The 60948-nt window shown below is 43.7% G+C and overlaps 2 protein-coding genes across 2 annotated transcripts; one reads left to right on the plus strand and one right to left on the minus strand.

Moving 5' to 3' along the window:
* Positions 1–1850: 1850 nt before the first annotated feature.
* Positions 1851–8376, plus strand: cckb (cholecystokinin b). Its single transcript, XM_055876491.1, has 4 exons — positions 1851–1961; positions 3056–3176; positions 3497–3655; positions 7095–8376. Exons 2-4 carry the CDS (start codon positions 3056–3058, stop codon positions 7229–7231), a joined length of 417 nt encoding a protein of 138 aa, XP_055732466.1. The 5' UTR covers positions 1851–1961; the 3' UTR covers positions 7232–8376.
* Positions 8377–27461: 19085 nt separating this feature from the next.
* LOC129819860 (trafficking kinesin-binding protein 1-like) lies at positions 27462–60645 on the minus strand. The gene is made up of 16 exons (XM_055876493.1): positions 60495–60645; positions 60024–60218; positions 42572–42765; positions 42172–42275; positions 36672–36853; positions 35760–35890; positions 35593–35667; positions 35355–35492; positions 35150–35226; positions 34756–35004; positions 34264–34538; positions 32432–32550; positions 31682–31877; positions 31217–31322; positions 30322–30453; positions 27462–30122 (listed from the first exon to the last, which is right to left on the minus strand). Exons 3-16 carry the CDS (start codon positions 42737–42739, stop codon positions 29423–29425), a joined length of 2652 nt encoding a protein of 883 aa, XP_055732468.1. The 5' UTR covers positions 42740–42765; positions 60024–60218; positions 60495–60645; the 3' UTR covers positions 27462–29422.
* Positions 60646–60948: the final 303 nt, after the last annotated feature.

Raw genomic sequence — 60948 nt, forward strand, 5'->3', positions numbered from 1 at the left:
ATTCCAGTGGGTCAGAAGTTTACATACACTAAGTTGACTGTGGCTTTAAACAACTTGTAAAATTCCCCAAAATTATGTCATGGCTTTAGAAGCTTCTAATAGGCTAATTGACATCATTTGAGTCAATTGGAGGTATACCTGTGGATGTATTTCAAGACCTACCTTACAACTCACTGCCTCTTTGCTTGACATCATGGGGAAATCAAAAGAAATCACCTCAGAAAAAATATTGTAGACTGGTTCATCCTTGGGAGCAATTTCCAAATGCCTGAAGGTACCACGTTCATCTGTACAAACAAAAGTACGCAAGTATAAACACCATGGGACCACGCAGCCGTCATTCCGCTCAGGAAGGAGACACGTTCTGTCTCCAAGAGATGATCGTACATTGGTGCGAAATGTGCAAATCAATCCCAGAACAACAGCAAAGGACCTTGTGAAGATGCTGGAGGAAACAGGTACAAAAGTATCTATATCCACAGTAAAACGAGTCCTATATCGACATAACCTGAAAGGCCATTCAGCAAGGAAGAAGCCACTGCTCCAAAACCGCCATAAAAAAGCCAGACTACGGTTTGCAACTGCACATGGGGACAAAGATCGTACTTTTTGGAGAAATGTCTTCTGGTCTGATGAAACAAAAATAGAACTATTTGGCAATAATGACCATCGTTATGTTTGGATGGAAAAGGGGGAGGCTTGCAAGCCGAAGAACACCATCCCACCGTGAAGCACGGGGGTGGCAGCATCATGTTGTGGGGGTGCTTTGCTGCAGGAGGGACTGGTGCACTTCACAAAATAGATGGCATCATAGGGAAGTAAAAGAATGTGGATATATTGAAGCAACATCTCAAGACATCAGTCAGGAAGTTAAAGCCTGGTCGCAAATGGGTCTTCCAAATGGACAATGACCCCAAGCATACTTCCAAAGTTGTGGCAAAATGGCTTAAGGACAACAAAGTCAAGGTATTGGAGTGGCCATCACAAAGCCCAGACCTCAATCCTTTAGAAAATTTGTGGGCAGAACTGAAAAAGTGTGTACGAGCAAGGAGGCCTACAAACCTGACTCAGTTACACCAGCTCTGTCAGGAGGAATGGGCCAAAATCCACCCAATTTATTGTGGGAAGCTTGTGGAAGGCTACCTGAAACATTTGACCCAAGTTAAACAATTTAAAGGCAATGCTACCAAATACTAATTGAGTGTATGTAAACTTCTGACCCACTGGGAATGTGATGAAAGAAATAAAAAATAAAATAAAGTGGTGATCCTAACTGGCCTAAGGCAGAGCATTTTTACTAGGATTGAATGTCAGGAATTGTGAAAAACTGAGTTTAAATATATTTGGCTAAGGTGTATGTAAACTTCCGACTTCAACTGTATAGAGAACATGGCTGTGTAATTGTGGGACTGGAGAGGTAGATACCAAGGACCATTCTCTTCTACCCCATTCTCTCCCTCTCTCTCTCTCTCTCTTTCTCTCTCTCTCTCTCTCTCTCTCATTACGTCTGGAAGTCTGTCATACCTAACTCAAAATCTAAATTCAGTTGATGTGTTTACTGGTTGCAATCCAGGTTAACTGGTCTGGACTAACATATAGGTAATGCCCCCTAGAGGGCCTAATGGGCATAACCAAGCTCTCACACGCTGAGAAAACCCACTGACACACACACTGAGTCATCATTGAGGTAAAAGCTGACACAAAACTCAGCGCACACACACACACACACACACACACACACACACACACACACACACACACACACACACACACACACACACACACACACACACACACACACACACACACACACACACACACACACACACACACACACACACACACACACACCCTGGGTGGAGAGCTGGGGTGTATATAAGGGGTGTCTCTCTCTCTGAGCGGAGAAGTCCCTTCATCCCTCTCTCAAACACTCCAACACAAGGACTCTCTCGTTCCTCAAGGTAAGAACAGAACTTCTTCTTTCCTTTTCTCTCTCGCTCTGTGAGTGTTTTTCTCCGTATTTCTCTACCTTTATTCAGTTAATTGAGAGCAAATTAATTACCAAATTGGATATAGTTCTTCTTGAGTCAGGAATAAGTACAAGATCTCTGGAGAACTATATTTTAACGTAATAATTTTTTTCATTAATCCAAATGCTATATTTTCTTGTTAGGTTGTGTTTGATCAAGATGATAAATGATGTAGCGTGGACTGCTGTGTGTGTAATGAGTGATATGTTGAAGTGTATGTAAATGATGTAGCGTGGACTGCTGTGTGTGTAATGAGTGATATGTTGAAGTGTATGTAAATGATGTAGCGTGGACTGCTGTGTGTGTAATGAGTGATATGTTGAAGTGTATGTAAATGATGTAGCGTGGACTGCTGTGTGTGTAATGAGTGATATGTTGAAGTGTATGTAAGTGATGTAGCGTGGACTGCTGTGTGTGTAATGAGTGATGTGTTGAAGTGTATGTAAATGATCGGTTGAAGTGCAGCAGCTGAAGTGTAGGTTTAGTGATGGGAACAACTGGCAGTGACCTCACTGGTCTCCCCATAGACCACTTTACAGACTGACAACATTTATCAGTCATTCAGATTGACAATTACTGTGCCACACTTACATTTGTGTCATTTTATCTTTTAGGGTAAAATATGTAAGATTTTTCAAAGATCACTTTAGTCTACATTCTATTATATTCTGTTATATTCTATTGTAGCATATTTTATTTTGACTAATAATCTGGACAAGAAATTCAGTAATTCAGTTATATTCAGACTCAATGAGTGAAGCGATCACTGAGGGGAGGGAAGAAACAGATCAGGAGTGAAAGAGAAGGAAAAGGGTTATCTATGTCTCTCCAGAACATTTCAATGACCTCATCACATCACTAATGCCTCTTTGGGATGAACAAGTCAAGACTTCAGTAAATTAGTGAAGTTTTCACCGGAGCAGCGCTGAACACAGCAGACAGACGAGTTTAACCATTCACACCTTTATGTCACATTCCTCTCCACTCCTCTCACCGCTACCCCTCTTCTCCTCTCTCTCCCCTAGATGACGGCAGGGTTGTGTGTGTGTGTTCTGTTGGTGGTCCTGTCCACTAGCTGTTTGGGACGACCCCAGTCCTCTCCCCCCCTCCAAGAGGGCGACCCTGCCATGCCCCCTTCCTCTGAAGGTAAGAACAGGGAGATGTACCACATCTGGATGTCAAATACATTTCAATCAAATACGTTCAAATACTTTAGCTAAGCTTGATTTATCTTTCCTGGTACAATGGAACTGATGGATACGTTTTGTTCAAACTGGTGTCCTGATGATATGATGAATGTTTATGCTTTTTACGGCAATCCTTGAGCTCTAGAAAGACGCACTAGCAATAACAGATTATATCAATCAATTATTATCATAATCTTTTTGCCTATGTCATTGAATTGCACCAACCAACCCAAGACAGTAGACAAAAGCTAACAAGGTGTTTCGTACTCTCTTTGATAGCACGTCTTGAAGCCTACGCCCACTTCCTCTCCAAGCCACGCCTCAGACAGACACGCTCCGCCCCTTTGGACAATACCGTCCCATATACGGCAGAAGAAGATGGAGACTCCAGAGCCAACCTCAGTGAATTGTTGGCTAGACTTATCTCCTCACGGAAAGGTGAGTGAGTGAGTGAGTGAGTGAGTGAGTGAGTGAGTGAGTGAGTGAGTGAGTGAGTGAGTGAGTGAGTGAGTGAGTGTGTGTGTGTGTGTGTGTGTGTGTGTGTGTGTGTGTGTGTGTGTGTGTGTGTGTGTGTGTGTGTGTGTGTGTGTGTATGTGTGTGTGTGTGTGCGTGCGTGCGTGCGTGCATGCATGTAAGAGACAGACAGAGAGAGAGATTGAGAGAGAAAAAGAGAGAGAGAGACATGCATGAGAGAGAGGCTTGAGGGTGAGTAGAAAGAGAGAGATGGAGAGAGAAGAGAGAGAATGAGAGAAAGGTATGAGGGAGAGAGAGAAGAGAGAAGAGAGAGACAAAGGGGAGAGAGAGGGAAGAGAGAGAAGATGAATAAAGCTCACATTGTTCTCTTCAAGTCATTTTTAAAGTCCCTTTAGGACCTCTATTACAGTGAGAGTGTTGTTTGGTCTAAAAGGCTGGTGGTTTAGAAAAGCTTTGGTGGTTTGTACATGAAAGTGTGTATATCTTTCCGGTCTTTGGCTTTCGTTCCATCTCCTTGTCTCTGCTTTGTCAGTGACAGGATCTAAAAAGACACTTGTTCTGTGACAGGATCAGGGAAGATCTCAGTCAGGGCTTTTACACTGCTGACAACAACTGTAGAGATATTCTGTCTGAGCTTTAGATATTCTGTCTGAGTTAGTGTGATGTTATACACACGCACACACATACACAGACACACACACACCTCCTTTCAGAAGATAACAGACAGAGAACAGCATGATGAAGACATGTGGACAGATAGCTCCATGGGGCTACTGAAGACAGTCTATCTAATGAGTTAGTATTAGACGTATTCTGTAAGAGGTGTCGTTATACTCAAGCAGTTAAACATGTAAGTGCCCACTTCAACAACTGTTTTTTATCAAGTTCACAAAACAATCCGAATTTACTACATCCATCTGAGAGAAATATATAAGTGCTGAGTTCACGTGTTAAACTCATGGGTTAAAAACTTGTTGGCCGCGTTTTTTCAATTTTCGCCTAAAATGACATACCCAAATCTAACTGCCTGTAGCTCAGGCCCTGAAGCAAGGATATACATATTCTTGGTACCATTTGAAAGGAAACACTTTGAAGTTTGTGGACATGTGGAAGGAATGTAGGAGAATATAACACATTAGATCTGGTAAAAGATAACACAACCGTTTTTTGTATTTTTTTGTACCATCATCTTTGAAATGCAAGAGAAAGGCCATAATGTATTATTCCAGCCCAGGTGCAATATAGATTTTGGCCACTACATGGCAGCAGTGTATGTGCAAAGTTTTAGACTGATCCAAATTTTGGATCAATTTTGGATCGATACTGTCCAAATGTCCCTAATTTGTTTATTGATAACTTTTCAAGTTCAAAACTGTGCACTCTCCTCAAACAATAGCATGGTATTATTTCACTGTAATCGCTACTGTAAATTGGACAGTGCAGTTAGATTAACAGGAATTTAAGCTTTCTGCCAATATCAGATATGTCTATGTCCTGGGAAATGTTCTTGTTACTCACGCATTAGCCTACGTTAGCTCAACGTCCCGCAGGGGACCTATCGATCCTGAAGAAGTTTTTAAAGGTCCAATGCAGCCATTTTATTTCAATATCAAATCATTTCTGGGTAACAATTAAGTACCTTACTGTTATTGTCTTTAATTAAATGGTTCAAAATAATTAAAAAAATAGCTTCTTAGCAAAGGGACATTTTTCAAGCAAGAATTTTGCTAGGAATATTTGGATTGGGCTGAGTGGGGAAGGGAAAACAGATAATTAGCTGTTATTGGCAGAGAGGTTTGGAACACTTTCTTATTGGTCCATTAACTAATTTATCACATGGGGATGTCACCTAGCCTGACGACTCACACTAAATTGTTCCGCTGCTCTGTCGTTCGCTACATACTTTAGTCTGAGGCTGCCATCATTGAAGTTGTTTGTGGTGAAGAGAGGCGTTGTACAAAACAAAGTCATCATCGATCGGATTGTCTTCAACCAATCAGAGTATCAAAGCCAACGACAAATCTTCCACGTGTGTTCTGGTTCTGGCCCAACCCATTGGTTTCTGGACCATTTACACGGCCCCAAATGTGCTCGCATTCGGCGAAGGGTCGGGACGTACTCAGATCCATACTTACTGTGAAGAAGAAACTAAAGTCCGTGAATGTGGCGTAGCATTTAGCCGGAGCAAGGAGTCTGGGTAGCCAGGCAAGATGTCACCATTGAAGGCCAAAACTCCATACCACCAAAACAAGCTGAAATTTCAGGCAACCTTTTCATACAGCCCTTACACTGAAAGGGCATTAAAATTATTTTCACAATATTATTCCAACCTCATTGTGTGGAAATATATATAAAACACGGGAAAATCTAGTTTTTTGACTGCACTGGGCCTTTAAAGCAACAAGCCAAAAAATTCTAACTTTATTGTTTCAAAAGTTCATGCTCACAGTTTGTACCATGAAATCACAACCTACACAGCTAGTCTGTTATTATGTGCATCACTCTACTGTGTCAATGAGACAGAGGCAGGGGAAGGGTCAGAGAAACAGATGTAGAGCAAAAGAGAGAGAGGGAATAGAATAAGCCAGAAAAAAAGACAGAGGGAGAAAGAGAGATGGAACAAGAGGGGCATGATATTGCAGCTCTGAACCCTGTTAGTAAAGACTGTTATTAATTCTATAATCAGACAGAGGGTTGGGCTTAGAACACTGGCCTCTGACACGCACACACACACACACACACACACACACACACACACACACACACACACACACACACACACACACACACACACACACACACACACACACACACACACACACACACACACACACACACACACACACACACACAGAGAGAGAGAGAGAGAGAGAGATCATTCTGAGACCTGTGAAGTGTCTTGGCTCACAGGAAGCATGTGAAAGACTCTCTGTAACACGCTTGACATTTACACCTCCTACAATGAATGTGTGTGTGCGTGTGCGTGTGTGTGTGTGTGTGTGTGTGTGTGTGTGTGTGTGTGTGTGTGTGTGTGTGTGTGTGTGTGTGTGTGTGTGTGTGTGTGTGTGTGTGTGTGTGTGTGGGTGGCGTGGCGTGGGAGGAGTGTTAAAAGCTCCCCAGTGACACGAACACCATCGATATTACCATAGTTCACACGCCAGTCAAACAACCACGGCCAGATATCTCCAGTGTTAGCCATGTCGTATGTTACCTACTCTCAATCTGGATAATTCATTAGCTAATAAATGATATTCCCACAGTGCTTCTGTTGATACAGTATGTCTCTGCATGCGTGTGGGGCAGCCAAATTGTTCAACCCGCCACAAAGACTCACACCAGTAGAAGATAGACAGGTGATATAGCTCTCTCTCTCTGCTTTCCTCTGTCCCTCCCTCCCTCTAGGTTCTATCCGTAAGAACTCAACAGTGAACAGCAGAGCTAGCGGTCTCAGTGCTAACCACCGGATAAAAGACCGAGACTACAATGGGTGGATGGACTTCGGCCGCCGCAGTGCAGAAGAGTACGAGTACTCCTTGTAAAAAAAGTAGTCACTCTCTACGAGAAAACAACAAACTCAGTCACTGTCCCGCGATAAGAGTATATTTATTCTGTATTTGTTTGTAAACACTACATGATGCAATATATACATATGCCAAATTTTTCAGGAAATGTTTAAAGTTCTGGTTTTCTTTCCTGGTGTTCTGTCTGTTTATGGTTTTGGAGGGAATTGAATGGAATGAAAAAAGGTCAGGTGTTAATGGAAAAATATATATGATGTCATGAGATTCACTTGGATCAATAAAAGTTAAGTATGAACAGTATCTCAACAAATGACTTCCCAAAGACACATGCTCACACCCACGTAAGCATGCACAGATAACAGCTCACACAAATAACATAATACCCTCATGGTATCACCTTAAGATGTTAAACTAGAAATATAAATAGTACGCAGTGGCTCATTATAATACATAAAGCTGGTAGAACACAGAGCTCACTTCTCTAGGACCCCAGTCCTGCTGCTTTTCAGTTCTCAATTAACCAATGAATATAATTTACTGATTTATAAAGTGCAACGATTGGTCAGAGTGCACACACCTGGTTTCCCAGGTCTGAATCAGACTTTGATTAAAAGGCAGGATGAAAACTAGCAGACGCTGCAGCTGTGCCCCCTTCCCTTACAAACATGTCATTTGTGAACAACAGTACTGCCTGACATAACTGGTGTGCAACAACAACCGACAGGGAATAGACTTCAACATCATGTTGTGATTCATATTTACTGTATGTTGTTGACCAACATCATTAAATGGCAGATGTACCAAACATCAAGCCCAGTCACTGAAATTGAAGTTGAAATTATATAGGGAAATGTAGATTTTGATGTGTTACCAATTCAATTAGTTTTTTTAATCAATTGCTTAAGTTGACAAAATGTTTAAATAACATGAAAGCAACATTAGGTTAACCTGTTTGTGCCTGATCGGAATGTTGGCCTACATACTAACTGAAAATGAAAAAGTGTTTGGAATACAGTATCTTGGGACATACCACGTTGAAGTGTTCTGTTACTTGATGGGAATATTCCCATCAATATTTATTTTATGTTCTGCTTGGTTTGTGTTCTGTCTGTTCTGTTCCTCTCTACCTGCTGAAATAAAGACTGTTGGAGATAGACTGTAAAGTGACTGGAACGCTGGTGTTCTAACTGGTGGAAATAAAGACTGTTGGAGATAGACTGTAAAGTGACTGGAAGGCTGGTGTTCCCACTGGTGGAAATAAAGAAATGACTGCTCATTCATTTCCTAATAAATAAACCAATTAATAACCAAATCACATCATCAATAAGACAATCACCAGACTATCTCCTGAGCACACTAAACACAGAACGGGTACATATTGACAGAGCTGAGACAGAGAACAGGTACATATCTGGTACATATTGACAGAGTTGGGACAGAGAACCGGTACATATCTGGTACATATTGACAGAGCTGGGACAGAGAACAGGTACATATCTGGTAAATATTGACAGAGCTGGGACAGAGAACAGGTACATATCTGGTAAATATTGACAGAGCTGGGACAGAGAACAGGTACATATCTGGTAAATATTGACAGAGCTGGGACAGAGAACAGGTACATATCTGGTACATATTGACAGAGTTGGGACAGAGAACCGGTACATATCTGGTACATATTGACAGAGCTGGGACAGAGAACAGGTACATATCTGGTAAATATTGACAGAGCTGGGACAGAGAACAGGTACATATCTGGTAAATATTGACAGAGCTGGGACAGAGAACAGGTACATATCTGGTAAATATTGACAGAGTTGGGACAGAGAACAGGTACATATCTGGTAAATATTGACAGAGCTGAGACAGAGAACAGGTACATATCTGGTACATATTGACAGAGCTGGGACAGAGAACAGGTAAATATCTGGTACATATTGACAGAGCTGGGACAGAGAACAGGTACATATCTGGTAAATATTGACAGAGCTGAGACAGAGAACAGGTACATATCTGGTAAATATTGACAGAGCTGAGACAGAGAACAGGTACATATCTGGTAAATATTAACAGAGCTGTGGGAATGAAGAGAAATGGACAGAGATTAAATGTGAAGAACATATTCACTTATTCACCTCAGGACAGAGAGTAGTAGAAGAATAGACAGAAATACAGCACATCACTGCTAATGGATAATGGATATTCAGCAATGGGTATTATAGCCCAGACGTTCCCAAACTTTTTTGCTTCCTGACCCACCAATTGAGGTGTCTTTCGAGTCGCGGTCCATCATAACGGTTGAGCAGTGAAAAAACATACACAGACCAAAGAATAAGTAAAAAATATTATCTAGGCAGTGGAGAGAACATTCTGCCCTTTCATAGCTAATCTCCTGCAATCCTATACATCCTGCCATGTTGCAGATTAAAAGAAAATTTCATACAATTCTACAAATTTTACATGGCTAATGCTTTGTTCTTATGCTCAAACATAACAAAATCAATGGAGGCCTGATGGTGTAGCTGCAATTTTGTTGAATGTAAATGCTCAAAGATTATAGGCTATTATTGAAAAATATATAGGTCCATTATCTTTACTACATAGTTTCTATTTGGTTTTAGTAATTTAAGTTTACACTGAAAGTGTTTTTCTATCCTGAAAATGTATATATTAAAACATGTGGTTAATGTCATCCCACAACCCACATGGACACCTGCTGCGAACCACAAGTGGGTCCCGACCCACAGTTTGGGAACCACCGCAATAGGCCTACATTGGTGGCACATGGCGTGAGATGAAATGCTTCAGTGATAATGGTTCAGATGTCCAAGAGAGAATTTCAGAGAAGGGCATTTCCATGTAAAGAGCCCTATGAGCATTAACGTGACGTTCATAAGAGAACATTACATTTGGTTGCAAATTAAAGCTAAGATTCAGTTTTTTGAATGTTTTATTGAGGCATAGACACATGTCTAATTTCCATTCAAAAAGTTAGGAACAGGCAAAGGCTTTGATTTTTGGTCAAATGGATGGAAAAGGGTCTTAGAAAACAGCTAGCAGCAAAAGTCTTAAAAGGTATTAGAAATACATCCAAACACAATGTTGAAAGACCCCTGACAACTAATAGCAACACTTTGATTTAGTTTTGCAAAAATTACTCTGTAAGTCTGTAAGTTTAAGAAATATAGCCTAGTGTCTTTTCATTTTCAAAATACAGTATAATTTATTGTATTGTGTACTGTATTGTGCTATACTGTACTCTACTGAACTATACTCTACTATCAAGGCACAATGCGAGACCCAGATGCAGACACAGGAGACAGATAGTTGGAGTCTTACAATGTTTATCAATCCAAAGGGGTAGGCAAGAGAATGGTCGTGGACAGGCAAAAAGGTCACAACCAGATCAGAGTCCAGGAGGTACAGAGTGGCCGAGGCAGGCAGAATGGTCAGGCAGGCGGGTACAAAATCCAGAAACAGGCAAGGGTCAAAACCGGGAGGACTAGAAAAAGGAGGATGCAAAAAGCAGGAGAACGGGAAAACCGCTGGTTGACTTGGAAACATACAAGACGAACTGGCACAGAGAGACAGGAAACACAGGGATAAATACACTGGGGAAAATCAGTGACACCTGGAGAGGGTGGAGACAATCACAAGGACAGGTGAAACAGATAAGGGCATGACACTCTATTGTACTGTGATGTCTTAACCTGTTTGGGCTGCAGGGGCAGTATTGAGTAGCCGGATAAAAGGTGCCCATTTCAAACGGCCTCGTACTCAATTCTTGCTCGTATAATATGCATATTATTATTACTATTGGATAGAAAACGCTCTCTAGTTTCTAAAACCGTTTGAATTATATCTGTGAGTAAAACAGAACTCCTTTTGTAGCAAACTTCCTGTTAGAAAGTGAAAAATCTGAAATCGATGCTCTGTTCTAGGATCTGCCTATAAATGTGCTTGATATGTATGAGTATACATGCACTTCATACGCCTTCCACTAGTTGTCCCATAGGCTGTGAGAGGTGAAATGGGGTTTCTAGGGGTTTCTATGGTGAAAAGAGAGCTCTTGGAATGACATGACCCCAGAATTCCTTTGTCCAGGAAGCACATAGAGGTCACCGGTAATGGCTTCGGAAAAGCAATCGTTATAGACGTGTTGTATCTCCGGCTTTGATTTTATTTGATAAATGTGATCATATCATCGTAAAGTATGTTATTTCAATATAGTTTCATCAGATTATTGAAATATTTTCGGGAGTTTAGGCGTCTGGCGTTCTCTGGGTATGGTGAAGATGGAGAGCTACGTGCCACTTGGCTAGTTAGCTTGCTAATTTGAGAGGGAAGAAGGCCGTTCTAAAACCAAACAACGATTGTTCTGGACAAAGGACACCCTTGTACAACATTCTGATGGAAGATCCTCAAAAGTAGGACCAATTTTATGATGATATTTCATATATCTGTCGGAATATGTTGACAATTATTTTGCGCCCAGATTTGGGCTCTCTCTCGCTATACCTAAGCTGGATGTCGTAATGAAGTTATTTTTAGAATTCTAACACGGCGATTGCATTAAGAACTAGTGTATCTATCATTTCCTATACAACATGTATTTTTTAGTAACGTTTATGTTTAGTTATTTGGTCAGAATAGTTGAGTGTCAGAAAAATATCCGGACGTTGTGGGGAAAAGATGCTACGTTAGCACAATGTATAACCACTGATTTCAGCTCTAGATATGCACATTTTCGAACAAAACATAAGTGTATGTATAACCTGATGTTATAGGACTGTCATCTGATGAAGCTTATCAAGGTTAGTCAAAAATTATATATCTTTTGCTGGTTTGTTACGATCGCTAACTTTTGCTACTGGGAAATGGCTTGTGTTTCTGGCTATTGTGGTAAGCTAATATAACGCTATATTGTGTTTTTGCTGTAAAACACTTAAGAAATCGGAAATATTGGCTGGATTCACAAGATGCCTGTCTTTCATTTGCTGTACACTATGTATTTTTCAGAAATGTTTTATGATGAGTATTTAGGTATTTGACGTTGGTGTCTGTAATTATTCTGTCTGCTTTCGGTGCAATTTCTGATTGTAGCTGCAATGTAAACTGATTTATACCTGAAATATGCACATTTTTCGAACAAAACATAGATTTATTGAATAACATGTTACAAGACTATCATCTGATGAAGTTGTTTGTTGGTTAGTTTGGTTGGTTCTTGGTTAGTTAGGTTGGCTTTGTGCATGCTACCTGTGCTGTGAAAAATGTCTGTCCTTTTTTGTATTTGGTGGTGAGCTAACATAAATATACGTGCTGTTTTCGCTGTAAAACATTTTAAAAAATTGGACATGTTGGCTGGATTCACAAGATGTGTACCTTTCATTTGCTGTATTGGTGAAAGTTAAATATTTCTAAAAAATATATTTTGAATTTCGCGCCCTGCACTTGAAGTGGCTGTTGTCATATTGTGGCCGGCCTCGGGCTTGCAGCCAGAAGAATTAACTTGTTTGGGGGCGGAGCTCCTTACAATAATAGCCAGTGTGTGGAATAATACCCAAACATGCAAAGGAGGATATTACATATTTCTACCTTTGTGTTGCTATTCAGGATACATCACCATGAAGAGAATGACATGCATAATGATTCATTTCTTTATAGTACAAATCAGGGACCCATGATGTCATTCTGTTACCGTCATTCTGTTACAGCGTTTTAATCCACTTCACTTACTGTAGTTCAATAACCAAAGTCAAGGTGTCACGAACCATCAAACAGGCAAAGCGTCAATACAGGGCCAAGATTGAATCATACTACACCGGCTCAGACGCTTGTCTTATGTGGCAGGGCTTGCAAACTATTACAGACTACAAAGGGAAGCACAGCCGCGAGCTGCCCAGTGACACGAGCCTACCAGATGAGCTAAATCACTTCTATGCTCGCATCGAGGCAAGCAACACTGAGGCATGCATGAGAGCATCAGCTGTTCCAGGGGACTGTGTGATCACGCCCTCTGTAGCCGATGTGAGTAAGACCTTTAAACAGGTCAACATACACAAGGCTGCAGGGCCAGACGGATTACCAGCACATGTGCTCCAGGCATGTGCTGACCAACTGGCAGGTGTCTTCACTGACATTTTCATAATGTCCCTGATTAAGTCTGTAATACCAACATGTTTCAAGCAGACCACCATAGTCCCTGTGCCCAAGAACACAAAGGCAACCTGCCTAAATGACTACAGACCCGTAGCACTCACGTCTGTAGCCATGAAATGCTTTGAAAGGTTGGTAATGGCTCAAATCAACACCATTATCCCAGAAACCCTAGACCCACTCCAAGTTGTATACCGCCCAAACAGATCCACAGATGATGCAATCTCTATTGCACTCCCCACTGCCCTTTCCCACCTGGACAAAATGAACACTTATGTGAGAATGCTATTCATTGACTACAGCTCAGCGTTCAACACCATAGTACCCTCAAAGCTCATCACTAAGCTAAGGATCCTGGGACTACACACCTCCCTCTGCAACTGGATCCTGGACTTCCTGACAGGTCGCCCCCAGGTGGTGAGGGTAGGTAGCAACACATCTGCCACGCTGATCCTCAACACTGGAGCTCCCCAGGGGTGCGTGCTCAGTCCCCTTCTGTACTCCCTGTTCACCCACAACTGCATTGCCAGGCATGACTCCAACACCATCATTAAGTTTGCAGACGACACAACAGTGGTAGGCATGATCACCGACAACTACGAGACAGCCTATAGGGAGGAAGTCAGAGACCTGGCCGGGTGGTGCCAGAATAACAACCTATCCCTCAACGTAACCAAGACTAAGGAGATTATTGTGGACTACAGGAAAAGGAGGACCGAGCACGCCCCCATTCTCATCGACGGGGCAGTAGTGGAGCAGGTTGAGAGCTTCAAGCTCCTTGGTGTCCACATCAACAACAAACTAGAATGGTCCAAACACACCAAGACAGTCCTGAAGAGGGCACGACAAAGCCTATTCCCCCGCAGGAAACTAAAAAGATTTGGCATGGGTCCTGAGATCCTCAAAAGGTTCTACAGCTGCAACATCGAGAGCATCCTGACTGGTTGCATCATTGCCTGGTATGGCAACTGCTCGGCCTCTGACCGCAAGGCACTACAGAGGGTAGTGCGTACGGCCCAGTACATCACTGGGGCTAAGCTGCCTGCCATCCAGGACCTCTACACCAGGCAGTGTCTGAGGAAGGCCCTAAAAATTGTCCAAGACCCCAGCCACCCCAGTCATAGACTGTTCTCTCTACTACCGCATGGCAAGTGGTACCGGAGTGCCAGGTCTAGAACAAAAAGGCTTCTCAACAGTTTTTACCCCCAAGCCATGAGACTCCTGAACAGGTAATCAAATGGCTACCCAGACTATTTGCATTGTGTGCCCCCTCCCCCCGGCCCCTTTTTTTCGCTGCTGCTACTCTCTGTTTATCATATATGCATAGTCACTTTAACTATACATTCATGTACATACTACCTCAATTGGGCCGACCAACCAGTGCTCCCGCACATTGGCTAACCGGGGTATCTGCATTGTGTCCCACCCACCACACGCCAACCCCTCTTTATGCTACCGCTACTCTCTGTTCATCATATATGCATAGTCACTTTAACCATATCTACATGTACATACTACCTCAATCAGCCTGACTAACCGGTGTCTGTATGTAGCCTCGCTACTTTTATAGCCTCGCTACTGTACATAGCCTGTCTTTTTACTGTTCTTTTATTTCTTTACCTACCTATTGTTCACCTAATACCTTTTTTTCACTATATGTTAGAGCCTGTAAGTAAGCATTTCACTGTAAGGTCTACACCTGTTTTTTTCAGCACACGTGACAAATAAACTTTGATTTGATTTGATGTCATAACTGACACCCCATTCTTTCTGCAGGTCACATAAAAATTGAGGGAGATTTCATTCATTCTGTTACCAAATTTTACATCTGCACTTTTATTCGATTAAATGAGTTTTTGTGAAAGAATTCAGTTGAAATTATTAAAAATAGTAATTGTGTATGTACAGTATTGGTGGGGTCCAAAATTATTGACACCCTTGATAAAGATATGCAATAATGACGGTATAAAATAAAACTTTCTCACTCCTGAATAATTATCAGTACAGAGGGTCAAAGATCATAACTCCAAGACGTGGTAATTGTAGCATGTCTTGGCTGTATGATCTTTGAACCAGTGTAACTTTCTCATTCATCATTATTCACGATTCATTCATGATTATCCGTACTTATGGTAGCATCCACATTAATGTAGAAGTTTTTAGAAACATATTCTATTCTAATTTACAATAAAAGTGACTCCAAAATGACATAATCAGTTATTTATTTGGCACAAAACATTTGACTCTCTTTCTCTGAGCATTTGTGTTAGTATAAAATACATGCAATATAGCTCAGTATTTGAATTATTTATTTTATACAGTCATTTTATACACTCCCCAAAGCACACACATCCTTGGGTCGCTGGTCTTTTCAGTTCGCTGCAGCCAGCGACTGGAATGAGCTGCAACAAACACTCAAACTGGACACTTTTATCTCTTCATTCAAAGACATGGACACTGACAGTTGTAGCTGCTTTGTGTAATGTATTGTTGTCTCTACCTTCTTGCCCTTTTTACTGTTGTATGTGCCCAATAATATATATACACTGCTCAAAAAAATAAAGGGAACACTTAAACAACACAATGTAACTCCAAGTCAATCTGTAACGGTGTTCCTCCTCCTCTTCATCCGAAGAGGAGGAGCATGGATTGAACCAAAATGCAGCGTTGTGATATGACATGATTTATTAAAGTAAAGACGTAAAAACACGAAAACACGTTAACAAACTACAAAAAAACAAACGACGTAGACGCACCTGAACATATGAACTTACATGACACGAAGAACGCATGAAACAGAAACAGACTACATAAACCGAACAAACGAACAAACAAACCGAAACAGTCCAGTGTGGCGTAACGTACATAGACACTGACACAGGAGACAACCACCCACAACAAACAATGTGAAAACACCTACCTTAATATGGCTCTCAATCAGAGGAAATGAAAACCACCTGCCTCTAATTGAGAGCCATATCAGGTCACCCTATTAAACCAACATAGAAACACAAAACATAGACTGCCCACCCAAACTCACGTCCTGACCAACTAACACATACAAAACTAACAGAAAACAGGTCAGGAACGTGACACAATCACACTTCTGTGAAATCAAACTGTCCACTTAGGAAGCAACACTGATTGACAATAAATTTCACATGCTGTTGTGCAAATGGAATAGACAAAAGGTGGAAATTATAGGCAATTAGCAAGACACCCCCAAAAAAGGAGTGATTCTGCAGGTGGTGACCACAGACCACTTCTCAGTTCCTATGCTTCCTGGCTGATGTTTTGGTCACTTTTGAATGCTGGCGGTGCTCTCACTCTAGTGGTAGCATGAGACGGAGTCTACAACCCACACAAGTAGCTCAGGTAGTGCAGTTCATCCAGGATGGCACATCAATGCGAGCTGTGGCAAAAAGGTTTGCTGTGTCTGTCAGCGTAGTGTCCAGAGCATGGAGGCGCAACCAGGAGACAGGCTAGTACATCAGGAGACGTGGAGGAGGCCGTAGGAGGGCAACAACCCAGCAGCAGGACCGCTACCTCCGCCTTTGTGCAAGGAGGTGCACTGCCAGAGCCCTGCAAAATGACCTCCAGCAGGCCACAAATGTGCATGTGTCAGCATATGGTCTCACAAGGGGTCTGAGGATCTCATCTCGGTACCTAATGGCAGTCAGGCTACCTCTGGCGAGCACATGGAGGGCTGTGCGGCCCCACAAAGAAATGCCACCCCACACCATGACTAACCCATCACCAAACCGGTCATGCTGGAGGATGTTGCAGGCAGCAGAACGTTCTCCACGGCGTCTCCAGACTCTGTCACGTCTGTCACATGTGCTCATGTGCTCAGTGTGAACCTGCTTTCATCTGTGAAGAGCACAGGGCGCCAGTGGCGAATTTGCCAATCTTGGTGTTCTCTGGCAAATGCCAAACGTCCACCACGGTGTTGGGCTGTAAGCACAACCCCCACCTGTGGACGTCGGGCCCTCATACCACCCTCATGGAGTCTGTTTCTGACCGTTTGAGCAGACACATGCACATTTGTGGCCTGCTGGAGGTCATTTTGCAGGGCTCTGGCAGTGCACCTCCTTGCACAAAGGCGGAGGTAGCGGTCCTGCTGCTGGGTTGTTGCCCTCCTATGGCCTCCTCCACGTCTCCTGATGTACTGGCCTGTCTGCTGGTAGCGCCTCCATGCTCTGGACACTACGCTGACAGACACAGCAAACCTTTTTGCCACAGCTCGCATTGATGTGCCATCCTGGATGAACTGCACTACCTGAGCCACTTGTGTGGGTTGTAGACTCCGTCTCATGCTACCACTAGAGTGAGAGCACCGTCAGCATTCAAAAGTGACATCAGCCAGGAAGCATAGGAACTGAGACGTGGTCTGTGGTCACCACCTGCAGAATCACTCCTTTTTTGGGGGTGTCTTGCTAATTGCCTATAATTTCCACCTTTTGTCTATTCCATTTGCACAACAGCATGTGAAATTTATTGTCAATCAGTGTTGCTTCCTAAGTGGACAGTTTGATTTCACAGAAGTGTGATTGACTTGGAGTTACATTGTGTTGTTTAAGTGTTCCCTTTATTTTTTTGTGCAGTGTACATATATTTTCTTTTTTTCAAGGGGTGGATGAGCTTTAATATTGCGGATAGATTGTTGCTTCCATCAATGTAAGTATCTGCATCATTTCCAATCCCTCATATATTTTTGGGGTAAATATATATATCTAAATACACATATACATACACATACCCATATACATATACACACATAAACATTCATACATATATATACATACATACACATACATATATACAAACATGCATATATATACACACTTTTTTAGAATATACCTTTATTGTTCCCCGTGAACCTACCACCCCTCCCCCAATTAGAGGAAGGTCAGGTCTAAAAACAAACAAAATATAGCTATTGTAAAATAGATTGTGTCTGTAAAATGTGTATAAGATGTATAAACTGAAGGTAGAAGCCTAAGTGTTATTGTTTATTAGTTTACTCCATTTCTGATGTCCATCCAGTTTGATTTCTATTTGTAACTGTGCTATTTCACAAAAGTTCTGAACCTATATACATTTTACAGACACCGTATGTTTTACATGTGTTATCTTGTTGCTGTTAGTCCCACCCTTCAGCTCCATTCAACCCCTTCCATCCATCTCTTAACACCATCCATATTGGATTTCTATTTGCCATATATTTTTCAACTGTGCTGTGATGCTTCACAAAAGTACTGAACCTTTCTATTCTCATAACTTCTACAGATTGTAAATTAAAGATAAGCATTTTAGCTCAAATAATTATTATATTATTGATCGATTGACTATGACTTTTCAAATCACCCAGTATTGCTATCTGCAGCGTGAGTTCTAGGTAAATGTTGCAATTCTTCAGCCATTCCTGGACCTGTGACCAAAAATTAGCTACATATGGACAATACCAAAATAGATGATCTAATAACTCTGCCTCCTCGCAGAAAAATCTGCAGAGCTGGGAAGATTGTATCCCCCATACAGTATATATAACATTCTATTGGTTGCAAGAATTTTGTATAATAATCTAAATTGAAAAATGTGAAGTTGTCTGTGCTCAATAATGTTTTACCATGTTACCATGTCAATGTTGTGTTGCTACCATGTTGTCATGTGTTGCTTCCATGCAATGTTGTTGTCTTAGGACTCTCTTTATGTAGTGTTGTGTTGTCTCTCTATTTCTTATTTTATTTATTTTTTATTGTAATCCCAGCCCCAGCCCCCACAGGAAGCCTTTTGCCTTTTGGTAGGCCGTCATTGTAAATAAGAATTTGATCTTAAATTACTTGCCTAGTTAAATAAGATTAAATATCCAATTATTGCTAATCTTTATCAAGGGTGTCAACAATGTCAGACCCCACTGTAGTTATATGGTTTGTTTTTTGTTTTTACATTTAAAGTGAATAAGTCTGAGCGTCTTTCTGTTACTGTTGAATTAGTTAGGTCTCCTCTGACTGCAAAGTGCTTTGAGAGCTTTAAAGTGTGATACGGTACTGTACAGTTCAGCCAGTCCATTCAGTATCACATGCTCTGACTGCTGTTTTAGAACCCATATAGCAGAGCAATCTAGACCCTATATCTAATCAAAGGTTTTAAAGACAATTTGAGATGTTTTAGAGAGAATTTCTGATTTGACAGTTTGACATCTCTTTCAGTCATAGGCTAACTTATTAAATCATTTAACTGAAGGAAAATGTGTGTAGTGTGTGTGTGTTTGTTGGTAAAACTATTGAATTATTCAGGTGGTGTGATGAGGTCTTTACGGAGAGACGTGAGCACTGAGTGTAAACAGAATTCCCTGAGGAGCTGCTAACAACAGATCTAGGATCAGTTTACCCTCCCCAATCCTCACCTCAATCATTAGGAGAGGAAACATAACACACTGATCATCGTCTAGTGGACACTTCATCCTTCTCCCTGAGGAAGTTCGTACTATCACGATTCAGGATAAGACCCAGATGCAGACACAGGAGGCGGATGGTACGATTCAAACAATATTTATTATAACAAAGAGGGAAGGGAATAGGCAGGTCGAGGGCAGGCAGTGGTTCATAAACCAGGTCAGAGTCAGGCAGCTACAGGACGGCAGGCTCAGGACAGACAGACAGAAAGGTCAGAACCAGGAACAGTAGAAAACAAAAACTTGAGAACAGGAAAAACGTGAAACACGCTCGTACGACCTGACCACAGACAAACAGAAAACCCAGCAGTAAATACACAGGGGATAATGGGAGACACCTGGTTGGGGGTGGAGACAAGCGAAACAGATCAGGGAGTGACAAACTCCTAACATTAGCCCTAACCTTAATCACTAGAGTTAGCTAACATTAGTGTAACATATTGTACATTTAGCATATTCAGAACATGTTTTTTTGCCTTTATTTACCTAGGCATGTCAGTTAAGAACAAATTCTTATTTTCAATGACAGCCTAGGTGGGTTAACTGCTTTGTTATGGGGCAGAAAGACAGAATTTTACCTTATCAGCTCGGGATTCGATCTTGCAACCTTCCGGTTATTAGTCCAACGCTCTAACCACTAGGCTACCTGCCACCCATATCATACGAATTGTAATTCGTAACATATCATACACAATGGATGATGGAGATCCACAAATGAATATTGTGCATACCATACGAAACATAACTCATACCATATCATACTAAATGGAGTGTCTTGGATTGACGTAGAGAATAATACAAAATGCTCTGAGACCAGGTCGTGAGACCACATTGGCCGGGTAAGCAGTGCTTAACCTGTGGTAATCTAATAAAAAAATATGTTATGAAAAGCCAAATAAAAAAAATAAAAAAATGTAATAAAAAAATGTAAATAAAAATCATAATTTTTTGTTAACTAATGTTTTTTCTCAATGATTCTGGTGGCTTTTATGGTCAAAATAAATGTTTAAAAAATCTAAAACTGCATCAGAACCTCAGGAAGTGTGACAATGTATTCATGCCTTCCTTTTTATCCATGCAAATTGTTGACACGCGTGGCCGTTCCTGACTCCAGTCACTGTTAATGGACAGGGTCAGCATAGGGTCCACTGCTTTGCCTAGCTTGAAGTAGCTTCATTCGTTGCATTGAACAGTTTTTATATTTTGCGCATGCATATTGCCTAAACGTGAAGACGGCTCAACAAAGCCTTTTCCCCCTCGGGAAACTAAAAAGATTTGGCATGGGTTCTGGGATCCTCAAAAGGTTCTACAGCTGCAACATCAAGAGCATCCTGTCTGGTTGCATCACTGCCTGGTACGGCAACTGCTCGGCCTCTGACCGCAAGGCACTACAGAGGGTAGTGCGTACGGCCCAGTACATCTACTACCGCATGGCAAGCGGTACCGGAGTGCCAAGTCTAGGCCAAAAAGGCTTCTCAACAGTTTTTACCCCCAAACCATGAGATTCCTGAACAGGTAATCAAATAGCTACTCAGACTATTTGCATTTTGTGCCAAAGAGTTAAATATTGGTTTCATCAGACCAGAGAATCTTGTTTCTCATGGTCTGAGAGTCCTTTAGGTGCCTTAAGACAAACTCTAAGGGAGCTGTCATGTGCCTTTTACTGAGGAGTGGCTTTAATCTGGCCTCTCTACCATAAAATCCTGATTGGTGGAGTGCTGCAGAGATGGTTGTCCTTCTGGAAGGTTCTCCCATCTCCACAGAGGAACTCTGGGGATCTGTCAGAGTGACCATCGGGTTCTTGGTCACCTCCCTGACCAAGGCCCTTCTCTCCTGACTGCTCAGTTTGGCCGGGCGACAGCTCTAGGAAGAGTCTTGGTGGTTCCAAACTTCTTACATTTAAGAATGATGGAGGCCACTGTGTTGTGGGGGACTTCAATGCTGGAGAAATTTTTTGGTACCCTTCCCCAGATCTGTGCATCGACACAATCCACAATAAGCTCTACGGAGAATTCCTTCGACCTCATGGCTTGGTTTTTGCTCTGACATGCAGTGTCAACTGTGGGACCTTATGTAGACAGGTGTGTCCCCAATCAATTGAATTTACCACAGGTGGACTCCAATCAAGTTGTAGAAACATCTCAAGGATGATCAATGGAAACAGGATGCACCTGAACTCAATTTCGAGTCATTATGGGGTATTATGTGTGGATAGATGAGGTTCATTTTTTAAACCCATTTTAGAATAAGGCTGTTACCTAACTAAATGTGGAAAAATGAAGGTGTTTGACTTCATTATGAATGCACTGTATATGTGTGGGTAATAATATTTCACATAATAATATTATTGTGTGTGTTTGTACTGTGCGTTTCCCGGCCTCTGCTATTATCCTATTGCTAGTTACCCATTCTAAAACTGGCTATACGTTAAGGGTGTCAGTTATTTATTTTACTGTTGCAGCCGACGTGTATAGTGTTGAGTTGTCAGCGTACATAGACCCACAAGCTTTATTCAAGGTCAGTGGAAGATCATTAGTCAAAACAGAAAACAATAATGGCCCTGGTCAGCTGGCCTGCAGTACATCACACTCAACTCAATTTGTATGAGAGGCTTCCATTAACGAAAACCATCTGTTCTATTAGACAGGTAACTCTCAATCCATTATAAGGCAGAGGATGCAAATCCATAACACCTACGTTTTTTCAGCAATAGATTATGATCAATGACATCAAAAGCTGCACTGAAGTCTTACAAGACAGCTCCCACAATCGTCTTATTATTATGGTGGCAGAATCTTTGGATAACATTTTCCACAACACTATCAATTTCTTTCAGACAATTATCAGTCATTTGTGTCAGTGCCAAGCATGTTGAGTGTCCTTCCCTATAAGCATGCTGAAAGTCTGTTGTTAGTTTCTGTAAAATAACTTTATATTTGATCAAGCACCATTTTTTCCTAAAGTTTGCTAAGCACTTGTAACAGGCTGATTGGTCGGCTGTTTGAACCATTAAGGGTGCTCTGCTGTTCCTGGCTAGTGGAATGACCTTTCCCTCCCTCCATGTCTGAGGGAACACAGTCTTCTAGCCTTAAATTGAAGATGTGGCAAACAGGAGTGGCAATGTATTCCACTACCAACTTTAGCAATTTACAATCCAGGTTGTCGGTACCAGGTGGTTTATCCTTATTTATAGATAGCAAAAAAAGATATACCTCTTCCACACACACTTTGCAGAACTCTACACTACAGTGCTTGTCTTTCATTATTTGGTCCATTATGCATGAATATGAAGGCTCAGCATTTGTTGTTTGCATGTCATGCCTAAGTTTGCTAATCTTGTCAACAAAAAAGTTACTAAAGTGGTTGGCAATATCAAAGGGTTTTGTTATGAACAAGGCATCTGTCTCAATGAAGGATGGAGCCGAGTTTGCTTTTTTTGCCTAGAATTATTTAAATTACTCCAGAGATTTTTACTATCTCATTCTTTATATCATTCAACTTTGTTCCATTGTGTAGATTCTTCTTCTTTTTGTTTAGTTATGTTATTTCTCAATTTACAGTATGTTTGCCAGTCTGCTGTGTTTCAGACTTATTTGATATTCCCTTTGCCTCATCGCTCTCAGCCATACAGTTTTTCGATTCATCATCTATTCATGGGGATTTGGCAGTTCTGACAGTCAGTTTCTTGATGAGCTCATGCTTATCCATAACCGGAAGAAGCAGTTTCATATATGCTTCAAGTGTAGCGTCAGGATATTCGTCATTACACACATCAGACCAACAAATATTTTTCACATCTTCGACAGGTAATGGCTCAGGTGTGTTAGGATTGGAGACATGGGTAAATGTATGAAGCGAGGACCCAAACTGCCCTTCATCTGGAAGATAGCATAAAGAATATTTAGTGCAGCATTTGGACATCAAATACCTATCTTCGCACACACACTCACACTCTCTCGCTCTCTGTGGGAGTTAGTCTTCAAAAGCTTAAGAAACATTCAGTCCAGCGTTCAGACTGCTAATACTCTGGAGAATTGCTCATCAATCCAAACTCACTTCAGTCCGATACACGACATCTCTCTGTCTCTGGCAATCACTCTCCCCATCCCTCTTTCTTTTTCTCTCTTTTTCTTATTCTCCCTCACTCTCTCGTACTCTTCCTGTATCCCCTTTATCTTTCTATCTTTCTTTGTTTCTCTCTCCCTCCCTCCCCATCTCTAACCCCCTTTATCTCTGTCTATTTTTTTTTAAAGGAACTCAAATCTGACACACAATCATTTCCCTTCACATTACATTACTGAAAACAAGTTTCACCATTTCTCAGGTACAGTTTGATCTCAATGACTTATAGAATGTGATTAAAATATTATGAAACTTTACACACATTATCTTAATGATCGACAGCAATGGCATTTGAAACGCAATAATCGTCTGTTGACATCTAATTGTGTTGGATTAGAGGCAGCCGCAGTGATATTTGTGGTTATTGAAAGGAGAACACACACACACACACACACAGGTATGAAGGTTGGAATGTTCCTGTTCATTTCTCATTTATCCACCAATCATCCTCCATCTTCCTCTCAGCGGCAGTCGCAACACTTATGGAGAGGGAAACATTATATCTGAGTGTGTGCATGCACGTGTGCGCGTGTTCTGAAAACAAGACTTCTTCTAGGAAATAAGCTGTCAAACAGTGCCATCAGCTGGTAGTGGTGTGCAGGCTTTTGCTCACGCCATGCTCTGTCGAAATAACTGTACAAATTATTAGGACCTTGATTAGCTAAATCAGGTGTGTTACAGTGTGGCTTGAGCAAAAGCCTGCACTCCAAGCAATTGATCATTATCAGGAGAAGGGTTGGCCACAAACTCTTATAACTCTATACAGTGCCTTGCAAAAGTATTCACCCCCCTTGGCGTTTTTCCTATTTTGTTGCATTACAACCTGTAATTTAAATTGATTTTTATTTGGACTTCAAATAACTTGTTTCAAAAAATAAATGAAAAATAAAATGGAAAAGTGGTGCGTGCATATGTATTCACCCCATTTGCTATGAAGCCCCAAAATAAGATATGGTGCAACCAATTACCTTCAGAAGTCACATAATTTGTTAAATAAAGTCCACCTTTGTGCAATCTAAGTGTCACATGATCTGTCACATGATCTCAGTATATATACACCTGTTCTGAAAGGCCCCCCGAGTCTGCAACACCACTAAGCAAGGGGCACCACCAAGCAAGCGGCACCATGAAGACCAAAGAGCTCTCCAAACAGGTTATCCCTGACAACTTTGGGTTGGGTTAGGGTTAGGTTATAAAAAAATATCCGAAACTTTGAACATCCCACAGAGCACCATTAAATCCATTATTAACATTTTTTAAGAATATGGCACCACAACAAACCTGCCAAGAGAGGGCCGCCCACCAAAACTCACGAACCCGGCAAAGAGGGCATTAATCTGAGAGGCAACAAAGAGACCAAAGATAACCTTGAAGGAGTTGCAAAGCTCCACAGCGGAGATTGGAGTATCTGTCCATAGGACCACTTTAAGCCGTACACTCCACAGAGCTGGGCTTTATGGAAGAGTGGCCAGAAAAAATAAGCAAACATGTTTGGTGTTTGCCAAAAGGCATGTGGGAGACTCCCCATACATTTGGAAGAAGGTACTCTGGTCAGATGAGACTAAAATTGAGCTTTTTGGCCATCAAGGAAAACACTGTTTGGCGCAAACCCAACACCTCTCATCACCCCGAGAACACCATTGGCAGGAACTAGGAAACTGGTCAGAATTGAAGGAATGATGGATGGTGCTAAATACAGGGAAAGTCTTGGGGGAAACCTGTTTCAGTCTTCCAGAGATTTGAGACTGGGACCGAGGTTCACCTTCCAGTAGGACAAGGCCCTAAGCATACTGCTAAAGCAGCACTCGAGTGGTTTAAGGGAAAACATTTAAATGTCTTGGAATGGCCTAGTCAAAGCCCAGACCTCAATCCAATTCAGAATCTGTGGTATGACTTAAAGATTGCTGTACACCAGCGGAACCCATCCAACTTGAAGGAGCTGGAGCAGTTTTGCCTTGAAGAATAGGCAAAAATCCCAGTGGTTAGATGTGCCAAACTCATAGAGACATACCCCAAGAGACTTACAGCTGTAATTGCTGCAAAGGGTGGCTCTACAAAGTATTGACTTTGGGGGGGTGAATAGTTATGCACGCTCAAGTTTTCTGTTTTTTTGTATTATTTCTTGTTTGTATCACAATAAAACATATTTATAAAACATAATAAAACATAATCAAATGATACAAACCCCCCAAAAATCAATTTTAATTCCAGGTTGTAAGGCAACAAAATAGGGAAAATGCCAAGGGGCGTGAATACTTTCACAAGCCACTGTGACTGCAGCAACACAACTGTTTAAATATACACTGAATTAAAATATAAACACAACATGCAACAATTTCAAAGATTTGACTGAGTTTCATATAAGGAAATCAGTCAATTGAAATACATTAATTAGACCCTAATCTATGGATTTCACATGACTGGGAATCTGTTGGTCACAGATACGTAAAACAAAATGTAGGAGCGTGGATCAGAAAAACCAGTCAGTATCTGGTGTGACACACACATTTCCTTCCCATGGAGTTGATCAGGCTGTTGTGGCCTGTGGAATGTTGTCCCATTCCTTTTCAAAGGCTGTGCAGAAGTTGCTGGATATTGGCGGGAACTGGAACACGCTGTCATACGCATCCCAAACATGCTCAATGGGTGACATGTCGGGTGAGTATGCAGGCCATGGAAGAATTCTGACATTTTCAGCTTCCAGGATTTGTGTACAGATCCGTGCATTATTATGCTGAAACATAAGGTGATGGCGGCAAATGAATGGCACAGCAATGGGCCTCAGGATCTCGTCACGGTATCTCTGTGCATTGAAATTGCCATCGATACAACTTTGACATCAGCAAACCGCTCGCCCACACGACACCATACAGATGAAACCGGGATGTATCCATGAAGAGCACACTTCTCCAGCGTGCCAGTGGACATCGAAGGTGAGCATTTTCCCACTGAAGTCAGTTACGACACCGAACTGCAGTCAGGTCAAGACCCCGGTGAGGACAACGAGCACACAGATCAGGTTCCCTGAGACAGTTTCTGACAGTTTGTGCAGAAATGATTTGGTTGTGCAAAACCTCAGTTTCACCAGCTGTCCGGCTGGTCTCAGATGATCCCGCAGGTGAAGAAGCTGGATGTGGAGGTCCTGGGCTGCGGTTGTGAGGCCGTTTGGACGTACTGCCAAATTCTCTAAAACGTGGAGGCGGCTTATTGTAGAGAAATGAACATTAAATTCTCTGACAACAGCTCTAGTGGACATTCTTGCAGTCAGCATACCAATTGTGCACTCCCTCAAAATTTGAGACATCTGTGGCATTGTGTTGTGTGACAAAACTGCACATTTTAGAGTGGCCTTTTATTGTCCCCAGCACCTGTGTAATGATCATGCTGTTTAATCAGCTTCTTGGTATGCCACACCTGTCAGGTGGATGGATTATCTTGGCAAAGGAGAAATGCTCAATAACAGGGAGGAAAACAAGTTTGTGCACAAAATTTGAGAGAAATACAAAAAAATGTGTGGACAATTTCGGGTATATTTTATTTCAGCTCATGAAACCAACACTTTACATGTTGCGTTTATATTTTTGTTTAGTATAGAACACCACCACTCTATTTCACCGTGATTGTTGTAAATGAGTGTTCCAGTACTAATAACAATGAATGAATATAGTGTTATATACCGTATATACCGCAAATGTGTTTTATGTGTTAAATCTTAACATGTAAAAAAGCTTGTGAATAATAATAGTTTTGCATATTCAATCAAAAGACTGTTTAGTCAATAAATTACATAATTACACATATCAATGTAAGAGCTAACGAGCGAACGAGTGTGACTCAGTGGACAACTCTTTTGTTAGAATAAGAACATAAACAACCAGTATGAGCATAGTGATGTAGAAACCATATTGAAACACTAATGCTTTTTTTATTAATTTAAGCAATTGAAATTCTCTGGAGTTCTCTGAAGTAAGAAGCAGGAAAAGCTTCTGACCACAAAGTGTTTAACCTCTATCCCTTTCCTCTGTTCCTCCTTCCCTGTCTCCATTCCAGCAGTGAGTATATTGATCTTTTCATAATTCCCTCACTCACTGACCACTCTGAAACCACTATCCATTTCCCTTTGTCTATAGTCGTTTAGAAAAATACGACTAATGAAACTTTAACACACAGACAAAACATTAACAAGACTCTTAAAAGTGAACTGACTTATTCTTCTCATTGAGATCAGGGTTGGGGGGAGAGAGAAAGAGAGAGTGGAAGAGAAAAAGAAAGAAGGAGAAAGAGTTGATCATCTATTTCATGAATTTGGTGGAAAATCTTTACCATTAGCAATGGTACATATTCAACATTATCTCACAATCCATTATTACTTAGGAAGAAAGGTTTAGACTATAGTTAGCGGTGCTACATGATACTAGTAATCTAAATACATGGTGATGAAGAAGCTCCAAATCCAGCTGACATGACAATCACATGACGTATAAGTTTCATCTAACTTACTCAGCAAATTGTCAAAGACTGCAGCTACCCAAGTCATAGACTGTTCTCTCTGCTACCGCATGGTAAGGGGTACCAATACACCAAGTCTGAAACCAACAGGATCCTGAACAGATTCTACCCCCAGGCCATAAGACTGATCAATAGTTAACCAAATAGCTACCAAGACTATCTGCATTGACCCTTTTTGCACTAACACTTTTGACTCGTCACATACGCTGCTCCTACTGTTTATTATCTGTCTTGTTTCCTTGTCACTTTATCCCTCCCTATATGTACATATCTACCTCACTTACCTCGTACCCCTACACATCGACTCAGTACTGGTACCCCGTGTATATAGCCAAGTTATCGTTACTCATTGTGCATTTATTCCTTGTGTTATTATTACTTTTTTTCTCTCTGCATTGTTGGGAAGGGCCCTTTAGTAAGACTTTCACTGTTAGTCTACACCTGTTGTTTACAAAGCATGTGACAAATACAATTTGATTTGAACTACATACATTGCGCTTAGTCTACATGTGAGGAGCTTATCCCCCACTGGGCGCATCAATTCAATGTCTATTCCACATTGGTTCAATGTCATTTCATTGACTACAGCAGGGAGAAGTAGCTGTGTTCAAGGGCTAGAGAGGAAAAGTTTGAGCTATTATGGAAGATCATTGTTGATTGTTAGCACTAGTTTGGTAGCTGGTTAAACAGAAGCAGACAGCAGGGTAGCCATTTGGTTTTGGAGCTGGAAGGATAAGCATCGGATAGAACTAGAAGACTAATTCATTGTCAGTAGCTGAGAAAGGTGACTGGTTGTCATTTGTCAATAGCTAGACCAGGAGTACCAATAGTTTGTAGGATTTTGAAAAACTAGCTATAGTATCAGAGGTCTAACAGGTAAGTAACAAGTAAGAAGTTCAGTCTCCTGGGGAAACTAGTTGGTTAGGGTTAATATTAGGGGTCAGGGGTTAGAGGCCCAGCCTCTACTTGAGGTTTTTCTCTTTAGGCATTTTGTTAGGAGGCAGGAGTAGTTCTGAGTCCTCCTGGGGCCCCGGGCCCTTCATCGCCATACTGGCCCCTACCATAGCTGGATAACTCCTGTTCCTCCTCATCCCCTCTGGTCCAAAGGGCGACCCGGGCCTCCGTAGCCCACCCAGAGGCCCCAGGAGGGGGCTTGGTCCCCCGGTTACACCCCCTGGTCCTGGAGGACACCCAGCCACACCCAGGCGCCTCACCTTGTCCACCAGGTTCAGGTTATGAACTGTGACGCTAACATCTGTCTGGCTCTCACAGTCTCTCCCCCTCTGCTGCCTCCTGCTCCGGCTGCTCCCCATCCCCCCCGCTACTTCCTTCAGAATGGACCGTGCCGGCTTGGAGGCCAGGAAGTTGTCATAGGAAGGAGACTTGAAGTCGAAGCCCGCGGGGGTGTTGGTCCCTGAGGATGGGGGGTCGTGTCCTGTTGGGGAGTTGGGGGGAGTGGAGGGGCGGAGGGAGTCGGGGTGTGGGGCTGGGTGGAGGTTAGGGGTGATAGAGGTACTGAACAGCACCCCTCCGCTCCCCACCCCGGGCCCGCCAGCCCTGTCCCAGCCCTGGGTCTGGTGGTGGTACATGGCTGCAGAGATGCCTCTCTCCTGCAGAAGGCGCACTAATCCCAGAGAGGTACTGGTGGTACGTGTGGCTTCCCTGGAGAAGGGGAAATCATATACACACACGGGCAGGTGCACACACACACACACACACATACACAAAGTCCTGGGAATGAGACGTAGTAGCTAGAGTCAATCTATCAAGTTTTATATATTGTGTGTGTGTGTGTGTGTGTGTGTGTGTGTGTGTGTGTGTGTGTGTGTGTGTGTGTGTGTGTGTGTGTGTGTGTGTGTACCTGAGGTTGGTAGAGGACTCAGAGGGTCGTAGTAGACTCATCCTGCGGGGGGTGTGACAGGGCGTTGCAGCGGGAGTGGCCAGGATAGATGATGTCATCACACAGGATGACGAGGATATGCCGGGGTTAACACTGGAGAGGAGGGAAGGGAGAACAACACCATTTAAAAGATGTGCAGAGAAAGAACAGAGAACATTGAGACTGCACACTGCAACAATTGTGATCTATTAGATAACGTGTGGACAGTGAACAAGTATAAACTTTAGAGAGAAGAGGGAGAAGGAGGAGTATGGTGGTAGAGAAGGAGGAGAGGGAGGTGTATGGTGGTAGAGAAGGAGGAGAGGGAGGTGTATGGTGGTAGAGAAGGAGGAGAGGGAGGTGTATGGTGGTAGAGAAGGAGGAGAGGGAGGTGTATGGTGGTAGAGAAGGAGGAGAGGGAGGTGTATGGTGGTAGAGAAGGAGGAAAGGGAGGTGTATGGTGGTAGAGAAGGAGGAGAGGGAGGTGTATGGTGGTAGAGAAGGAGGAAAGGGAGGTGTATGGTGGTAGAGAAGGAGGAGAGGGAGGTGTATGGTGGTAGAGAAGGAGGAGAGGGAGGTGTATGGTGGTAGAGAAGGAGGAGAGGGAGGTGTATGGTAGTAGAGAAGGAGGAGAGGGAGGTGTATGGTGGTAGAGAAGGAGGAAAGGGAGGTGTATGGTGGTAGAGAAGGAGGAAAGGGAGGTGTATGGTGGTAGAGAAGGAGGAGAGGGAGGTGTATGGTGGTAGAGAAGGAGGAGAGGGAGGTGTATGGTGGTAGAGAAGGAGGAAAGGGAGGTGTATGGTGGTAGAGAAGGAGGAAAGGGAGGTGTATGGTGGTAGAGAAGGAGGAGATGTAGGTGTATGGCGTGTCTCTGTACCTGGGTGTGACGCGGGTCAGCTCATCAGTTGGGTGTAGGATACGACAGGTAGTAAAGGTGTAGGTAGAGCTGGTATGGGCCATGCATTTACCTGGGTAGTACACAGCTGAAAACACAAAGACACAAACACACAAAATAGTCTATCTGTTCTCCGCTACCTTTTCTGTCTGGAAAAGTGGCAGTGAACCACTGAACCACTCAGTGAACCACTCAGTGAACCACTCAGTGAACCACTGAACCAGTGTGTATATGACTGAACCAGTCAACCACTCAGTTAACCACAAAACCAATAAACCACTTTCTCTTTCTCTATCGCTCTCTCTCTGTCTTTTGAATCGCTCTCTCTCTATCTCTTTGAATCGCTCTCTCTCTGTCTCTTTGAATAGAAATGGTTAAGTATTCTTATTATCTAACGTGTTGTTGTAGCATCTATCATAGTATCTGTATGTGCATATAGAAACATACCTGCAGGATCAGTGTTGCTTAGGTGAGGGGAGGGAGAGGGGGTTGAGGGTGAGGCGAGGTGGCTGGGGGGGGTAGAGGGGTGAGGAGGGTGAGCCTGAAGGGGGAGGGCGGGGGAGGCGGAGGCTGAGGAGGTGGGGAGACTCTGGAAGTATTGCTCTCCTGGTTCATCCTCCTCGAAACCACCCCATGGATACACCTGCAACACCCAAACGCACACACAAACACACAGGTTATTCCATATACACACACACCCATGGGAAACACACACACAAACACACAGGTTATTCCATATACACACACACCCATGGGAAACACACACACAAACACACAGGTTATTCCATATACACACACACCCATGGGAAACACACACACACACACACACAGGTTATTCCATATACACACCACACACCCATGGGAAACACACACACACACACACACAGGTTATTCCATATACACACACACCCATGGGAAACACACACACACACACACACACACACACACACACACACACACGCACACACACAAACACAGGTTATTCCATATACACACACACCCATGGGAAACACACACACACACAGGTTATTCCATATACACACACACACCCATGGGAAACACACACACACACACACACAAACACACAGGTTATTCCATACACACACACACCCATGGGAAACACACACACACACACACACACACACACACACACACACACACACACACACACACACACACACACACACACACACTTACCTGTTCCAGCTCTAGTTCCAGAGGCCTGAAGCCTTTAGGTACAACCCCAGGTCTAGCATCCAAGATCACTCCTAAGTGGGGCTGAGCCAACTGCTGCCAGTGGTGAAGGGTCGCAGAGCCTGGAGAGGACAGGACCAAGAGGGAAATACAAAGGGTGAGAGAAACATATTACATACAAGCACAGGCACACACACACACACACATACATTTTCACAAGTTGCTAAATATGGTTAAACATTTGAGAGAAGTGAGGAAAGTGGGTATGTTTGATTGTACTGCATGAAAACATCTCAACTGTAGACTATGGAGGACCTGAGCCCTAGTACCATGCCTCAGGACTACCTGGCATGACGACTCCTTGCTGTCCCCAGTCCACCTGGCCGTGCTGCTGCTCCAGTTTCAACTGTTCTGCCTGCGGCTATGGAACCCTGACCTGTTCACCGGACGTGCTACCTGTCCAGGTCTGCTATTTTCAACTCTCTAGAGACAGCAGGAGCGGTAGAGATACTCTCAATGATTGGCTATGAAAAGCCAACTGACATTTACTCCTGAGGTGCTGACTTGTTGCACCCTCGACAACTACTGTGATTATTATTATTTGACCTTGCTGGTCATTTATGAACATCTTGGCCATGTTCTGTTATAATCTCCACCCGGCACAGCCAGAAGAGGACTGGCCACCCCTCATAGCCTGGTTCCTCTCTAAGTTTCTTCCTAGGTTTTGGCCTTTCTAGGGAGTTTTTCCTAGCCACTGTGCTTCTACACCTGCATTGCTTGCTGTTTGTGGTTTTAGGCTGGATTTCTGTACAGCACTTTGAGATATCAGCTGATGTAAGGAGGGCTATATAAATACATTAGATTTGATTTGATTAAAGCCATAAAAGTAAAGCCCAACACAAGGCTAGGGAGGCTGCAGAGAAAGATGAGACTGCAGAGAAAATGAAAAAAAGACACACAGGCAACAGAAGTGAAAGAATATAGAGATAAAAAGAAGAGAATGAGGCCAGGTTTTTATTGAAGATGCAGAGTGAAAGTTGAGTTAAACAGAAGATGAAAAATGAACAAAGGATTTCATTAAAATGAGTAAATGAGATGAAAGAAATGTAAGTATTATAACAAGAAATAAAGTAGCAGGGGGAAAAGTACACCAAAACAGATGGAACGGTGAACTAAAGACAAAATAAAGAGACTCAGATATCTAACATATTTAGGGGGTGGTAAAGTTGACTAAAACATTAATGTTACATCAAATGTTATCATGTTGTATGTTTCTCCCCTCACCAGCAGAGGGTAGCAGCAGCACAACAAAACACCACACTGCTCATGCTGCTCATTAAACTTATATTTTTAGGTTATCCCCAGCCAGCCTCTAGGCTGAGGGTCTCTATAGTAGGAGTGTTGTGAGGTGGAGAGGCCTGACTTACGATGGTGATGCATCAGAGACCAGAAGGAGTTAAACAACATTAAAGATACAGGACGCTCTCCTCTTTCTATCCCTTCTTCTGTCTCTCTCCCCTGTTCTACCTCTCTAGCCCATCTCCTCCCTCGCTCCCTCTCTCTATCCAACCCCCTCTTTCTGCTCCAACTTCTTCTCCCTCTCTCCCTCTCTACTCCACTCTTTTCCCCATCCCTTCCCTCTCCCTCTCCTTCTCTTTCTACCTCGCTCCCTCCTTCCACATCTTGCTGCCATTCCCTACCTCTCTCCCACGGCTTGGCCAGCCCCTCCCTCTCTTCCCTCTCCCTCCTCCACCCCATCCTTCTCTCCTCCTCTCCCCTCATCCCCACCTTTCTCTTCTCCTCTCCCCTCATCCCCCTCTCCTCCTCTCCCTCACCTTCCAGGGGTTTAACGATCTGTAGTTTGTCGGGGAGGTATGGTCGGGAGGCCCACAGGTGTAATGACCCCAGAGACATGATGCTATCTGAGGGGGTCATCCCGCCCCCCTGTCCCCCCCCATCCTGCACAACTCCTCCTCCACCTCTCCTCCTCCCTCTCTCCTCCTCAAAGAAGCGTCTCTCGCTCAGGTTGTTCTGGCGGCGCAGGGACAGGCGGCGTAACGCCAGCCTTAGGTCCTCAACACCAGCTGCTTTCTTAGCACGGGCGTCCACACTAAAGCCCAAACAGAAATAGATAAATATTACTAGACTGATGCACAGAAATAGACTATTTAAAAAAAATAACCTGGTGAATATGAAAAGATTGCTCTAATTTCATTTTAATATGGTTTGTTAGATTTTAAACATTTCTTCAGGCGAGGTAAACTGTACAACTATACTGTGTCAAAGACAGGCTGGAACAATCACAGGTTCAGGTATGCACGACTTACCTGTCCTGATTGTCTGCTGCTGACTCCATGAGCATGCTCTGTTGTCGGTTGTCAAGGGCGACGCCGTCACCTCTGACATCCCAGCTAATGCTAACAGCCATGGGCGTGGTCCTGCCACTAGAGTGAGCGGAGCTAAGAGACGACGCCTGATTGGATCCCGGGATGTTGGCGTTGGACGGGATTGGAGAACGCTGTCGGACCATCTGATTGATGTTCTTCACTGTCTCAAACACACGCTTGTGGTGCACCCTGTTCACACACATTAAATGAAATAGGCATGAGTGTAGGCAAGTATGGTAGCTATGAGTATATATTATGAGTATAGGTGAGTTTATGTTACTAGACAGTATTGAGAAAGATTAGAAGAGTTATAAACTAATAGAAGAGTTTGTACTTCTGTTCCCCGCACTCAGGGTCATCCAGACTCATCTCCTTCCTCATCGTCCCCTCTATCTCTGCTGCCAGGGAGTCCTGCCGTACACACACACACACACACCATAGACACACACACCGTCAGCTCTATGATATGCACCTACACTCTCAAAAGGAGATCACTCTTTTGAGAGTGTACGTTCTGATAATCCGTACCACACACATACCATAGGGTAGAGACCCAGAGGATGGAATCTGCGTGGTGTTCCAGCAGGATGGTTTCTGTTCCTCAAGTACTTCAGCTCTTCCTGAGCCTCATGGAGCATCTCTATACACTCTGAATACTTATCATCCAAATCTGTTAGCTAGAGAGAAGGAACAAAAGAGAGCAGGCTTGATTACTTTTCTCATTGGTAAAGTATTCATGAGGTGTAGGTTGGCAAAGGGGTAGGGTGTGAATCTAACCTCGACTGTGAGTTGTCTCTGGGCATCTTTAGCTGCCCCTAGGTGCTGAGAGAGCTCCTCATTCTCCACTGCGTACTGAAGAAAAACACACACAAAGAGAGTATTGTACTGAGCATATACCACATTGCGTGCAGTGTAGTACTGAGGGTAAAGCATGCGTCTCTCACCGACTTGGCTTTCTTCTGTAGGTCAACTATTTGAGAGAGCAGGTGTGTGATCTCCTCCTGCTGTCGCATGGCGTCCTCTGTCTTCCGAGCCAACTCCTCCGCTATGCTGTTTATCTGCAGACTGGACTGTCCTGGAGACAGGAGAGGGGAGAGGGGGGATTCATTAGGTGTTTATCTGCAGACTGGACTGTCCTGGAGACAGGAGAGGGGAGAGGGGGGATTCATTAGGTGTTTATCTGCAGACTGGACTGTCCTGGAGACAGGAGAGGGGAGAGGGGGGATTCATTAAGTGTTTATGTGCAGACTGGACTGTCCTGGAGACAGGAGAGGGGAGAGGGGGGATTCATTAGGTGTTTATCTGCAGACTGGACTGTCCTGGAGACAGGAGAGGGGAGAGGGGGGATTCATTAGGTGCTTATCTGCAGACTGGACTGTCCTGGAGACAGGAGAGGGGAGAGGGGGGATTCATTAAGTGTTTATGTGCAGACTGGACTGTCCTGGAGACAGGAGAGGGGAGAGGGGGGATTCATTAAGTGTTTATGTGCAGACTGGACTGTCCTGGAGACAGGAGAGGGGGGAGGGGGGATTCATTAGGTGTTTATGTGCAGACTGGACTGTCCTGGAGACAGGTGGCAGAAGAGGGAGGATTCATTAGCTGCTCTGGCAACATTATTTTAAATTCATGCCAATAGAGGCATTCAATGCCAGTGAAGTATATTTTAATTGATAGAAAAGGATGGAGAGCATAGAGAGAGCATAGAGAGAGCGAGAGAGCGAGAAAGAGCTAAAGAGGAAGAGAGAGAGAGAGGAAGAGAGAGAGAGAGAGGAAGAGAGAGAGAGAGAGAGAGGAAGAGAGACAAACTGGATCATGAGGAAAGAAAGAGTATAAGAGTATATTACTCCTCAACTCACTGAGTTCTTTAACACAGTCGTTGACCAGCTGTTGTTCCTTCTCCTCATAGGTCTCAGTCTCAGTCTTCAGATTACAGGCCTCTGAGCGGAGGGATAGGTTCTCTTCCTCAAGCTCTCTGAGTTTCCTCTGCATAGAGTCAGCTCCAAATCCTGATACACCCAGCAGCTTACTTCGCTTACTCCTAGATGTAGAGAGAGCGGGAGAGAGAGAAAGCGAGAGAGAGAGAGAGAGAGAGAGAGAGAGAGAGAGAGAGAGAGAGAGAGAGAGAAAGTGAGACAGAGGGAGAAAGCGAGAGAGTGAGAAAGAGAGAGAGCGAGAGACAGAGAAAGAGGGAGAAAGAGAAGTTCAGGGGGTATGGATCATGAGCTCAGGGGCTCCTGAGTTCTTCTGAAAAAAATATAATTATAGTTGGATAAATGTGGATAAACTTCAATTTTTTTGCAAGGACTTATACAGGATACTACCCTCTACATCAAAACCTTCAAATAAAAATTCCTTGATGTTGGACAAAATTACCTGAATGGATTCTTAGTACCAAGGACTATCAAGATCAAACGTCTAACAAACCAAAACCTGCAGAAGAAACACAGCGAAACCTGGAAATACCATCCAACACAAAACTGAGTGAGTAATGTTCAGTCTGAACCTACTTCTGAAGTCAAAAAGTAAAAGACAATAATCTCTAGGTAATTTTGTTATATAAAGCTTAATAAATAAGGCTACTAAGCTACCAAGCTGCTAGAACAGAACTGACCTGGCTGCAACTTCAATTAGCACTGAAGTGTGTGAAGTGAGAGGTGTGAAAACTCTTCTGCCATTGTTAGGCTCAAGAGTTTCACAGCCTCCCCCACCCAAATGCAGAGGCCTTTGAAGTCAGCTCTCTCGATAGCTCTCCTGACAACCCCCACACATCCACTGAGGACACCCAAAAGCCAGAAATTGTGCTCCTCATTGACTCAAATGGCAAATACATTAAAGAGAATAAACATTTTCGCAAACACCAAGTGGCTAAACTCTGGTGCCCAAACACTAGGCATGCCCTGGAGCTGTTGTCAGAGGACAGACTAGGGTCCCCCAGCCACATTATAATTCACACGGGCACAAACAACCTGAGGTCCCAGCAGCAAAGGGTGGCCACAGCACTCAAGGGAGTGATTGAAAAAACTTCTTCCACTTTGCCCAACGATACAAGTGGTTATCTCCACCCTGCTACCACGAAAAGACATTCACCTTGCCACCATACAGCGGGTGAGTGCAAGCATTTCCTGGGACTGTGCCTCAAAACCTAACGTTTACCTGGCCCACCACTCCACCCTGGAGTTGAACAGCCTTTTACGACCAGGTCCACCTCTACAAGGTAGCCATCCCAACTTTTGCCAGGACCCTGGAGGACGTCACCCTCAACCACAGCCCCAGCACCTCACACAGGAGCAACATAGCAATTGTAAACAGGAACAGTTTACATCTGGCTCGAAATTAATAAGGAAATTATCTCAACAGAGAAAAATGGCCTCATGTGTGCTACCATACTTTAACGATGACAGCTTCTCCATCCTAGAGGGGGAGATCAACCATTTCCAGGCCCAGGGACATGTACTAGTCTGTGGCGACCTAAATGCCAGCACTGGACAAGAACCTGACACTCTCAGCACATAGGGGGACAAACACCTACCTGGAGGTGACAATATTCCCCCCCAAACTATGACAAAACAACCAACAAAAATGGATCACAACTCCTGCAGCTCTGTCGCACGCTGGGTCTGTACATAGTCAATGGTAGGCTTTGAGGAGAATCGTATGGTAGGTAAAGATACAGCTCATCTCTTGGCAGTAGTACTGTAGATGACTTTATCACTGACCTCAACCCAGAGTCTCTCAGAGCGTTCACAGTCAGACCACTATCACCCCTATCAGTTCAGAGCAAAATCACAGTCTACCTGAACAGACCAATACTCAATCATGAGGCATCAAAGCCAAAGGAACTGCATAATATTAAGAAATGCTATAGATGGAAGGAAAGTAGTGTAGAAACCTAACAAAAAACAATTAGGCAACAACAAATTCAATCCCTTTTAGACAACTTTCTGGACAAAACACTTCACTGTAATAGTGAAGGTGTAAACTTGGCAGTAGAAAGCCTAAACAGTACATTTGACCTCTCAGCTTCTCTATAAAATGTAAACATTTTAAGCAGACAACCGAAGAAAATTAACAACAAAGACAAATTGTTTGATGAAGAATGCAAAAACCTAAGAAAGAAATTGAGAAACCTATCCAACCAAAAACATAGAGACCCAGAAAACCTGAGTCTACGCCTTCACTATGGTGAATCACTGAAACAATACAGAAATACACTACGGAAAAAGAAGGAACAGCACGTCAGAAAAGAGCTCAATGTAAATGAAGAATCCATAGAATCTAACCACTTCTGAGAAAATTGGAAAACACTAAACAAACAACCACATGAAGAGTTATCTGTCCAAATAAACCACTTCTCTAATCTTTTTGGCTATATAACAAAGTACAAACAGCAAAAACATATATATGATCAATTATAAATCTTAGAATCAGCTATTAAAGACTACCAGAAGTCACTGGATTCTCCAATTACATTGAATGAACCACAGGACAAAATACAAACCCTCCAACCCAAAAAAGCATGTGGTGTTGATGGTATCCTACATGAAATGATAAAATATACAGACCACAAATTCCAATTGGCTATACTTAAACTCTTTAACATCATCAGCATTTGGAACCAAGGACTGATAACCCTAATCCACAAAAGTGGAGACAAATTTGACCCCACTAACTACCGTGGGATATGCGTCAACAGCAACCTTGGGAAAATCCTCTGCATTATCATTAACAGCCATTAATCATTAATCATCAACAGACTTGTACATTTCCTCAGTGAAAACAATGTACTGAGCAAATGTCAAATTGGCTTATTACCAAATTACTGTACGACAGAACACGTATTCACCCTGCCCTCCCTAATTGACAAACAAACCAAAACAAAGGCAAAGTCTTCTCATGCTTTGTTGACTTCAAAAAAGCTTTTGACTCAATTTGGCATGAGGGCCTGCTATACAAATTGATGGAAAGAGGTGTTGTAGGAAAAACATATAAAATCTATATAGACAAACAACAAGTGTGCAGTTAAAATTGGCAAAAAGCACGCATTTCTTTCCACAGGGCCGTGGGGTGAGACAGGGATGCAGCTTAAGCCCCTCCCTCTTCAACATATATATCAATGAATTTGCGAGGGCACTAGAACAGTCTGCAGCACCAGACCTCATCCTACTAGAATCTGAAGTCAAATGTTTACTGTTTGCTGATGATCTGGTGCTTCTGTCCCTAACCAAGGAGAGCATAGAGCAGCACCTAGATCTTCTGCACAGATTCTGTCAGACCTGGTCCCTGACAGTAAATCTCAGTGAGACAAAAATAATGGTGTTCCAAAACAGGTCCAGTTGCCAGGACCACAAACACAAATTCCATCTAGACACCGTTTCCCAAGAGCACACAAAAAAACTATACATAGCTTGGCCTAAACACCAGCACCACAGGTAATATCCACAAAGCTGTGAACGATCTGAGAGACAAGGCAAGAAGGGCCTATGCCATCAAAAGGAGCATAAAATTTGTCATAGCAATTAGGATCTGGCTAAAAATACTTTAATCAGTTATTGCCCTTTATGGTTGTGAGGTCTGGGGTCTGCTCACCAACCAAGAATTCACAAAATGGGAAAAACACCAAATTGAGGCTCTGCATGCAGAATCCTGCAAAAATATCCTATGTGTACAACGCAAAACACCAAATAATGTATTCAGACCAGAATTAGGCCGATACCCACTAATTATCAAAATCCAGAAAAGTGCTGTTAAATTCTACAACCATTTAAAAGGAATCGATTCCTGTCACGTCTGCTCCTCCTCTCCGGCGTACGATGGACTCCATTACCTTCATCATCTCCTCCCCTTTATATGTCACACTCCCATGTTCACTCACCAGTTGGTATTGTTCTTGTGTATCACCGGACTGCCTTATGTTAGTGTCGTGTTCTTGGTTTTGTTGTTTTATTAAAACGTTTCACCTGCACCTACTTCTGACTCCCCGCCCCTCATTACAATTCCCAAACCTTCCATAACAAAGCCGTCACCTACAAAGATATACCTGAAGAAGAGTCCCCTAAGAAACACATTAGACCCAACCAAATCATGAGAAAACAAAAAGATTATTACTTGACACATTGGACAGAGCAAACTGAAAACAGAGCAAACTAGAATGCTATTTGGCCCTAAACAGAGAGTACACAGTGGCAGAATACTTGACCATTGTGACTGACCCAAAATGAAGGAAAGCTTTGACTATTGTTCGATTCTATTATTAGAGTAAGAACTCGACGGATACTCTGAAAGCTTAAACCAAGTTTATTCTTCCCAGAGGGTCAATGCAGCTGTATTGACCCTCTCAGTTCTTACTCCTACTGATAACAATTAACTTCTGGTGTAGACCCTCTAAACCTAAGCACCAAATATTTCTATAGGATACCTGATAATTAACTCTATCCCAAGTTTAGGAGTTAGTCCCCAGAATCCATCACTATGTACAGACTCAGTGAGCATAGTCTTGCTATTGAGAAAGGTCGGCGTAGGCAGACCTGGCTCTCAAGAGAAGACAAAATGAGGTAGAAACTGAGCTGCACTTCCTAACCTCCTGCCAAATGTATGACCATATTTGAGACATACGTATATCCCTCAGATTAAACAGACCCAGAAAGAATTTGAAAACAAATCCAATTTTGATAAACTCCCATATCTACTGGGTGAAATACCACAGTGTGCAATCACAGCAGCAAGATTTGTGACCTGTTGCCACAAGAAAAGGGCAACCAGTGAAGAACAAACACCATTGTAAATACAAACCATTTCTATTTATTTTCCCTTTTGTACTTTAACTAATTGCATATCGCTAAAACACTATATAGACATAATATGACATTTGAAATATCTTTATTCTTTTGGAACTTGTGTGAGTGTAATGTTTACTGTTAACTTTTTTGTGGTTATTTCACTTTTGTTTATCATTTTCACTTGCTTTGGCAACGTAAACATATGTTTCCCATGCCAATTAAGCCCCTTGAATTGAATTGAAAGGGAGAAAGAGATAAAGCAAGAGAGAGAAAGAGGAGGGGTGAGCGAGAGAGAGAAAAAGGAGGAGGCGAGAGAGAGAGAGAAAGAGGAGGGGGTGAGAGAGAGAGAGAGAGAGAGAGAGAGAGAGAGAGAGAGAGAGAGAGAGAGAGAGAGAGAGAAAGAGAGAGAGAGAGAAAGAGAGGAGGGGGTGAGAGAGAGAGAGAGAGAGAGAGAGAGAGAGAGAGAGAGAGAGAGGGGAAGGGTGAGAGAGTGAGACAGAGAGAGAGAGAGGAGGGGGTGAGAGAGTGAGACAGAGAGAGAAATACAGTCAGGAATAGTAAACACACAGACAATACTAACGTGGGTGAGCCAGTAGTAGAGTCCTCTTCACTCTCCTCTGATGCATTGGTGTAGAACTGCAGCAACTCATCCTTCAGGTTCAACTCATGATGCAGCTGGGCCACCTGAGAACACACAGATCACTGAGATGGTGATGCAGCACTAGCACTCAGTGTTGTTTACTGATATCAAAAACAAAATACCTATAACAGTGGATCTTTAAAAAGTCAAGTTTATACTACTGAAAAAATATACCCAAAATGTATTTTTAAAAACTGACCAATGACAACTTTGCAACATTGGCAAAAAACAGAGCTGGGTTTATGCATGAGGAACTAATGCCCTTGTAAGTCAGTTATTATAAATGCATGTGTGTGTACATGCACATGTGTGCTCTTCTGTGACCCAATGTCTCTCTCACCTCCTCTGTGATGTGTCCCACTTGTACCTCCAGGTAGTCATTCTGCTCTGTGAGCGTTCTGTTCTTCTTGAGCAGTGATTGGCCGATCCGAGCAGCCAACTCCAGGTCCCTCTCTTTCTCCTCCAGCAGACGTGTGACAGCATCGATGTCATTGTAGGTCTTCGTCATCTGGCCCACTCTGTCTGCACATAGCACTGTGGATGGAGAGAGGAGCTAGAATACACACACAACTGACTGACACACTGTTTATAGAGAAGAGTAAGAACACATTGAAATCTGATTTTAACCAATAGCCATAACCTCAACATATCCTTAACCATACCCCTAACCCAAAGCCTAAATTACACTAATTTACTTGCTAATCAATTCAAATGATATTATCCATTTCATCCTTTACAGCATGGCCATCTAGTGAGAACCGGGGAATAGTTGTGCGATGGGTCAGCTGTTTGTTCACCCGCATCCGCTCGCAATTGCTAATAACCCATCCACAAGCACCAGACTATCAGAGACTATATGTGTGTGACGACCCTCCCACTCTGTCTACCGTTTTCTCTCTCTCCTTGCTCTTGTTTCCCTATTAGGATGCCGGTGGGCGGAGTTGGGAGGGTCGTCAGCTACATGGGGAACACCTGGGCCCACTCTCCCAAGATAAAATCACCACTTCCCCATTCATCAAGGAGACTCTCTCCATGTAGACACCTTGTTAGATTCGGTTATGTTTCATGGTATTTTTGTTTGTTTGGTTTAGCATCTTTCAACACCCTGCACCCTGCACATCACCTTCATGCATGCAAAACATTCAATTACACTACTGATTACTGATTACACACCCCATTGTATATTATACCTATTTTCATTAGTTAAATAAATATATTTTGTTACTCCTGATTTCCACGTGGTCTCCCTTTTGTTACGGGCTCTGAGCCGGTTCGTGACAAGTGGGGGCTCATCCGGGATTATTGAACGTATTTGTTTGGGAGAACGTGGAGGTACGTGTTTGGTTTAAATATTTGGTTTGAGTTGTTAGGCCCAGTATTGGTTGCCTTAATTGGTTGGTTGGTGTGCTGCGTTGGAGAGAGTACATTGGTTAGTTTCCAGGTCCTGCCCAGCCTGGAAACTCTCGTTCTACTTTCTGTTGGGACATCGGTCTGAGGTGAGTAATCGGCTGTGTACCTCAGTGGGAGATTTGGATAGGGTAGTACTATTTACTACCCGGAGCTATAGCCTTTTACCCCTGATAGGTTTAGCGACGTGTTTCATTTTTGGAATATGTTGGGCATGGTTAATGTTTGTTATTTTTGTGTGGTGTCTGTGGACTGAGCAGTTGTCTCGGGGGCACATCCGTGGCTTGGTGGAATCTGCCAGCGTGCTGGGGGGTTTATTTCCTTGCCAGCGGGCTACAGTGCGTAAATACCCACCGCAAATCCGCATGAAGACTAGGGTTGAGTTAATGTAGGTTTGGGGAAGCTCCGTATCTCATCTCTCTTCGGTGGTACTCAGGGTGATTGTCATTTCTTGAGTTGTGATCTGGTGTGCTCAGCAGAGGGGAAGAGTGAGAATTTTTTTTTTGTAACTATGGCGTCTTTTGTAGAGGAGTTCATTCGCTTTCCATCAGAGGAATTGTTAGAATTAGGTACTAAAGAACAGCTGTTGAAAATCGCCGAATACTACAAGGTTGAAATTAGTGATAAACGTCTAAAGAATTCTATTAGGTTGATATTGAAGGCCAATCTGATGGAGAGTGGTATTCTTGAAGTTACCACTGGGCCAGCTTCTGCTGAGGAGTCATCTCCCCGTAATGTTACAATGGCCATTCCATCGGTTAGTCCTAGTAGTCTTCTTTTTGAACAGCAGAAAGAACTGCTTCTGTTACAGCAGGAGTATGATCGTGTAAAGTATGAAAAGGAATTAGCATTTAAACAAGATATTGAACATGCTAAAATCAAGTTGCAACAAGAACGGATAGAGTTGGTTAGGGAAGGAAAGATTTCAGGGGAGAGTTTGTTCTGGGAAGGTGACCCAGATTTACCTAGGGGTCGTTCCTCTATGGGTCGTGCCCTGGACACATTTGATATTGTTGGGAACTTACGGTTATTGCCTCAGTTTAATGAAAAGGACCCTGAGACATTCTTTTCGTTGTTTGAGCGTGTTGCTGACGCTAGGAGTTGGCCTGATTCTGACCGCACCTTAATGTTGCAGTGTGTGCTGACTGGTAAAGCGCAGGAAGCATATTCAGCTCTTAGTGTACACGACAGTGCCAGTTATGATAAGGTTAAAACGGCTGTGTTACAAATTTATGAATTGGTCCCTGAGGCTTACCGCCAACGATTTAGAACTTTAAAAAAGGATGATAAACAGACTCATGTTGAGTTTGCGCGACAATTATCTTTACAGTTCAATCGCTGGTGTTCCGCCTCTGAAGTTGTGACCCTCCAAGGGCTGTGTGATCTGATTATGTTAGAGCAATTTAAGGACACAATCCCTGCTCATATTGCCACATATATTAACGAACGAAAAGTGAAGAATGTCGTTGAAGCTGCGGTTTTGGCGGATGAGTATGTGTTGACTCACAAAAGAGTCTTTGCAGAGCCCCGTATTCGGAATGAGTGGGGGCGTTCGGATAGATTTGGGTTTCGCTCACCAAGATATTTTGGTTCACGGGCAGAGTTCAATTCAACTCGGGTTGAACCTGACTCCCGTGGTAAAGCTGACTTTGGGCAAGAGTGTCACTACTGTCAAGGTTCAGGTCATTGGAAAAACGAATGTCCACTTCTCAGATCAAAGGGTGCTTACGCTAAACCTAAGCCTACCGCGTTAGCTGCGCCTGTTCTACATCAGTTCATTCATGACTCATTGCCTCAGGTCCAGGAGCATGTGAAAGTACATATTGATCCAGACTATTTACCTTTCATCACGGAAGGTTTTGTGTCTATGTTAGGAAGTAAGGAATTAGTGCCAGTGAAGATCTTGAGAGACACAGGTGCCTCCGAATCGTTTGTGTTGGAGTCTGTGTTACCCTTTTCAGCTGAGACTGATTCAGGTAATAGTGTTCTAATTAAGGGAATAGGTTTGAATACTCTTTCAGTTCCATTGCATAAACTGATGTTAGATTGTGGACTGGTGAAAGGTGAGGTTGTTGTGGGGGTGCGTCCTTCGTTGCCTATTGAGGGTATCGACGTTATTCTTGGGAATAACTTGGCAGGTGAGCGGGTGTGGCCTGTCGCATTTCCATCTCTAGTGGTTTCCACAAAGCCGTCAGTTGTTGAGACTCCTGATGAGAGTGTACAGAGTTTCCCAGAGGTGTTCACTGCGTGTGCAGTGACGCGTTCTATGAGCCGTGGCGAACTGGTCACTGTGCCGACTAATGAGAAGTATGCCACTGCTTTCCCTGTTATTCCGTTATCTGTTAACCGAGAAGATCTAATCAATGCGCAACGGACTGACTCCACATTAGAAGAGTTGCGTGACAAAATTGTGCCTGTGGAACAGTTGGGAGATGTCACCCATGGTTATTTTCTCCAGGATGATGTCCTGATGAGAAAGTGGGTGTCTCATGGTAGTTGTTTTCTAGGGGAGGCGATTAGTCAGGTTGTGGTACCAGTAAAACTTCGTGAGTTGGTGTTGACAACTTCTCACAATGATGTTGCGGGACATATGGGTGTAGGGAAAACATACCATCGCATATTAAGACATTTCTTTTGGCCTAGATTAAAGAGGGATGTTTCTGATTTCATCAAAACTTGCCACATCTGTCAATTAACTGGGAAACCTAATCAAGCTATTAAGCCGGTACCACTGTTTCCTATTCCTGTACTCAGCCAACCTTTTGAGTATCTGATTATTGACTGTGTGGGTCCTTTGCCTCGTTCTAAAAAGGGTAGTAGTTACCTGTTCACTGTGATGTGTCAGACCACAAGGTTTCCAGCAGCCTATCCTCTCCGGTCTATCACGACTAAATCTGTGTTAAAAGCTTTGACTCAGTTTCTGTCACTGTTTGGAATACCTAAGGTCATTCAGAGTGATCAAGGGTCTAATTTCACCTCTAATCTGTTTGGTCAGGTTCTCCAACAGCTCCATATTAAGCACAATCTGGCTAGCGCCTATCACGCGCAAAGTCAAGGAGCACTAGAACGTTTCCATCAAACACTTAAGTCTTTGTTAAGAAGTTATTGTACTGAGATGGATAAGGATTGGGAGGAGGGGTTGCCTTGGTTATTGTTAGCCGCTAGGGAGGTTTCACAGGAGAGCACCGGTTTTAGTCCAAATGACCTTGTGTTTGGACATAGGGTGCGGGGACTTCTATCTGTTCTTCAGGATGACTGGAAGTCTCCCGAGCCTCCTCAGTCTTTGTTATCGTATGTGTGTGATTTCCGGCGCCGCTTGTATGCCGCTGGCGAAATGGCTAAAGAGAAGCTATCATCTTCACAGGAGAGGATGAAAAACATATTTGATCGCCGAACTGAGCCACGTCACTTTAGTCCAGGGGACCATGTTCTTGCTCTGCTGCCAATTGTTGGTTCTCCTTTTGAAGCCAAGTTTCAAGGTCCATATACAGTGGTGCGCAAGTACACTGAGCAAAATTATCTAGTTGCCACTCCAGAACGGAGGAAAGCACACCAGCTGTGCCATGTAAATTTGTTAAAACCCTATTATGCACGTTCCTCAGACTGAACAGTGGGAATCTATAGAGGACGGTAAACCTGTTCTTTTGGCTGAAACCGTTATTCCCTTGGATTCTTCGCAGGATAGGTCTACGAATGAGGAGGAAGATGTTCCTGGTCCCGACGATTGCATACTGCAGGGTAGATTGAAAAACTCAGAGAAACTGGATATTTTGGGCAGCATTCTCACTCATCTACCCGTTGATAGGCGGGAAGAGATGGTTGGTCTGATTCAGAGATTTCCAGGGTTGTTTTCTGATACACCTACCCGAACAAACTTGATAGAACATGATATTGACGTTGGAGATGCTGACCCCATTCGTCAGCGGTTCTATAGAGTTTCTTTAGAGAAACTGCATTGCCTGGATGCTGAGGTCAAATACATGCTGGAGAGTAAGATAGCAGAGCCTTCTTTCTCCAGTTGGGCTTCTCCCTGTATCTTGGTCAGAAAACCAGATGGAACAAACAGATTTTGTACAGACTACCGTAAGGTCAACAGTGTCACTAAGCCAGATTCATTTCCTCTTCCTCGGATGGAGGACTGCGTTGATCAAGTCGGGGCAGCTAGATTTGTGAGTAAATTTGACCTGTTAAAGGGCTATTGGCAGGTGCCACTGACGAGTAGGGCACGTGAAATCTCTGCCTTTATTACACCCTCTGGTCTATACTCGTATTTGGTTATGAGTTTCGGACTGCGTAATGCACCTGCCACTTTTCAGCGACTTATGAACAGGGTTATCGCCGGTCTGACAGGGTGTGCTGTTTATCTGGACGATGTAGTGATATATGCAGATACATGGGAGGAACATCTGTCCCGTATTCAAGCCTTATTCGAACGCCTGGCTGAGGGTCACCTCACGATCAATCTGGCTAAATGTGAGTTTGCTCAGGCGACTGTTACATACCTTGGAAAGGTGGTTGGGCAGGGGGAAGTGCGTCCTGTTCGAGCTAAAGTGGTAGCTATTGATGCGTTTCCTCCACCAACTACTAAAAAGGAACTGATGCGTTTCTTGGGCATGATTGGTTATTACCGTGGTTTTTGTAATAACTTCTCTACTGTGGTCGCTCCATTGACAGATATGCTGAAAGCAAAGGCTGTTTACACTTGGTCTTCTCGTTGTCAACACGCTTTTGAAGATGCAAAGAGGTTGCTTACCTCAACTCCGGTGCTGGCTGCTCCTCGTGTGGAATTGTCATTTACCTTGCAGGTGGATGCTAGTCAGGTGGGGGCAGGGGCAGTTTTGCTGCAGGCAGATGTGTCTGGGGTTGAGAGACCTGTCAGTTTCTTTTCGAAAAAGTTTAACCATTATCAGTTAAACTACTCGGTCATTGAAAAAGAAGCGTTAGCGCTCATCTGGGCACTGCAACACTTTGAGGTCTATGTCGGGTCGGGAGTAGTACCAATTACGGTCTACACTGACCATAACCCTCTCACCTTTTTGAGGTCCATGATGTGTCCTAATCAGAGAATAATGAGATGGTGTTTATTTTTACAATCATTTCATCTCGATGTGCAGCACATTCGTGGAACGGATAACGTGATTGCTGATGCGCTCTCTCGTGCGCCCTGTTCCTGAAGTTTGTATGGTCATGTTCTGTCTTTCCTGTCTATTCCGTACTGGTCTGGGGAGTCTTCTTTCCTCTTAAAAGTTGTTTCCTATGCACTAATGTTGATGAGGTCTGGGGAGTCTTCCTTCCTCTTAAATGTTGCTTCCTATGTATTAAGGTTGCTGAGGTCTGGGGAGTCTTCTTTCCTCTTAAAGGTTGCTTCCCGTGCACAAAGGTTGCTGAGGTCTGGAGAGGAGATTGGCTGGGGCAAATTTGGAAGTGGGAACACGTACCCCTCATAAATTTGGGACGCAAGTGCTATGTCAGTTTGGGACGCAGAGGGCGGTATGTTGTTCCGGGGTCCTTGTTGGTCCCCGGTTTTATGGGGGGGAATGTGACGACCCTCCCACTCTGTCTACCGTTTTCTCTCTCTCCTTGCTCTTGTTTCCCTATTAGGATGCCGGTGGGCGGAGTTGGGAGGGTCGTCAGCTACATGGGGAACACCTGGGCCCACTCTCCCAAGATAAAATCACCACTTCCCCATTCATCAAGGAGACTCTCTCCATGTAGACACCTTGTTAGATTCGGTTATGTTTCATGGTATTTTTGTTTGTTTGGTTTAGCATCTTTCAACACCCTGCACTATCACCTTCATGCATGCAAAACATTCAATTACACTACTGATTACTGATTACACACCCCATTGTATATTATACCTATTTTCATTAGTTAAATAAATATATTTTGTTACTCCTGATTTCCACGTGGTCTCCCTTTTGTTACGGGCTCTGAGCCGGTTCGTGACATGTGATAAAGTGAAAATCTGAGGCCCGATCCCGAGACTAACCCGCTAATACAGAACAGTCAGACACGTAAGGATTTGTTTTTTTAACAGGAGTGCAGGATTTTTTTGTTGTTGCCTAATTTAGATATAGTGCCTTCAGAAAATATTCACACCCCTTGACTTTTTCCTCTTTTTGATGTGTTACAGCCTGAATGTAAAATGGATTACATAGAGATTTTGTGTCTACACACAATACGGATCTACACACAATACCACATAATGTCATAGTGGCATAATGTTTTTAGAAACATTTACAAATGTATAAAAAATGAAAAGGTGAAATATCTTCAGTCAATAAGTATTCAACCCCTTTGTTATGGCTTGCCTAATTAAGTTTAGGAATAAAGATTTGCTTTAAATGTTACATAATAAGTAGCATGGGACTCTTCTGTGTGCAATAACTGTCATGTTTTGTCTTTGATCTTCATGTCTTGTCCCTGTGCTTCCCTCTGCTGGTCTTATTAGGTTCTTTCCCTCTTTCTATTCCTCTCTCTCCTCCTCCCTTTTTCCCTCTCCCGCTCTCTCTCTCTATCGTTCCGTTCTTGCTCCCAGCTGGTTCTCATTCTCCTAACGACCTTATTTACTCTTTCACACCTGTCCCCTATTTTGCCCTCTGATTTGAGTCCCTATTTCTCCCTCTGTTTTCTGCTTCTGTCTTTGTCGGATTCTTGTTTGAGGTTAGCTGCTCTGTGTCCTTGTTCCGCCCTGTTGTGTTTTTGCATTTGTCAGAAGTTGCGTGTGAGCAGGTGTCTATGTCAGCTACGGTCTGTGCCTTCCTGAAGCGACCTGCAGTCGGTGGTCGCGTCTCCAGTCGTTCCTCTCTACTGACAAGAGGTTTTCAGTTTCCTGTTTTGGATTACCTTTGGATAATATCCAGGAACATCATTGTTTAAGACTGGAATAAAGACTCTGTTTCTATTACGTCGCTTTTGGGTCCTCCTTCATCAGCATAACAGAAGAATCCGACCAAGAATGGACCCAGCGACTATGGATTCTCTCAACACTACCGTCAAGTTCCAGGGAGCAATGCTCGGCAGACACGAGCAGGAATTGTCTGCTGCTCGTCATGCCGTTGAGACCCTGGCCGCTCAGGTCTCCGATCTCTCAGGACAGTTTCAGAGTCTTCGTCTCGTACCACAAGCTACTTCCTGGTCTTCCGAGTCTCCGGAACCCAGGGTTAATAATCCACCATGTTACTCTGGACAGCCCACTGAGTGTCGCTCCTTTCTCACCCAGTGTGATATTGTGTTCTCTCTCCAGCCCAACACATACTCTGGAGAGAGAGCTCGGATCGCTTACGTCATATCACTCCTTACTGGGCGGGCTCGGGAGTGGGGCACAGCTATTTGGGAGGCAAGGGCTGAGTGTTCTGACGTTTATCAGAACTTTAAGGAGGAGATGATACGGGTCTTTGATCGTTCAGTTTTTGGGAAGGAGGCTTCCAGGGGTCTGGCTTCCCTATGTCAAGGTGATCGATCCATAACGGATTACTCTATAGAGTTTCGTACTCTTGCTGCATCCAGTGACTGGAACGAGCCGGCGTTGCTCGCTCGTTTTCTGGAGGGACTCCACGCTGAGGTTAAGGATGAGATTCTCTCCCGGGAGGTTCCTTCCAGCGTGGACTCTTTGATTGCACTCGCTATCCGCATAGAACGACGGGTAGATCTTCGTCACCGAGCTCGTGGAAGAGAGCTCGCGTTAACGGGGTTTCCCTTCTCCGCATCTCGACCATCTCCTTCCATCGGCTCAGAGACTGAGCCCATGCAGCTGGGAGGTGTTCACATCTCGACGAAGGAGAGGGAACGGAGAATCACCAACCGCCTTTGCTTCTATTGCGGTTCTGCTGGACATTTTGTCATGTCATGTCCAGTTAAAGGCCAGAGCTCATCAGTAAGCAGAGGGCTACTGGTGAGCGCTACTACTCAGGTCTCTCCAAGATCCTGTACTACCTTGTCGGTCCATCTACGCTGGACCGGGTCGGCTGCTTCCTGCAGTGCCTTGATAGACTCTGGGGCTGAGGGTTGTTTTATGGACGAAGCATGGGCTCGGAAACATGACATTCCTCTCAGAGAGTTAGGGAGGATCACACCCATGTTCGCCTTAGATGGTAGTCCTCTCCCCAGTATCAGATATGAGACACTACCTTTAACCCTCACAGTATCTGGTAACCACAGTGAGACCATTTCTTTTTTGATTTTTTGTTCACCTGTTACACCTGTTGTTTTGGGTCATCCCTGGCTAGTATGTCATAATCCTTCTATTAATTGGTCTAGTAATTCTATCCTTTCCTGGAACGTTTCTTGTCATGTGAAGTGTTTAATGTCTGCTATCCCTCCTGTTTCTTCTGTCCCCTCTACTCAGGAGGAGCCTGGTGATGTGACAGGAGTGCCGGAGGAATATCATGATCTACGCACGGTCTTCAGTCGGTCCAGAGCCAACTCTCTTCCTCCTCACCGGTCGTATGATTGTTGTATTGATCTCCATCCGGGGACCACTTCTCCTCGGGGTAGATTATTCTCTCTGTCGGCTCCCGAACGTAAGGCTCTCGATGATTATCTGTCTGCTGAAGGCATTCAGATGGATCCCGCTAAGGTCCAGGATGTCAGCGATTGGCCTGTTCCTAAGTCACGTGTCGAGTTACAGCGCTTTCTCGGTTTCGCTAATTTCTATCGGCGTTTCATTCGTAATTTCGGTCAAGTGGCTGCCCCTCTCACAGCTCTGACTTCTGTCAAGTCTTGCTTTAAGTGGTCTGGTTCCGCCCAGGGAGCTTTTGATCTCCTCAAGAAGCGTTTTACATCCGCCCCTATCCTTGTTACTCCTGACGTCACTAAACAATTCATTGTCGAGGTTGACGCTTCAGAGGTGGGCGTGGGAGCCATTCTGTCCCAGCGCTTCCAGTCTGACGATAAGGTCCATCCTTGCGCTTACTTTTCTCATCGATTGTCGCCATCGGAACCCGAGGGGATTCTCCCTGAAGGGCGTGTTGTCGGGTTGACTGTCTGGGGAATTGAGAGACAGGTAAAGCAAGCACTCACTCACACTGCGTCGCCGCGCGCTTGTCCTAGTAACCTTCTGTTCGTTCCTGTCTCTATTCGTCTGGCTGTTCTTCAGTGGGCTCATTCTGCCAAGTTAGCTGGTCACCCCGGCGTTCGGGGTACGCTTGCTTCGATTCGCCAGCGGTTTTGGTGGCCTACTCAGGAGCGGGACACGCGCCGTTTCGTGGCTGCTTGTTCGGACTGCGCTCAGACTAAGTCAGGTAACTCTCCTCCTGCCGGTCGTCTTAGACCGCTTCCCATTCCTTCTCGACCATGGTCTCAGATCGCCTTAGACTTTATTACCGGTCTGCCTTCGTCGGCGGGGAGGACTGTGAGAGCCGCCAATAAACGTAGGATTAAGAGTCCTAGGTATTGTCGCGGTCAGAGAGTGTGGCTTTCCACTCGTAACCTTTCCATTACGACAGCTTCTCGCAAGTTGACTCCGCGGTTCATTGGTCCGTTCCGTGTCTCTCAGGTCGTTAATCCTGTCGCTGTGCGACTGCTTCTTCCGCGACATCTTCGTCGCATCCACCCTGTCTTCCATGTCTCTTGTGTCAAGCCTTTTCTTCGCGCCCCCGTTCGTCTTCCCTCCCCCCCTCCCGTCCTTGTCGAGGGCGCACCTATTTACAAGGAACGGAAGATCATGGACATGCGTTCTCAGGGACGTGGTCAACAGTACTTAGTGGATGGGGAGGGTTTCGGTCCTGAGGAGAGGAGTTGGGTTCCATCGCGGGACGTGCTGGACCGTTCGTTGATTGATGATTTCCTTCGTCGCCGCCAGGGTTCCTCCTCGAGTGCGCCAGGAGGCGCTTGGTGAGTGGGGGGGTACTGTCATGTTTTGTCTTTGATCTTCATGTCTTGTCCCTGTGCTTCCCTCTGCTGGTCTTATTAGGTTCTTTCCCTCTTTCTATTCCTCTCTCTCCTCCTCCCTTTTTCCCGCTCTCTCTCTCTATCGTTCCGTTCTTGCTCCCAGCTGGTTCTCATTCTCCTAACGACCTTATTTACTCTTTCACACCTGTCCCCTATTTTGCCCTCTGATTTGAGTCCCTATTTCTCCCTCTGTTTTCTGCTTCTGTCTTTGTCGGATTCTTGTTTGAGGTTAGCTGCTCTGTGTCCTTGTTCCGCCCTGTTGTGTTTTTGCATTTGTCAGAAGTTGCGTGTGAGCAGGTGTCTATGTCAGCTACGGTCTGTGCCTTCCTGAAGCGACCTGCAGTCGGTGGTCGCGTCTCCAGTCGTTCCTCTCTACTGACAAGAGGTTTTCAGTTTCCTATTTTGGATTACCTTTGGATAATATCCAGGAACATCATTGTTTGTTTAAGACTGGAATAAAGACTCTGTTTCTATTACGTCGCTTTTGGGTCCTCCTTCATCAGCATAACAATAACAGTGTTTAACATTATTTATTTTATAACTACCTCATCTCTGTACACCACACATAATTATCTGTAAGGTCCCTCAGCCGAGCAGTGAATTTCAAACACAGATTCAACCACAAAGACCAGGGAGGTTTTACAATGCCTCGCAAAGAAGGGAATACTATTGGGGAACTGTGGGGGGGATCTTGGAGGGCTGGTGGCCTGGTGGTTGGGAGGTTGAGCCGGTGGCTGGTGGGTTGCTGGTTCTGTTAGACTAATGACTAATGTGATGTAGATGTTGAGCGGATTCATTGCAAGTAGATTGTATGTTTTAAATATTCAATCAAATTCCATTTTTTTTAAGGACAGGCAACGTCCTCCATGAAAACCCGTTTCAGTCTGCTTTTTTTGAATTCACCTTTCAGCAGGACAATAACCTAAAACACAAGGCCAAATCTACACAGGAGTTGCTTACCAAGTAGACAGTAAATGTTCCTGAGTGGTCGAGTAACAGTTTTGACTTAAATCTACTTGAAAATCTATGGCAAGACCTGAAAATGGTGATCAATGATCAACAACCAATTTGACAGAGCTTGAAGAATTTAGAAAATAATATTGGGCAAATGTTGCACAATCCAGGTGTGGAAAGCTCTTAGAGACTTACACAAAAACACTCACAGCTGTAATCACTGCCAATGGGGATTCTAACATGTATTGACTCAGTAGTGTGAACACTTCATTTTTAATAAATATGAAAACATTTCTACAAACATGTTTTCACTTTGTCATTCTGGGGTATTGGATTGGTGAGAAAAAACAACAATGTAATCCATTTTGAATTCAGGCTGTATAATACAACCAAATGTGGAAAAGGTCAAGGGGTATGAATACTTTCTGAAGGCTGTACATGTACGTTTCTGCTCATAATTTCTGACATTTTGGTAGGCTATTTGATAGTCAACTTGTCTATAATTAAATACATACAACTTCTCTTCTGTCATATGTTGCCCTAGAACACTAATAAACCCTTGCTCACCAGAATAATGTCAGAAATCAATAGAATGAATGCTTTAATCTAGTTGACATGGGTAAAATGTTCTCTGTCGTCTCTGTTTCTTTCGCAGAGCAAAGACGATTAGGGACCTGGGAGAAAAATTCAATAACAAAACAAAAATTGGAAGATTTTCTGGGCAAAATGTCCAAATGACATCAGTTTGACCGGTGGTAAGGAAATAGAAAGCTGTGAAAACGACCCAACATGTTTCTGATAAGATTTCAGTTTGGATGATTATTTCATGTGGATGAAATAATATCATAATTTATGATGCTGATAAAGACAGCCCCTCTACAGACGGTATCTATTTGCATTCACATTCTCTTAAGATGCTGAAAGAAATCAGAATTTCTCCACTCATGTTCCCAGTCTAAATTTTACCTACATTTGGTGTATAATTTTACTGCAAGAAATACTTAATTCTGCAGGAGTTAATATTAAGACTATGTGAGAGGTTACAGACCTACAGTCAGTGTCCAGATTTCAGTGTACATTTAACCCATCTGAACAGTAGGCTACAGTTCCCTTGACGTGCCATAGGTCTATTTGAAGTCCCTGTCTTGTGACTGTCAAATTTGTATTGCGCCTCACATTCATCACACATAACATAATCACCAAATCTTCCTCAAACATTACTTTTCTGGCCCTCCCTTGTCTTTATTTTCAACTCTCCATTGTGCAGCTTTTCTCTTATTGAATTAAACTTAACACCACAGACACATTGTCTTTTTTGCCTCCGTGAATTGACTTTAACTTTTTTTGCCCATTACCAAAAATATTTTCAGATTGCCGTGTAGGCTATTTTGCGCATGTAAGCTTAGGCTTACGCACTAATGCCAGATAGCCTAAAACAATAAGAAAAAACTCAATGTGTAGCCTATAGATATATTATTGCACAACAATGATACATTTATGGATTTAAGGCATTGTTTTCTCTTTATTCAGACCGCTCGCCAGCCACCCTTCATCCACACAGTATTTCATTACCCTAAACCTGCCCCAGATTATGAGTCAACCCGTGCATCACTACTGGGGAATGCTTTTCCTGGAACACACTGAGGGTTCAGATAAGGGGACTATTTTCCATGTCGCACATGGCTGATGCGCCCAATAGGCCTGAAGCTGATATTGATCAGAACTATAATAATCAATTTAATTAGTAATGACCTAGAAACTCACTAAACCATAACATAGCCTCTTCTAAATCAACCAGATTTACAATAAACTTCTAACTAAATTACAGTTAAAGAGAGCTAGAGCATCCATAAAATACAATGCTTCTTTAGCTTCCTCAACCTCCAATAGACAGACAATTCCTAAACCTGACGTTCTGTCATTAAACCAAGTACCAAAACAAAAACAAACATGAATCGAGACGCTGAGAAACTGAGACATATGATGTAAGGGAGTGTTTGTGAGCCTGAGGGTAGACAGCTCACACTGAACCGGCTCATCATCACACAGCTCCATCAGTTCCTCTTTAAACCTATTATAACACATTATTAAACATTCGAGCCCTGAATGCTGATTGGCTGACAGCTGTGGTATTTCAGACCGTATACCACGGGTATGACAAAACATTTATTTTGACTGTTCTCATTATGTTGGTAACCAGTTTATAACAGCAATAAGGCATCTCAGGGGTTTGTGCTATATGGCCAATATATCACGGCTAAGGGCTGTGTCCAGGCACTTAGCGTTGCGTCCTGCGTAAGAATAGGCCTTAGCCGTGGTATATTGGCCATATACCACACCCCCTTGGGCCTTATTGCTTAATTATACACTTACTAACCTTTACTTCTCTGGAGCCACAACATGAGAGTCAACTATGAGCGGAAAACAAGCTACACTAAAACACATTACAGACAAATCTCAAATATGAGCCTGAAGCACCATTCTCTCTACACAATAAAGAAACTAAATCCCTTAATGATAGGGTCTTACAATCTCTCTACAACAAACTGAAAAACAGGTTTACACTTAACACAACTCTCACCCTCTTTCTCTCTCTCTCTGAAAAACAAAGACACCCACAGACACCCAGACACACACACACACACACACACACACACACACACACACACACACACACACACACACACACACACACACACACACATCAGTGTTACCCTCAGTTCCCTCCTCATAGCACCAGTCCTCCAGCTCACATCCATCCCCTGTTATTCTCTCCATCCTCCTCATCCATCTTTCCTCTCGTTACCTCCCTCTTCCCCTTTCCACAGTGACAGTACTTAGGTAAGAAAGTCACACACACACACACTCTAGTGTACTGCTGAGTGAGAGCTGTAGCTGAGATAGCATCCTGATTGGAGGGGAGGAAGACAGAGGGAACAAATCAGAGATTGTAAAATCAGGGACAGACCCTCCTCCATTCCCAGTCACACCCACAGTCATGCCCACAGTCCATCTCAATACAGTAAACACACACGTATTCCCTATCTGTCCAAGGACAAAGAGCATCCATCCACCTATATAATCACGGTTAAGCTTCCATCCACACTGAACACACACACACACACACACACACACACACACACACACACACACACACACACATCTCATCCCACACAACCAAAACAAGGCTGGGAACGATTGATTGGACTTCCCCCTGATGGTGTAGACCATGCCTGGGCAATTATTTCCCATGGAGGGCCACATTAGGATATATTTTTGCCATCGCGAGCCATAATCATATTACAGGATTATACATCATGTGTATGACTGTGTTGACAGATATATCTACTGTAAATCACATTCAGATATGCTACTTATTTTACTTTTTTAACATGCACAGGAATAAACCACATCCATGTTCTCCTTTTGGTAGGTATTTTCATTTTTAAACATGCAATGAACTACACGTAGGGAAAATTACAGTGTGCATTCAGCACCACAGACAGAACTCTTGTTAACGGCTATGCACAAAAACACAAGAAAGAGAGAGAACTCAACATTACATTTAAACTACTCAATCAGAGTGAGGAGTGAAGTCTCTGATGGGCATTGACTAGAGGAGTGAAGTCAGGTCGTTTCTGACGTCACTACGACAGGACTGCTGAGAGGTGAGAGTCGGTAAGAGATGATCTGTGCCTTGACTTGTTATATTTCATCACTGAAAATGTCTGTTCACATACATAGGTTGACCCAAACAGTACAAACATCTTCTGAGCATGACTCCTAATCTTTGGAAAGTTTTGTTCATCGAGAGATGCGTAGAACCTCGTCAGTGACATTGTTTTGATTAGTTCTCCAATCACTGCATCAGACTGAAGATTGTTAATCTCAAATTGCAGGTCAGTGAGAGCGTTATCCACATTGAAGGTGAAAGGAGAGGAAACCAACAGCATGTCATTTTCCAACACTTTGAAATCCTCAAAACGACGAGAAAACTCACAGTTCAAAGTACAATGTATACTTCTCCCGCTGGTCATCTGATAGAGAACAGACTGGTAGTGTCGGAAGGTGGGAGAGATTGTTGGCTTCTACTTGGCGGATCAGGAGGAGTACAGCCTGGCCATGCTCTCTGGATCAGAGCTCTGTCCCTTTGGCTGTTGTTGCCTGCACGCAGCCGGTGTCTCAGCAGCCCTCTTCTCAGGTGAGTTCTGTGGCTTCGAGACACGGCAGAGGCCAGATCATTCCGCTATTGTGATAGGGAGTTCGATGGTGAGGCATATATCTGTACCTGGGGCAAAGACTTTGTGTTTTCCTGGGGGAAAAGTTCAGGATATCACCAGGTTGCTTCCCGGGCTGTGCGTCAGTCACCAGGGGTTGACACTGTCATGGTTCATGTGGGGTCAATTACATTATGAAGGGCAGCTCAGAACAGCTGAAGATGGATTTCAACAAACATCTGTCCCTCTGCCCTCCCTAAATCGTGGCATTGAATGGTTCAGCAGACTTTTAGCTCTCCATAACTGGCTACGAGACTATTGCAGATCTGTGGGTGTAACATTTATTAACAATCAATGGAAATAGTTGTTTTCCAGTTCAACATCTGGTTAGAATCTGTGTAGGGGTTTCAGTCCTGGACTCATAGCTACATGTGGCAAGATCTCATTGGTCTGAATAGTCTATACATTGAGCCTGAAACAGGACACAAGGAATTCTAATTGGTCAACAACAGGCTAGGGTTGGGGGTTATAAATTACATCCTGTCACTTTGTTCTGTGGAGAATCACTGCGGACAGGGAAGAATGAACATCTACTTCTCAGCATAACAGCTATGATCCGTTCTCTTTGAATAAGCCTATTTTTCTCCCCCTGATTTGCTTTGGGGTCTGTGTTAAGAATAACATCAACTGCTAACACACATCAACTAACTCATGCAAGCAGTAAAATTAGATTTTTAAAAAACAGATACAAATACACCTTATGGAACAGCGGGGACTGTGAAGCAACACAAACATAGGCACAGACATATGCATATTACACACACACGATAGCATACGCACTATACACACACGTACACATGGAATTTGGGTTGTGGATATGTGGTAGTAGAGTAGGGGCTGGAGGGAACACACTTAATATGTTGTGAAATATGTTGGGCAAAACTGAAAGCGCGAACCACCGCATTTAACCATGGCAAGGTGGCAGATGCACAATTGAGAGCCAGCTGTCGGGCTGTATCACTGCCTGGTACGGCAACTGCACCGCCCGCAACCACAGGGCTCTCCAAAGGGGGGTGCGGTCTGCCCAACCCATCCCCGGGGGCAAACTACCTGCCCTCCAGGACATCAACCGCCCGAGCTACGGCCTATACATTATACATTATACACTATACACACAGAGATCTAATATACTTGCTGAGTTATGCAACAGAGAAGATCTAGAACCTGTGTGGAAAATGTCTGTCATCTTCCCAAGCATTATAACAGCAAAAACCCTACACTATACTGCACACATAACCGCCCTCACACACAAACACTTACAGAAGTATTTGAGCGTCTCCTCGATCTGTTCTGTGGTCAGGTCGATGCGTGCGTCTGGTGACAGTAGCGGTGTGTGTAGCCAGTCGTCATGGTCGTAACCGAAGACGGTGTCGGCACGTAACCGATACACCGGCAGCTGCTCCTCCAACAGACTGATGATCTCAACTTCCGGCAGGTCAGCAGTGTTACACACATCTAGAGGGGGGGGGGGGGGGGGGGGGGGGGGGCGGAGGAGGAGGGGTTAAATCTGTACACTTATTTATGAATGAGAAGGGGGGGGGGGGGGGGCGGAGGAGGAGGGGTTAAATCTGTACACTTATTTATGAATGAGAAAAGTATCACAGACAGAAACAGGAGACACATCACATCCTATAACTATTTTCTCATTCCTGTTAGTAGATGCACACACACATTCATACGCACTCATACAGACTTACAAACATACTCACACACACACACACACACACCTACCAGTGAGGGTCTCAGCGTCCCTGCATGGTGGTGGTGGGGTGGGTGGTTCAGGCAGGCTCACATACTGCTCCTCCTCTCGGCTGGCCGGGCCGGGCTCTGGCTCTGGCTCTGGGTCCGGGGGCAGGGCGGGGGCTGGGGAGGCCAGCGTGGCTCACCTCTCACTGGGGGAGAGAATGGAGGGCCATGGGCCTACAGACCTGGAGTTCTATCTGGGTTACCTGCGGAGGAAGGAGAGATGCAGAGGTCTAAACCTGAGAACGAGAGAGGGGAAGAGAGAGAGGGGGCTGAGAGAGAGAGGGGGGAGAGAGAGTGAGAGAGAGAGAGAGAGAGAGAGAGAGAGAGAGAGAGAGAGAGAGAGAGAGAGAGAGAGAGAGAGAGAGAGAAGGGGGGGTTGGAAAGAAAAAGTGAAAGGATGAAGAAGAGAGATTAGATAAATGTTGGGGAAAGAGACAGA

The sequence above is a fragment of the Salvelinus fontinalis genome, chromosome 22 (genome assembly GCF_029448725.1).
Source record: "Salvelinus fontinalis isolate EN_2023a chromosome 22, ASM2944872v1, whole genome shotgun sequence".
Classification (NCBI taxonomy): Eukaryota; Metazoa; Chordata; class Actinopteri; order Salmoniformes; family Salmonidae; genus Salvelinus; species Salvelinus fontinalis.

Coding starts and splice junctions, on each gene's coding strand:
- cckb (XM_055876491.1), top strand. CDS start 3,056: ATGACGGCAGGGTTGTGTGTGTGTGTTCTGTTGGTGGTCCTGTCCACT. Junction 3,177..3,496: donor CATGCCCCCTTCCTCTGAAG/GTAAGAACAGGG, acceptor TCTCTTTGATAG/CACGTCTTGAAGCCTACGCC. Junction 3,656..7,094: donor ACTTATCTCCTCACGGAAAG/GTGAGTGAGTGA, acceptor CCCTCCCTCTAG/GTTCTATCCGTAAGAACTCA.
- LOC129819860 (XM_055876493.1), bottom strand. CDS start 42,739: ATGACGAAGACCTACAATGACATCGATGCTGTCACACGTCTGCTGGAG. Junction 32,551..34,263: donor GATCGTTAAACCCCTGGAAG/GTGAGGGAGAGG, acceptor TGTCCTCTCCAG/GCTCTGCGACCCTTCACCAC. Junction 30,454..31,216: donor CTGACCCGCGTCACACCCAG/GTACAGAGACAC, acceptor CCTCCTCTCCAG/TGTTAACCCCGGCATATCCT.